At 33.9% G+C, this 72,089-nt stretch overlaps 3 protein-coding genes and 1 non-coding gene across 5 annotated transcripts; 3 read left to right on the top strand and 1 right to left on the bottom strand.

The window, feature by feature from the left end:
* Positions 1 to 24,598: 24,598 nt before the first annotated feature.
* Positions 24,599 to 35,405, top strand: LOC141687165 (aspartate--tRNA ligase, chloroplastic/mitochondrial-like). The gene is made up of 15 exons (XM_074492348.1): positions 24,599 to 25,057; positions 25,932 to 26,075; positions 26,655 to 26,767; positions 27,515 to 27,626; positions 27,733 to 27,804; positions 29,620 to 29,711; positions 29,998 to 30,118; positions 31,441 to 31,563; positions 32,334 to 32,529; positions 32,632 to 32,819; positions 32,945 to 33,016; positions 33,542 to 33,640; positions 33,757 to 33,837; positions 34,493 to 34,550; positions 34,996 to 35,405. The coding sequence occupies exons 1-15, from the start codon at positions 24,710 to 24,712 to the stop codon at positions 35,160 to 35,162; spliced, it is 1,986 nt and encodes a 661-aa protein (XP_074348449.1). The 5' UTR covers positions 24,599 to 24,709; the 3' UTR covers positions 35,163 to 35,405.
* Positions 35,406 to 36,448: 1,043 nt separating this feature from the next.
* LOC141682640 (uncharacterized) lies at positions 36,449 to 40,547 on the top strand. Its single transcript, XM_074487346.1, has 3 exons — positions 36,449 to 36,748; positions 37,636 to 40,136; positions 40,242 to 40,547. The coding sequence occupies exons 1-3, from the start codon at positions 36,586 to 36,588 to the stop codon at positions 40,314 to 40,316; spliced, it is 2,739 nt and encodes a 912-aa protein (XP_074343447.1). The 5' UTR covers positions 36,449 to 36,585; the 3' UTR covers positions 40,317 to 40,547.
* A 903-nt stretch (positions 40,548 to 41,450) lies between these two features.
* TRNAV-AAC (transfer RNA valine (anticodon AAC)) lies at positions 41,451 to 41,524 on the bottom strand. Its single transcript has one exon. It is a non-coding gene; the product is annotated as a tRNA-Val (tRNA).
* Positions 41,525 to 43,134: 1,610 nt separating this feature from the next.
* LOC141682788 (pentatricopeptide repeat-containing protein At4g20770-like) lies at positions 43,135 to 49,041 on the top strand. 2 transcript variants are annotated; one of them, XM_074487485.1, is made up of 4 exons: positions 43,135 to 45,859; positions 45,960 to 46,142; positions 46,251 to 46,352; positions 48,224 to 49,041. In XM_074487485.1, the coding sequence occupies exon 1, from the start codon at positions 43,358 to 43,360 to the stop codon at positions 45,722 to 45,724; it is 2,367 nt and encodes a 788-aa protein (XP_074343586.1). In that variant the 5' UTR covers positions 43,135 to 43,357; the 3' UTR covers positions 45,725 to 45,859; positions 45,960 to 46,142; positions 46,251 to 46,352; positions 48,224 to 49,041. The 2 variants fall into 2 exon arrangements, with proteins under 2 accessions (XP_074343586.1, XP_074343585.1); XM_074487484.1 differs by having other exon boundaries at positions 46,251 to 46,385.
* The last annotated feature ends 23,048 nt before the right edge of the window (positions 49,042 to 72,089 follow it).

Here is a 72,089-nt window from a genome sequence, read left to right as displayed (position 1 = left end):
GTGCAGAGACATCTTGTCAAGGCCAAATATTGTGTTGGTGAGGAGAATGAAATGGGACCAAATGAAATAACACATTACAATGCATTATGATATCATATAAACAGATACACCAAATATAAATTGTGAATGAAAAAATATACCTGCTTTGGTTGACCGTTAAACAAATAGATGTGACAATAACATGACCATTTCCATTTGAAACAATTGCTTCCATTTCTTGGAAAATTGAAGAGACAACAAGTTAAACAAGTGTTAGTACCTTATCAATTTAATTAACCATTTAAACAAAAAAATGTGGCATACCAGAAATAGCATGTGCCTTCTCATTACTCTTGGGATGACGTAGAGTGCAACCTTCTCGATGATATTAAAGATGTGGTCAAGACACGTTGGCCTGTTAGGATTACATGCAATATTCACACGCTGTATGGGAGTCAAATGTGTGTAGAGATCTTTCAGATCCTGCAATTTATTTTAAAGTGAGCAAAGTTGACAGAGACATGTATGTTTAAACAAAGTGATCATCTGAAGTTGGGCAATAAAAAATTCTTAGTTATATATTATGAGCAGCACAGTTCTTGACAGCAATTCACAAATTATCACTCAAGAGTTAAACTTAAATCACATCGATGAACTCAAATGCAACAAGCGCAATAACTTATAAGTGTTTTAGTAATAGAACAAATGCAGATTTCAGAACTGGTGTTTCTACCACAGGCTAGTTATATGAAAAAATTAACATATGTACAAGCAATTGACAAACCATTGCAATTTATTTCGATATATCCCAGGAAAAAATGAGCTTTTTGCTTTTTACTGCAGTTTGGATAGCGAAATCTCAATAAATTGGTTTATGCGTTACACATCAATTCAAGATAAGAATTATAGCTATTATTTTGACTGCTACAAGTGCACAACATAACCATAAATGAGCAAACATGATTCATGTGGAACAATGAACTGAAAAAAAATGATAAATATGATACCACATATTTGTACTTACGATACAACATATAAGATCTCTTCCCAACTTAATATTTACTTCAGCAATATCATAAATATGTATAAAGGGTGTTTAATTATAGATTAATAATACCTGCTGATACTTGTTTTCTAGAGAGATAATTTGATATCTGTTTCAAATACTTGGCCCCAAAAGCATCACAAGCTTCTTTGGCACAAAAATCCCCCAAAACAACACAATGATTTAACAAACAGATCTGAAACCCAAAATTCAAAAAAGTGAAAACACCAAAAATCATGAAACCTAACTGAATTCAGGCAATCGGGATCCTTCACATCGGAAATGGAAGCACAGACAGTGGACGATTCTGAAAATTCCATTTCGTATGTGTAAATTGGTCATTCGGAGTGTAATTAATGTTTGAAATAGAGGTGGATTGAGAGGCAGAGAGAGGGAGAGAGAGAGAGAGAGAGATTTAGATTTGGGTATTTGGGTGTTTTATGTTTACAGAGAAGGAGGTTAAAGGGGGCATGTGAATTTTGCAAAAAGAGGGGGGAAGGGGAAGCTAGTAATGAAAATAAAAGCAGGGGGAAACGAAAACTTAAAGAGGGAAACCAAATATAAAGAGAAAATTGAATAAAAAATCTTAAATACTTGTAAAATTTTTACAAATAGATTTAGAAATTCATTCATATAAAATAATATAAAATAAATTTAATTTTTTTTTTATATTTTTAATATGACAAAAACTAATATATTTTTATATTTGTACGATTGTACTTGTAAACTAATCGTGAATGAATATCATGTTTGCGGTTATACTTTTAACAGTTTTATAATTTTTTTTATAATTTTTTCATATGACTAAAATCTATATACTTTAACATCCGTACGGTTCGATCGTCTAGAAAATAATTTTAAAAAATAATTTTGTTATTCGGGAAAGAATCTCATTGAGGGTAATAATAATTTTACCGAAATTTTCTTATAAAGTCATGCAAGATAAGTTTAATTTATTTATAATTTTTTCATATGACTAATATATATATACTTTAACATCCGTATGGTTGGATCGTTTAAAAAATCATTTCAAAACTTATATTTTAGAAAATCATTCTTCCAAATTTCAAAAGTAATGACGGGATCTACGTACGTATATGATTACGACACAACATATTATAACAAAAACATATAAGTTATTTATTTCGTATAACCTTAGTGACATTTAAACATGTGTTTTATAATGTGAGTTTTTACATGCCAATCACTTTTCTTGTAGAACATTTTGATAGCGTACGGTATCGATTCAAGTCTCATTCAAGTCTTTGGGATTTTCAAGAAATTTAATGTCAATAGACAATGGTTTGAACGAAAAAGACTTGTTTATACAGGTTCTTACAATGGATTTTTGCCCAAACTGTTGTCTTATATTTTGTCAAAAACGTTAATGTCATGACACATTGGTTTCCTGAAAAAAGGCTTGTTTGTACACTTTTGTACAATGTTTTAATTTTAAAATGGCTGTCTTATATTTTAGAAAATCATTCTTCCAAATTTTAAACCCCTATATCGAATTAATTAAGAAAAAAATGAAATGTTCAAATGGATCGACATTAAATGGCTCGTTTCACTTTTCTTTACTCATACGGTGTCTCTATGTAATATTGTAAACTTAACAAGTCCCGAATCTTTCATTAGTATAGTTATCGACTATATTTCAAAAGTAATGACGGGATCTACGTACGTATATGATTACGATACAACATATTATAACGAAAAAATATAAGTTATTTATTTTGTATAACCTTAGTGATATTTAAACATGTATTTGATAATGTGAGTTTTTACATCCCAATCACTTCTCTTGTAGCACATTTTGAAAGCGTACGGTATCGATTCAAGTCCCATTCAAGTCTTTGGGATTGTCAAGAAATTTGATGTCAATAGACAATGGTTTGAACGAAAAAGACTTGTTTGTACAGGTTCTTACAATGGATTTTCGCCCAAACCGTTGTCTTATATTTTGTCAAAAAGGTTGATGTCATGACACAATGGTTTCCTAAAAAAGGCTTATTTGTACACTTTCGTACAATGGTTTAATTTTAAAACTGGTGTCTTATATTTTAGAAAATCATTCTTCCAAATTTTAAACCCCTATATCGAAATAAATTAAGAAAAAATGAAATATTCAAATGGATCGACATTAAATGACTCGCTTCACTTTTCTTTACTCATACGGTGTCTCTATGTAATATTGTAAACTTAACAAGTCCCGAATCATTCATATGTATAGTTATCGACTATATTTTGAAAGTAATGACGGGATCTATGTACCTATATAAATACGATACAATATATTATAACGAAAATATATAAGTTATTTATTTCGTATAACCTTAGTGATATTTAAACATGTGTTTGATAATGTGAGTTTTTACATGCCAATCACTTCTCTTGTAGCACATTTTGAAGGTGTACGGTATCGATTCAAGTCCCATTCAAGTCTTTGGGATTGTCAAGAAATTTGATGTCAATAGACAATGGTTTGAACGAAAAAGACTTGTTTGTACAGGTTCTTACAATGGATTTTCGCCCAAACCATTGTCTTATATTTTGTCGAAAAGGTTGATGTCATGACACAATGGTTTCCTAAAAAAGGCTTGTTTGTACACTTTCGTACAATGGTTTAATTTGAAAACTGTTGTCTTAAATTTTTGAAAATCATTCTTCCAAATTTTAAACCCCTATATCGAATTAAATTAAGAAAAACTGAAATATTCAACTGGATCGACATTAAATGGCTCGTTTCACTTTTCTTTACTCATATGGTGTCTTTATGTAATATTGTAAACTTAACAAGTCCCGAATCTTTCATATGTATAGTTATCGATTATATTTCGAAAGTAATGACGAGATCTACGTACGTATATGATTACAATACAACATATTTTAACGAAAAAATATAAGTTATTTATTTCATATAATCTTAGTGATATTTAAACATGTGTTTGATAATATGAGTTTTTACATGTCAATCACTTCTCTTGTAACATATTTTGAAAGCGTACGGTAACGATTCAAGTCTCATTCAAGTCTTTGGGATTGTCAAGAAATTTGATGTCAATAGACAATGGCTTTAACGAAAAAGACTTGTTTGTATAGGTTCTTACAAGGGATTTTCGCCCAACCCATTGTCTTATATTTTGTTAAAAAGGTTGATGTCATGACACAATGGTTTCTTAAAAAAACGCTTGTTTATACACTTTCGTACAATGGTTTAATTTTAAAACTATTGTCTTATATTTTAGAAAATCATTCTTCCAAAGCTAAATCACCTTCAAAAAAATTTGATTTTTTTTTTAAAATTCAGGCGGGAATCTAAATAAAATAGGGGGAAACAAAAATTTTAATTTTTTTTAAATCAACGGCTCAGAATAGTCTATGGATGTCGTGCAAAAAATTAAAATTTTCGTTTCCCCCTCTATTTTGTTAAAATTCCCGCCTGAATTTTTAAAAAAAAATTGAAATTTTTTTGAAGGTGATTTAGGTTTGGAAGAATGATTTTCTAAAATATAAGACAACAGTTTTAAAATTAAACCATTGTACGAAAGTGTACAAACAAGCCTCTTTTTAGAAAACCATTGTGTCATGACATCAACCTTTTTGACATAACATAAGACAACGGTTTGGGCGAAAATCCATTGTAAGAACCTGTACAAACAAGCCTTTTTCTTTAAAACCGTTGTCTATTGACATCAACTTTTTTGACAATCCCAAAGACTTGAATGGGACTTGAATTGTTACCGTACGCTTTCAAAATGTGCTACAAGAGAAGTGATTGGCATGTAAAAACTCACATTATCAAACACATGTTTAAATATCACTAAGGTTATACGAAATAAATAATTTATATTTTTTAGTTATAATATGTTGTATCGTAATCATATACGTACGTAGATCCCGTCATTACTTTCGAAATATAGTTTATAACTATACATATGAAAGATTCGGGACTTGTTAAGTTTACAATATTACATAGAGACACCGTATGAGTAAAGAAAAGTAAAACGAGCCATTTAATGTCGATCCAGTTGAATATTTCGTTTTTTATTAATTTAATTCGATATAGGGGTTTAAAATTTGGAAGAATGATTTTATAAAATATAAGACAACAGTTTTAAAATTAAACCATTGTACGAAAGTGTACAAACAAGCCTTTTTTAGGAAACCATTGTGTCATGACATCAACCTTTTTGATAATATATAAATAACGGTTAGGGCAAAAATCCATTGTAAGAACCTGTACAAACAAGTCTTTTTCATTCAAACCATTGTCTATTGACATCAAATTTCTTGACAATCCCAAAGACTTGAATGGGACTTGAATCGTTACCGTACGCTTTCAAAATGTGCTACAAGAGAAGTGATTGGCATGTAAAAACTCACATTATCAAACTAATGTTTAAATATCACTAAGGTTATACGAAATAAATAACTTATATTTTTTCTTTATAATATGTTGTATCGTAATCATATACGTACGTAGATCCCGTCATTACTTTCAAAATATAGTCGATAACTATACATATGAAAGATTCGGGACTTGTTAAGTTTACAATATTACATAGAGACACTGTATGAGTAAAGAAAAGTGAAACGAGCCATTTAATGTCGATCCAATTGAATATTTCATTTTTTCTTAATTTAATTCGATATAGGAGTTTAAATTTAGAAGAATGATTTTGTAAAATATAAGACAACAGTTTTAAAATTAAACCATTGTACGAAAGTGTACAAACTAGCCTTTTTTAAGAAACCATTGTGTCATGACATCAACCTTTTTGACAAAATATAAGACAACAGTTTGGGCGAAAATCCATTGTAAGAACCTGTACAAACAAGCCTTTTTCGTTCAAACCATTGTCTATTGACATCAAATTTCTTAACAATCCCAGAGACTTGAATGGGACTTGAATCGTTACCGTACGCTTTCAAAATGTGCTACAAGAGAAGTGATTGGCATGTAAAAACTCACATTATCAAACAAATGTTTAAATATCACTAAGGTTATACGAAATAAATAACTTATATTTTTTCGTTATAATATGTTGTATCGTAATCATATACGTACATAGATCCCGTCATTACTTTCGAAATATAGTCGATAACTATACATATGAAAGATTCAGGACTTGTTAAGTTTACAATATTACATAGAGACACTGTATGAGTAAAGAAAAGTGAAACGAGCCATTTAATGTCGATCCAGTTGAATATTTCATTTTTTCTTAATTTAATTCGATATAGGGGTTTAAAATTTAGAAGAATGATTTTCTAAAATATAAGACAACAGTTTTAAAATTAAACCATTGTACGAAAGTGTACAAATAAGCCTTTTTTAAGAAACCATTATGTCATGACATCAACCTTTTTGACAAAATATAAGACAACAGTTTGGGCAAAAATCCATTGTAAGAACCTGTACAAACAAGCCTTTTTCGTTCAAACCATTGTCTATTGACATCAAATTTCTTGACAATCCCAGAGACTTGAATGGGACTTAAATCGTTACCGTACGCTTTCAAAATGTGCTACAAGAGAAGTGATTGGCATGTAAAAACTCACATTATCAAACACATGTTTAAATATCACTAAGGTTATACGAAATAAATAACTTATATTTTTTCGTTATAATATGTTGTATCGTAATCATATACGTACGTAGATCCCGTCATCACTTTCGAAATATAGTCGATAACTATACATATTAATGATTCGAGACTTGTTAAGTTTACAATATTACATAGAGACACCGTATGAGTAAAGAAAAGTGAAACCAGCCATTTAATGTCGATCCAGTTGAATATTTCATTTTTTCTTAATTTAATTCGATATAGGGGTTTAAATTTTGGAAGAATGATTTTCTAAAATATAAGACAACAGTTTTAAAATTAGACCATTGTACAAAAGTGTACAAACAAGCCTTTTTTAGGAAACCATTGTGTCATGACATCAACTTTTTGGTAAAAGTACCACTCCCGACAACGAGACTCGTTCCCGATTTACAAGATTAATTTTTAAAATGATTTTTCCAACAATCGAACCATACGGATGTTAAGATAAATGTATTTTAACCATATGAAAAAATTATCAAAAAATTTCAAATTCATCTCGCATGTCAAGATTAGAAAAATCTAGTAAAAGCAAATAACAAGGAGATTTGTTCCCGATTTACAAGACTGATTTTTAAAATGATTTTTTCGAGGATCAAACTGTACGGATGTTAAGATATATCTAATTTAACCATAAGAAAAATTTATCAAAAAATTTCAAATTGATCTTGCATGTCAGGATTAGAAAAATCTAGTAAAAGTACCCTTTCTCCAACGAGACTCGTTCCCGATTTAAAAGATAAATTTTAAAAATGATTTTTCCGACGATCAAACCGTACGGATATTAAGATATCTGTATTTTAACCATATGAAAAAATTATCAAAAAAATTCAAATTCATCTTACATGTCAGGATTAGAAAAATCTAGTAAAAGTACTTTTTCTAAAATAAGACTCGTTCCCGATTTAAAAGATTAATTTTTAAACTGATTTTTCCGACGATCAAAACGTACGGATGTTAAGATATATCTATTTTAAACATATGAAATAATTATCAAAAAAATTCATGTATAATTTCTATTTTACACCTCCGGACAACGAGACTCGTTCCCGATTTACAAGATAATTGTATGGTATTAAAAAACATTCATGTATAAAATAATTGTTATTTTTAAAAAGAAAATTTTAATTAATTCTGTAGTACCAATATGTAATATAATAAATATAGTTATATTATAATATTTATAAATTAAAGAATTTATTACCCAATTTCATATTTTCAGCAAATATTTCCATTCCCTCTCGTGAAATTTTCGTTTCCCCCTTCTTCTAAATTTCAATTCCCCCCTTATCCCCCTGATTTTCCCCCCTTTCCCCCAATTTCACTTTCTTATCTTATCTCTTACCTCCTTCTTACACATTGTTTGTCTGCCGCTCTTCCATGTCTTCCTTCTTAAATCAATATTTCCTTGGAAAAATCATTTGTTCCCCCCTTTACAAAATTAGGTTTCCCCTTAACAAAATTGGGTTCCCCCTTACTTCCAAATCTAAGAATATATGGGATAACTTTCCATTCTCTTTGCCGTTTATTTCTATTGTATAGCTCTCTCTTCAATTAGAGTCCAATTGGAGTTGCAGGATGAAATCTAAGGGAGGCTGCTCTGGAAAATGATTTAGTAAATATATGGGTTCTAGTGACTCAATTGAAGAAAGAGGGAGTGGCTGTCAAACATGATGTGAGCAACTGAAGTCCAGATGTTGGCGAAATCATCAATCCAGTCTTTAAAGAGATACAAATATATGTATCAACCCAAGTACTGAATCAGATTCTGTAACCAAGGAAGAACCCCTTGTTACTAGATTGTAGGTAAATTTTTTGTTAGCAAATATATGTGCATTTGTTATTTTTGGATTAACTTATTTCGTCATTTCTATCTTTTTCTGAAAGCTTAAAAGATTAACGGTGTTAAACAGTTTAAGTTTCAACTAACCATTTCTTGTTCTTCTCGGAACTTCCCACTAAAGTTGAGTCACAAAGGCTGTCCACACCCCCTGCAGATGGAGGTATTCCAGGATATTAAGTTTTGTGGTTGATTACTCTAATGAGCTGTAAAGTGAATACTACTGGCCTATATTGACTCAGGTTCTGGAGATTCACTGGAGTTGGAATAATAATCAAACCCTCAAGGATGATGTGGAGATGTCACTCCTTGTTAGAGTTGTCCCAGTTTATAGCAACTTCATTCTAAGCTGCGTTTGTAATTTGGAGGTGGAGGTGACTGAGAAAGACGGAATTATTAGTCCAACCCTTTTTGCGGGTGATGTTGCTCTCTGTTCTGTTGTGTATCATCACCACGTGAGACAGAGTTAAGGTTGTTTAGGACAGGGTAAGGGTGTTTGATGCGTTTTAGTTTTATGATTCACAAGATCAATATTAATATCACTAGATTTGTAAATTTCGTAGAATATGTTGCCTTCTGTTTTGTTTCTATAACCTTTGTACTCTGTATGTTAGGAATAAGGCATGGGGAGTGAGGTAACTACACATGAAGATGTTTACAGCTTTGAAATTCTCTTAGAGTTGTTTATTGGCAGAAGGCCGACTGGTGAAATATTTAGAGATGGTGCAAATTTTACGATTTTGTCAAAATAGTGCTGGGAGATAAAATCATGCTGGTTGTGGACCAATCTGTCCGGTATAGAGAGGAAGATGTCACTACAGAAAAGAATGTTATCGGCAGTAAATGGACACATGAGCACACAAAGGAGGTAAACTCAATTTTTCGAACTGGGATTGCATGTTCGTAGAATTCCCCAACATTAAGAATGAGCATGAAAGAAGCTTTGATACTTCTGAAATCAATAAAAGAAGAGATTGTTAGTTCTCAGTCAATTGATCCATACATAAATTTATTGAGGAAGTGTTATAATAGGTGGAGGTGATAAGGTACAGTATGAAGGTATTCAAGGCAGGAGTTCATGTGAAATCATAGAAAAATGATTATGTTAATGGTATGCTTTTTATTAATTTACACAAAGCATAGTATTATTTTCCTTTGTCCGAAAATAGGGGAAAGGTGTAGTAAGATTCAAGATGGCTAATTTAAGTAGTGAAGTTTCGATGAAAGATTGTAAACTCTGTTCCATAATAAGTTGAGTTTTTAAAATACATTTCATGCTTTCTGTTGTTACAAGAAAAATCCCTTGGAATAGCAGCATATTTTTTACTTCAACTTATATATTTAAAAGTTTCAGGTTCATCTGCAACTGTCTATTGCCAGAAAGTATTCAGGTTACAGCAGTGCCAGTGAGACATCTACCTGATCATCCAGTATATTCTGGTTAGTTTTTCTCATTTTATATAATTTTGGTATTAAGGTTCATGATTAGCTCTACTATTAGAATATATGGTTTCCTTGTCATTGATTATTTTATTATTATTTCATCAATCATGGATCTTAAGAGCTCATATATGAAATAGGAAAATTAAGCCAACCGTAATATGAAATTGTTTTCAACAAAACTTGTGATAAAAGGGAACTTATCTAAAGAGGCTTCTTCATAAATAAGAACAAAAAATGGCTCATGTATGAAACACCGAATTTGTGCTTGATTTCTTAACCTATCAATATTAATTATCATTGCACTTTACTCATTTTATATTACATAATGCCAAGAAATAAACTCCTGTATATTTTTATCTTGCCAACTTAGCTTTAACATGGAGGTCGGCATATTTTTTATGAATACAAGTCTTCAGTATTGGTGATCCTGTCTCAACTCCACTCTTGTTAAGGAACACACCAGAATGACGACAAGATCATCCAGCAATTAGCAGGAGATTGTCCACTGTTGTTAAGGAACACACCAGAATGACGACAAGATCATCCAGCAATTAGCAGCCAGCAAGACAACAATATCATACAATTTCAGCAATTTCATTTCCAGCCCGTCGTGCACTCTTCAGTTAACAATTAACCTCTTGATAGTGCATTTTCTGAAATTTCTTTATGTCAAGTAAATTATTTTCCTTCTCGTTCAGTACATAATTATGTTTAAGAACTGATGTAGTAGATTCTTTTAAATTTTTTTCCTGACCATATAGATACATCTATGTCAAAATGCAGAGTTCATGTGGGGAGATAGTCCTTAAGAATCATACCAAGGTGGAGTCTTTTGCGGTGGTGAAGTTTGTAATCGATGGATTGGAATGTAATACTTGTATAGAATTTGAGTTGTTATAATCATTGAATAACTATTGTTTGACATTAAATTGATATATACATGAACCGTTGTATGTCTCTCAAAATTGTTTTTGCAAATAAACTGTTGTCTGTGACAATATGGGATAATTGATTTTGAATATAACTATTGTGGAATAATTATCTAGACAATACTTCAATAAACAAACCATTGTGTGAGGAGAATTGTAACAAAGGATTGAAAAAATAAAAAACTGTTGTTTGACAAGCCTGCTAGAAAACCATTGTGTATATCATACTAGAATAAAGGTTTTTATTATAAAATTGTTGTTGTTAAGTTTTCAGACAATGGTCATGTTAAGTCGGCCGTTGTCTCTTTTGTATTATAACATGTGTTATAAAACTGTTGTGAAGTCTTCTTCTAACAAGTGTTAAAAGAACCATTGTCTGATATTCTATCACACGAGTGTTGGATAGACAATGGAAAATATGCATGTCACACAACTGTGCAAAACTGTTGTATGATTCCTTATTTCTTGTAGTGACCATTACTAGATTAGCTTCTAACAATATCTTGGTCATTACAAAAGCTGTTGTGAGCATAGCTAAAACACAATACCCAAAAACAAAAAACCGTTGCCTAAAGTATCTCATACATTTATTTTCTTAATAAAAACCATTGTGTAACTAGATGAAATAAATACATAAACTGTTGTAGGAGTCAATTCACATAACACTATTTTTAACTATTGTGCCTCTAAATTGTTACAACGGCTAGAAAACTGTTGTTTGTAGAATATTAGAAAGGGTCATATGCGTTGTGTGAATAAAATGAGACAAAAGCTTTATATTCAGTTGTGTGATGTATTTGTTACAATGGTGCGTAACCATTGTATGAGTGCCAAACACACCGCCCCCGAATAGATAACGAAAAATTCATCTTTTAGACAACGATGTAAAACCATTGTCTGATTCAATATTTCTTGTAGTGAAAAGTGCATTCTTCCTTGTTGAATAAAACTTTAAAACCTTTGTCTGCAAATTGGCTAACACTGAGAAGATTCATCTGAAGACCAGCTATCAGTGCTACATCATCAATGACAACATTTTCAGAAATAATCTTGCCATATCCCATTGTGAATCCTTTGTTGTTGTCTCCAAAGGTCACCAATGGGCCAGCTTTCTCCTCAAACTGTGATAGAAGGGCTTTATCACCTGTCATATGCCTGGAACATCCACTGTCTATGATCCAGATGACTTTCTTCACTTTTCCCTTACACACAATGAGTTTTAAGTGTGTTTAGCAACCCACACAGTGTTGGGTACTTTCTTCTTGTTAACTGATTTAGCAGAAGTAGAATGAGTACTTTTAGATAAAATAGAGTTCATTGACTGTTGAGCATTTTCCCTTTTTGTTGTAGACCCAATTTTTGTTTCTTTGAGGTCTACTCTCAGTTTGTGACAGCTCTTTATCAATTTCAAGTTGCAAGGAATGCAGTCAAACTTGTCACAGAAGGAATAGAGATCATTTGCATTTACTTTATTATATTTTCAGGCTCCTTCAGTTGGATTGCTAACTATCTTTTTATAAAGGTGAGTTAGATGATTCACGTAGCCACATTTTTCACATTTCTTTCTTGGAGCATCTGCAACATAAACAAAATTGTTGCTTTTGTTTATCCCTATTTTCCCATTTCTATTTTTCTTTTTCTTTCTTGCATCTTCAGTTTTGGTTTCTTTAATAGGTGTCTTGGGACTTTATTTGTCCATGAGCTTCTTTTCAGTATTGAAAGACTGAGTTGATTCTGCAGTTTTCTTCTCTTTGTCTTCATCAGCAATTTCTTGCTTGATAATCAATTCTTCTTCACTGAAGTTGACTTCACATGCCTTGAACATAGGTGATACAACCTTTTTCAGCATATACTCATTACAAAATCTCAGGTGTTAAAGTGTGGATTTCATATATTTAAAAAAAGGTCGTGCTATATTCAAAACGAACAAAATATAATATATATCATAAAGGTAGATGTAGTAGGGGGTTACAAATTAGAAAACTTGGTTTTGTTGGATGTGGCACTAAAAGTTGTAGAAATAGTCATTTTTCAGATCGAGCCATTAAAGTAACAGGTTATAAACAATTCCATCGTGCTATGAGCGGATAATTTCGAAAAAATATTAAAATATGGATAAGAGTTCCCGCATATCTTTTTATTACCAGCAAAATGGGAAGTAGAAAAGGAAATCCTGCAAGTAGCATTGCCCGTATATCTACGTGATACATCCTATTTGAAATGTGTGGTGTGAGTTTGTCAAATGCAAAACAAGCCCCTGTTCGCTTCTACGATTTTGGTTCCTTCAGTCGAGTCGCAATGTGTGGTGTGAGTTTGTTAAATGCAAAACAAGCCCGTGTTCGCTTCTAAGATTTTGGTTCCTTCAGTCGAGTCGAGTCGCAAGCGAAAATCGTCAAAGTTTATCATTCAAATCTAATTTATAGATTAATCAATTTCTTCTTCTTTAATTTTTAATATATTTTCAAAAAATGGTTATTTTTTTTCAATATAATTTATTTTGTTAAGAGTACTTTTATCAATTGAGTTTAAGTCAATAAGTTATAACTGAGAAAGTGTTGTCAAATTTTTGAACTTAAAATTATTTTCTATTCTGTTTTGTAAAAATTATAAATACAATATACATTTATAATATGTATGTAAATAATTTTAAAATATTTATTTAAATATTTATTTATTGCAATGTATTTTAATTCATGACATGTGCCTAAGTTAAATTCAAAACCGACTCTAAATTTACATGTGTAATTACGTGTTTGTGTATGAAAAATATAAATACAAACACGAGAATTTTGTAACATTTTCGTGTCGTAAACAGATTCGTTGGTTCCAATTGTACCGATATATTTATTGCAATTTTTTTTTATCAAAACGAGACAATATCATTTCAACCAAACAACCCTCTAGATAGGGATGACAACGGGTTGCATCGGATCAGATTTCATAAGATCCAAATCCGATCCGTTATGTTTCGGTTTAGATCGGGTTTGGGTTCAGATATTAAAAATAAATATCCAAATCTGATCCATCGGACTTCGGGTTTAATTCGGATATTTTAAAATTCATAATTAAAAATAAAAGTTTATATTATTATACAAATATGTTTTTTAAATGTTAAGTATACAAAAATAGTACTTTATATATTGTAAATAAATGGTTGATATACGGGTCGAATTCTTAATTTCCTAAATATATGTTAAAAATTTGACTCACTCAGTGCGTTTATTTAACTAAAAAAATAGTACCTTACATATATAAATCATTCAATATTAGCGTCAAATATAATAAATTTAATTATCGACAATTATCCAATTTCCCGGTTATAAATACTAGATTTAAATATTTGATATATATTAATCATATATTATTGTTATAAAATTATGTAAGATAAAAATAAGCTATCAGATGTTTTTCAGGTTTCAGGTTCGAACCGGGTTTAGAACGGTTTTCAGGTTTCGGACCGGATATCGGTTCGATATACTTAAGATCCAAATTTAAATCTAAACTCTTCCTGATCTAAAAATAAGATCGAAATTCAAATCTAAATCCAAAAAATCGAATTCGGGTTAATGCAAACGGGAACAGGTCGGTAAAATTGGCACGAGACAAACCACAAAAGCCAATCCCAGTTTCAAAGCCCAAAACCCCTTTAGCATTACTTCACTACAGAACTCAGATAAGCTCCTCCATCTCCAAAACCCCTCTTCACATACACACCCACCCACCCATGTCTCTATACCTCAGAGCATTACCATCTTTATCACTAAAGCTCAGACCTTTTTACCTTAAACCCCCTCTCCCTCTATTTTATCTCAACAAATTCTTGAAACCCATCTCTGTAAAACCCTCAAGAAGCCTCTCAATTACTGCTTCTGCTTCTCCAGACACTTTAATCCCAGTTTCAAAAAAACCCATTGATGAAAGTCTTTTGTGGGTGAGTAGAAGTGGGCTTTGTGGTGATTTGTCTGAAAATGATGTTGGTAAAAGGGTTTGTCTTTGTGGGTGGGTTGCTCTTCATAGGATTCATGGTGGCCTTAGTTTTCTTAATCTTAGAGACCATTCTGGGATTATTCAGGTATACTTATCTCTGTGTGTGTGTGTGTGTGTAAGTGTTATTAAATTAGGAAGATTTTTGCAAGATTTTGTATGTATGTGCTGCAAGATGTTTTCTTTTATTGAGTTTGTCCTTGGGTAATGGCTATGTCGAATTGTTGTGTTCGATTTTATGATTTGGGAAAAAATAATATACTGTGATGGTTTTGCTGTTAATGTCGCATATGAAATTTATTTGCGAGATCAGAATGTGATTTTGTATTGGTGACCATTCTAGAATCATTGAGATATACTGTGTATGTGTGTGTAAGTGTAATTTACTAAGGAAGAAATTTGCAAGATTCGTGTGTATGTATTGCAAGATGTTATTTTTATTGAGTTTCTTGTTCAAGTAATAGCTAAGTTGAATAATAGTGTTTGATTTTATCATTCTGAGTTTATTCAGGTATATGTATGTGTGTATGTAGAGTTTTTAAAAAGGAAAGATTTTTGCAAGATTTGTATGTATATGTTGCAAGATGTTATTTTTAGTGAGTTTGACTTCTTCTTAATCTCAGAGATCATTCTCGAATTATTCAAGGTATATTATGTGTGCGTGTGTGTGTATAAGTATCATTAGCTAAGGAAGATTTTTGCAAGATTTGTATGAATGTGATCATTAGCTAAGGACTTAATAGCTAAGAAGTTGAATTACTGTGTTCGATTTCAAAATTTGTTTGGTGGTGGAATAAATTATTTGGGAGTATACTGGCCTGGACCGGAAAAGTGATTGCGGAAGTTTGCTGTCAATGTTTTATTGGAAGTTTATATGAATGAGATTAGAATTTGGTTTTGTATCGGAGAGTAAAGAAAAGTGAAACGAGCCATTTAATGTCGATCCAGTTGAATATTTCGTTTTTTATTAATTTAATTCGATATAGGGGTTTAAAATTTGGAAGAATGATTTTATAAAATATAAGACAACAGTTTTAAAATTAAACCATTGTACGAAAGTGTACAAACAAGCCTTTTTTAGGAAACCATTGTGTCATGACATCAACCTTTTTGATAATATATAAATAACGGTTAGGGCAAAAATCCATTGTAAGAACCTGTACAAACAAGTCTTTTTCATTCAAACCATTGTCTATTGACATCAAATTTCTTGACAATCCCAAAGACTTGAATGGGACTTGAATCGTTACCGTACGCTTTCAAAATGTGCTACAAGAGAAGTGATTGGCATGTAAAAACTCACATTATCAAACTAATGTTTAAATATCACTAAGGTTATACGAAATAAATAACTTATATTTTTTCTTTATAATATGTTGTATCGTAATCATATACGTACGTAGATCCCGTCATTACTTTCAAAATATAGTCGATAACTATACATATGAAAGATTCAGGACTTGTTAAGTTTACAATATTACATAGAGACACTGTATGAGTAAAGAAAAGTGAAACGAGCCATTTAATGTCGATCCAGTTGAATATTTCATTTTTTCTTAATTTAATTCGATATAGGGGTTTAAAATTTAGAAGAATGATTTTCTAAAATATAAGACAACAGTTTTAAAATTAAACCATTGTACGAAAGTGTACAAATAAGCCTTTTTTAAGAAACCATTATGTCATGACATCAACCTTTTTGACAAAATATAAGACAACAGTTTGGGCAAAAATCCATTGTAAGAACCTGTACAAACAAGCCTTTTTCGTTCAAACCATTGTCTATTGACATCAAATTTCTTGACAATCCCAGAGACTTGAATGGGACTTAAATCGTTACCGTACGCTTTCAAAATGTGCTACAAGAGAAGTGATTGGCATGTAAATACTCACATTATCAAACACATGTTTAAATATCACTAAGGTTATACGAAATAAATAACTTATATTTTTTCGTTATAATATGTTGTATCGTAATCATATACGTACGTAGATCCCGTCATCACTTTCGAAATATAGTCGATAACTATACATATTAATGATTCGAGACTTGTTAAGTTTACAATATTACATAGAGACACCGTATGAGTAAAGAAAAGTGAAACCAGCCATTTAATGTCGATCCAGTTGAATATTTCATTTTTTCTTAATTTAATTCGATATAGGGGTTTAAAATTTGGAAGAATGATTTTCTAAAATATAAGACAACAGTTTTAAAATTAGACCATTGTACAAAAGTGTACAAACAAGCCTTTTTTAGGAAACCATTGTGTCATGACATCAACTTTTTGGTAAAAGTACCACTCCCGACAACGAGACTCGTTCCCGATTTACAAGATTAATTTTTAAAATGATTTTTCCAACAATCGAACCATACGGATGTTAAGATAAATGTATTTTAACCATATGAAAAAATTATCAAAAAATTTCAAATTCATCTCGCATGTCAAGATTAGAAAAATCTAGTAAAAGCAAATAACAAGGAGATTTGTTCCCGATTTACAAGACTGATTTTTAAAATGATTTTTTCGAGGATCAAACCGTACGGATGTTAAGATATATCTAATTTAACCATAAGAAAAATTTATCAAAAAATTTCAAATTGATCTTGCATGTCAGGATTAGAAAAATCTAGTAAAAGTACCCTTTCTCCAACGAGACTCGTTCCCGATTTAAAAGATAAATTTTAAAAATGATTTTTCCGACGATCAAACCGTACGGATATTAAGATATCTGTATTTTAACCATATGAAAAAATTATCAAAAAAATTCAAATTCATCTTACATGTCAGGATTAGAAAAATCTAGTAAAAGTACTTTTTCTAAAATAAGACTCGTTCCCGATTTAAAAGATTAATTTTTAAACTGATTTTTCCGACGATCAAAACGTACGGATGTTAAGATATATCTATTTTAAACATATGAAATAATTATCAAAAAAATTCATGTATAATTTCTATTTTACACCTCCGGACAACGAGACTCGTTCCCGATTTATAAGATAATTGTATGGTATTAAAAAACATTCATGTATAAAATAATTGTTATTTTTAAAAAGAAAATTTTAATTAATTCTGTAGTACCAATATGTAATATAATAAATATAGTTATATTATAATATTTATAAATTAAAGAATTTATTACCCAATTTCATATTTTCAGCAAATATTTCCATTCCCTCTCGTGAAATTTTCGTTTCCCCCCTTCTTCTAAATTTCAATTCCCCCCTTATCCCCCTGATTTTCCCCCCTTTCCCCCAATTTCACTTTCTTATCTTATCTCTTACCTCCTTCTTACACATTGTTTGTCTGCCGCTCTTCCATGTCTTCCTTCTTAAATCAATATTTCCTTGGAAAAATCATTTGTTCCCCCCTTTACAAAATTAGGTTTCCCCTTAACAAAATTGGGTTCCCCCTTACTTCCAAATCTAAGAATATATGGGATAACTTTCCATTCTCTTTGCCGTTTATTTCTATTGTATAGCTCTCTCTTCAATTAGAGTCCAATTGGAGTTGCAGGATGAAATCTAAGGGAGGCTGCTCTGGAAAATGATTTAGTAAATATATGGGTTCTAGTGACTCAATTGAAGAAAGAGGGAGTGGCTGTCAAACATGATGTGAGCAACTGAAGTCCAGATGTTGGCGAAATCATCAATCCAGTCTTTAAAGAGATACAAATATATGTATCAACCCAAGTACTGAATCAGATTCTGTAACCAAGGAAGAACCCCTTGTTACTAGATTGTAGGTAAATTTTTTGTTAGCAAATATATGTGCATTTGTTATTTTTGGATTAACTTATTTCGTCATTTCTATCTTTTTCTGAAAGCTTAAAAGATTAACGGTGTTAAACAGTTTAAGTTTCAACTAACCATTTCTTGTTCTTCTCGGAACTTCCCACTAAAGTTGAGTCACAAAGGCTGTCCACACCCCCTGCAGATGGAGGTATTCCAGGATATTAAGTTTTGTGGTTGATTACTCTAATGAGCTGTAAAGTGAATACTACTGGCCTATATTGACTCAGGTTCTGGAGATTCACTGGAGTTGGAATAATAATCAAACCCTCAAGGATGATGTGGAGATGTCACTCCTTGTTAGAGTTGTCCCAGTTTATAGCAACTTCATTCTAAGCTGCGTTTGTAATTTGGAGGTGGAGGTGACTGAGAAAGACGGAATTATTAGTCCAACCCTTTTTGCGGGTGATGTTGCTCTCTGTTCTGTTGTGTATCATCACCACGTGAGACAGAGTTAAGGTTGTTTAGGACAGGGTAAGGGTGTTTGATGCGTTTTAGTTTTATGATTCACAAGATCAATATTAATATCACTAGATTTGTAAATTTCGTAGAATATGTTGCCTTCTGTTTTGTTTCTATAACCTTTGTACTCTGTATGTTAGGAATAAGGCATGGGGAGTGAGGTAACTACACATGAAGATGTTTACAGCTTTGAAATTCTCTTAGAGTTGTTTATTGGCAGAAGGCCGACTGGTGAAATATTTAGAGATGGTGCAAATTTTACGATTTTGTCAAAATAGTGCTGGGAGATAAAATCATGCTGGTTGTGGACCAATCTGTCCGGTATAGAGAGGAAGATGTCACTACAGAAAAGAATGTTATCGGCAGTAAATGGACACATGAGCACACAAAGGAGGTAAACTCAATTTTTCGAACTGGGATTGCATGTTCGTAGAATTCCCCAACATTAAGAATGAGCATGAAAGAAGCTTTGATACTTCTGAAATCAATAAAAGAAGAGATTGTTAGTTCTCAGTCAATTGATCCATACATAAATTTATTGAGGAAGTGTTATAATAGGTGGAGGTGATAAGGTACAGTATGAAGGTATTCAAGGCAGGAGTTCATGTGAAATCATAGAAAAATGATTATGTTAATGGTATGCTTTTTATTAATTTACACAAAGCATAGTATTATTTTCCTTTGTCCGAAAATAGGGGAAAGGTGTAGTAAGATTCAAGATGGCTAATTTAAGTAGTGAAGTTTCGATGAAAGATTGTAAACTCTGTTCCATAATAAGTTGAGTTTTTAAAATACATTTCATGCTTTCTGTTGTTACAAGAAAAATCCCTTGGAATAGCAGCATATTTTTTACTTCAACTTATATATTTAAAAGTTTCAGGTTCATCTGCAACTGTCTATTGCCAGAAAGTATTCAGGTTACAGCAGTGCCAGTGAGACATCTACCTGATCATCCAGTATATTCTGGTTAGTTTTTCTCATTTTATATAATTTTGGTATTAAGGTTCATGATTAGCTCTACTATTAGAATATATGGTTTCCTTGTCATTGATTATTTTATTATTATTTCATCAATCATGGATCTTAAGAGCTCATATATGAAATAGGAAAATTAAGCCAACCGTAATATGAAATTGTTTTCAACAAAACTTGTGATAAAAGGGAACTTATCTAAAGAGGCTTCTTCATAAATAAGAACAAAAAATGGCTCATGTATGAAACACCGAATTTGTGCTTGATTTCTTAACCTATCAATATTAATTATCATTGCACTTTACTCATTTTATATTACATAATGCCAAGAAATAAACTCCTGTATATTTTTATCTTGCCAACTTAGCTTTAACATGGAGGTCGGCATATTTTTTATGAATACAAGTCTTCAGTATTGGTGATCCTGTCTCAACTCCACTCTTGTTAAGGAACACACCAGAATGACGACAAGATCATCCAGCAATTAGCAGGAGATTGTCCACTGTTGTTAAGGAACACACCAGAATGACGACAAGATCATCCAGCAATTAGCAGCCAGCAAGACAACAATATCATACAATTTCAGCAATTTCATTTCCAGCCCGTCGTGCACTCTTCAGTTAACAATTAACCTCTTGATAGTGCATTTTCTGAAATTTCTTTATGTCAAGTAAATTATTTTCCTTCTCGTTCAGTACATAATTATGTTTAAGAACTGATGTAGTAGATTCTTTTAAATTTTTTTCCTGACCATATAGATACATCTATGTCAAAATACAGAGTTCATGTGGGGAGATAGTCCTTAAGAATCATACCAAGGTGGAGTCTTTTGCGGTGGTGAAGTTTGTAATCGATGGATTGGAATGTAATACTTGTATAGAATTTGAGTTGTTATAATCATTGAATAACTGTTGTTTGACATTAAATTGATATATACATGAACCGTTGTATGTCTCTCAAAATTGTTTTTGCAAATAAACTGTTGTCTGTGACAATATGGGATAATTGATTTTGAATATAACTATTGTGGAATAATTATCTAGACAATACTTCAATAAACAAACCATTGTGTGAGGAGAATTGTAACAAAGGATTGAAAAAATAAAAAACTGTTGTTTGACAAGCCTGCTAGAAAACCATTGTGTATATCATACTAGAATAAAGGTTTTTATTATAAAATTGTTGTTGTTAAGTTTTCAGACAATGGTCATGTTAAGTCGGCCGTTGTCTCTTTTGTATTATAACATGTGTTATAAAACTGTTGTGAAGTCTTCTTCTAACAAGTGTTAAAAGAACCATTGTCTGATATTCTATCACACGAGTGTTGGATAGACAATGGAAAATATGCATGTCACACAACTGTGCAAAACTGTTGTATGATTCCTTATTTCTTGTAGTGACCATTACTAGATTAGCTTCTAACAATATCTTGGTCATTACAAAAGCTGTTGTGAGCATAGCTAAAACACAATACCCAAAAACAAAAAACCGTTGCCTAAAGTATCTCATACATTTATTTTCTTAATAAAAACCATTGTGTAACTAGATGAAATAAATACATAAACTGTTGTAGGAGTCAATTCACATAACACTATTTTTAACTATTGTGCCTCTAAATTGTTACAACGGCTAGAAAACTGTTGTTTGTAGAATATTAGAAAGGGTCATATGCGTTGTGTGAATAAAATGAGACAAAAGCTTTATATTCAGTTGTGTGATGTATTTGTTACAATGGTGCGTAACCATTGTATGAGTGCCAAACACACCGCCCCCGAATAGATAACGAAAAATTCATCTTTTAGACAACGATGTAAAACCATTGTCTGATTCAATATTTCTTGTAGTGAAAAGTGCATTCTTCCTTGTTGAATAAAACTTTAAAACCTTTGTCTGCAAATTGGCTAACACTGAGAAGATTCATCTGAAGACCAGCTATCAGTGCTACATCATCAATGACAACATTTTCAGAAATAATCTTGCCATATCCCATTGTGAATCCTTTGTTGTTGTCTCCAAAGGTCACCAATGGGCCAGCTTTCTCCTCAAACTGTGATAGAAGGGCTTTATCACCTGTCATATGCCTGGAACATCCACTGTCTATGATCCAGATGACTTTCTTCACTTTTCCCTTACACACAATGAGTTTTAAGTGTGTTTAGCAACCCACACAGTGTTGGGTACTTTCTTCTTGTTAACTGATTTAGCAGAAGTAGAATGAGTACTTTTAGATAAAATAGAGTTCATTGACTGTTGAGCATTTTCCCTTTTTGTTGTAGACCCAATTTTTGTTTCTTTGAGGTCTACTCTCAGTTTGTGACAGCTCTTTATCAATTTCAAGTTGCAAGGAATGCAGTCAAACTTGTCACAGAAGGAATAGAGATCATTTGCATTTACTTTATTATATTTTCAGGCTCCTTCAGTTGGATTGCTAACTATCTTTTTATAAAGGTGAGTTAGATGATTCACGTAGCCACATTTTTCACATTTCTTTCTTGGAGCATCTGCAACATAAACAAAATTGTTGCTTTTGTTTATCCCTATTTTCCCATTTCTATTTTTCTTTTTCTTTCTTGCATCTTCAGTTTTGGTTTCTTTAATAGGTGTCTTGGGACTTTATTTGTCCATGAGCTTCTTTTCAGTATTGAAAGACTGAGTTGATTCTGCAGTTTTCTTCTCTTTGTCTTCATCAGCAATTTCTTGCTTGATAATCAATTCTTCTTCACTGAAGTTGACTTCACATGCCTTGAACATAGGTGATACAACCTTTTTCAGCATATACTCATTACAAAATCTCAGGTGTTAAAGTGTGGATTTCATATATTTAAAAAAAGGTCGTGCTATATTCAAAATGAACAAAATATAATATATATCATAAAGGTAGATGTAGTAGGGGGTTACAAATTAGAAAACTTGGTTTTGTTGGATGTGGCACTAAAAGTTGTAGAAATAGTCATTTTTCAGATCGAGCCATTAAAGTAACAGGTTATAAACAATTCCATCGTGCTATGAGCGGATAATTTCGAAAAAATATTAAAATATGGATAAGAGTTCCCGCATATCTTTTTATTACCAGCAAAATGGGAAGTAGAAAAGGAAATCCTGCAAGTAGCATTGCCCGTATATCTACGTGATACATCCTATTTGAAATGTGTGGTGTGAGTTTGTCAAATGCAAAACAAGCCCCTGTTCGCTTCTACGATTTTGGTTCCTTCAGTCGAGTCGCAATGTGTGGTGTGAGTTTGTTAAATGCAAAACAAGCCCGTGTTCGCTTCTAAGATTTTGGTTCCTTCAGTCGAGTCGAGTCGCAAGCGAAAATCGTCAAAGTTTATCATTCAAATCTAATTTATAGATTAATCAATTTCTTCTTCTTTAATTTTTAATATATTTTCAAAAAATGGTTATTTTTTTTCAATATAATTTATTTTGTTAAGAGTACTTTTATCAATTGAGTTTAAGTCAATAAGTTATAACTGAGAAAGTGTTGTCAAATTTTTGAACTTAAAATTATTTTCTATTCTGTTTTGTAAAAATTATAAATACAATATACATTTATAATATGTATGTAAATAATTTTAAAATATTTATTTAAATATTTATTTATTGCAATGTATTTTAATTCATGACATGTGCCTAAGTTAAATTCAAAACCGACTCTAAATTTACATGTGTAATTACGTGTTTGTGTATGAAAAATATAAATACAAACACGAGAATTTTGTAACATTTTCGTGTCGTAAACAGATTCGTTGGTTCCAATTGTACCGATATATTTATTGCAATTTTTTTTTATCAAAACGAGACAATATCATTTCAACCAAACAACCCTCTAGATAGGGATGACAACGGGTTGCATCGGATCAGATTTCATAAGATCCAAATCCGATCCGTTATGTTTCGGTTTAGATCGGGTTTGGGTTCAGATATTAAAAATAAATATCCAAATCTGATCCATCGGACTTCGGGTTTAATTCGGATATTTTAAAATTCATAATTAAAAATAAAAGTTTATATTATTATACAAATATGTTTTTTAAATGTTAAGTATACAAAAATAGTACTTTATATATTGTAAATAAATGGTTGATATACGGGTCGAATTCTTAATTTCCTAAATATATGTTAAAAATTTGACTCACTCAGTGCGTTTATTTAACTAAAAAAATAGTACCTTACATATATAAATCATTCAATATTAGCGTCAAATATAATAAATTTAATTATCGACAATTATCCAATTTCCCGGTTATAAATACTAGATTTAAATATTTGATATATATTAATCATATATTATTGTTATAAAATTATGTAAGATAAAAATAAGCTATCAGATGTTTTTCAGGTTTCAGGTTCGAACCGGGTTTAGAACGGTTTTCAGGTTTCGGACCGGATATCGGTTCGATATACTTAAGATCCAAATTTAAATCTAAACTCTTCCTGATCTAAAAATAAGATCGAAATTCAAATCTAAATCCAAAAAATCGAATTCGGGTTAATGCAAATGGAAACAGGTCGGTAAAATTGGCACGAGACAAACCACAAAAGCCAATCCCAGTTTCAAAGCCCAAAACCCCTTTAGCATTACTTCACTACAGAACTCAGATAAGCTCCTCCATCTCCAAAACCCCTCTTCACATACACACCCACCCACCCATGTCTCTATACCTCAGAGCATTACCATCTTTATCACTAAAGCTCAGACCTTTTTACCTTAAACCCCCTCTCCCTCTATTTTATCTCAACAAATTCTTGAAACCCATCTCTGTAAAACCCTCAAGAAGCCTCTCAATTACTGCTTCTGCTTCTCCAGACACTTTAATCCCAGTTTCAAAAAAACCCATTGATGAAAGTCTTTTGTGGGTGAGTAGAAGTGGGCTTTGTGGTGATTTGTCTGAAAATGATGTTGGTAAAAGGGTTTGTCTTTGTGGGTGGGTTGCTCTTCATAGGATTCATGGTGGCCTTAGTTTTCTTAATCTTAGAGACCATTCTGGGATTATTCAGGTATACTTATCTCTGTGTGTGTGTGTGTGTGTAAGTGTTATTAAATTAGGAAGATTTTTGCAAGATTTTGTATGTATGTGCTGCAAGATGTTTTCTTTTATTGAGTTTGTCCTTGGGTAATGGCTATGTCGAATTGTTGTGTTCGATTTTATGATTTGGGAAAAAATAATATACTGTGATGGTTTTGCTGTTAATGTCGCATATGAAATTTATTTGCGAGATCAGAATGTGATTTTGTATTGGTGACCATTCTAGAATCATTGAGATATACTGTGTATGTGTGTGTAAGTGTAATTTACTAAGGAAGAAATTTGCAAGATTCGTGTGTATGTATTGCAAGATGTTATTTTTATTGAGTTTCTTGTTCAAGTAATAGCTAAGTTGAATAATAGTGTTTGATTTTATCATTCTGAGTTTATTCAGGTATATGTATGTGTGTATGTAGAGTTTTTAAAAAGGAAAGATTTTTGCAAGATTTGTATGTATATGTTGCAAGATGTTATTTTTAGTGAGTTTGACTTCTTCTTAATCTCAGAGATCATTCTCGAATTATTCAAGGTATATTATGTGTGCGTGTGTGTGTGTGTATAAGTATCATTAGCTAAGGAAGATTTTTGCAAGATTTGTATGAATGTGATCATTAGCTAAGGACTTAATAGCTAAGAAGTTGAATTACTGTGTTCGATTTCAAAATTTGTTTGGTGGTGGAATAAATTATTTGGGAGTATACTGGCCTGGACCGGAAAAGTGATTGCGGAAGTTTGCTGTCAATGTTTTATTGGAAGTTTATATGAATGAGATTGGAATTTGGTTTTGTATCGGAGAGTAATCTGGTTTGGTCTTGAGGAAATGATAGTGTGTATTTTATATTCAGGTTACAACACTCCCAGACGAGTTTCCTGAAGCACATTCAGTAATTAATGACTCGAGGCTCGAGTATGTTATCAGTGTGGAAGGAGTTGTTCGAAAGCGGCCCGCTGAGTCAGTAAACAAGAAAATGAAGACCGGCATGATTGAGGTGGGTTGACTTTTCCATTCCTTCTTGTTGATCTAAATCTACGTGTTAGTTGTTAATAGGATAACTCAGGCTGAGTACTTGTATTTTTTCGTTGACATTATCATTTTTACCAATTCTTTTTAGTTTTAGACTGGATTATAACATGCCAAATAATTGGACAGACATTGACATAATATTTAGGGAATTCGATTTCGGTAATTGCATAAAAGAGGAAACATGGAGTTCTATTAAAACCTAAAGTTGCAATTTACTTGGTCTGGTGTCTAATATATTAACATGTGAAAACTTGGACAAGGCAAGGTAGATAATACCTTGTGGTAATCATTTAGTAATATGTTATATGCGTATTATATATTAGTTACCATATTTTGGATGCGAAGATGAATATGTAGCCATATAAGGTAATATTTTTATAGTAATTGGAAATGAAGATGCTAGAAAGAAGTTTAAGTTACCATTTCGTCCTCATAAAAGTTCGGTATCATGTAGTACATGTCTGTTAGGCTGTCTGATAGTATAAAAAAGTATATAAATTTTGATTCTTTAATAACATTGCTGGTGGTGGTGTTTACGTTTCAGATTGCTGCAGAGAATGTTCAAATCTTGAATGCTGTAAAATGTAAGTTGCCATTTTTGGTTACTACGTCTGATGATGCAAAAAACGATCCGTTCAAAGAGGAAATTGGCTTGAGGTAACTTGTTTGAAGTAATCTTGTTTATTATTTTAGTTGTGTACTTGTGTTCAATAATTTAGTTTAGCTTATATATGTTTTGTATAATCCTAAATCCAAGTCAAGTTGTCATTGAAGTTCCCATGCGTGCTTAGTATGTATACCTTTGATTTTAATCTAGTCATTTTGTATCACTGGTTTTCACATGATATGCAATTTAATTTATGTTGGCAGGTTATATAGTTATATAGTCCTGAAAGCCTTTATTGCTCAGTAAGTATCAGGGAGGGTCTACCTTTTTACCTTCTGAACCTAAACACCCGATTTTGGCGTGTCGAAAGAATGAGGCTCCATTAGTTACTTATTGTTATTGAACTAGTTGTGTACGTATTTGCAAGCTAGTAGCTACCTTGAATTTTATGTGTTTTTTAGTAAAACAGACAGAAGCTTCTAGTATATATAATCATCTAGTCTATTTATGACGGCACTTATTGCGGGGCATGATTTTAGATATCTTATGGAATTGAGTATTTAAGAGTGAGGAGGGAAGGGAGGCTCCTAACATTTGATGATGACCTAGGAGTGTATCTTGGATTAACTTCTTATTAGTGATTCAAATTTTAATATAAAAGTCTAAATGGGGAGCCTCTTGGAATTGCTCTAAGAGGTTAACTCGATAAACCATACTTTCACCTAGGTCTTTGGTTTCGTTTGGTGCGCACCTCTGCCATGTTCTATTGATAAAAAGGTCTCAGGACCATGTTGCAGGTACCGATGCCTTGCTTTGCGTCGACCACAAATGAATTCCAATATAATGTTGCGACATCGGGTGGTTAAATTTATCCGTAGGTACCTGGAGGATTTACATGGTTTTGTGGAGGTATTAAATGTTAAATCTTGTTTAACATATTTTGGTCCGTTCTTGAATACAGAATGTATCTGTGTCATTCCCTTTCTAATTCTTATGTTTTAATGTTACAAGGTAGATTGAGACTCCAATACTGTCTAGATCTACTCCAGAGGGTGCACGGGACTATCTGGTGCCTTCAAGAGTTCAGGTACTAGACAAGTTCCATAGATCTACTTTTTAAGTTCCCCATTCTTAACCATGGTTACTAATGTCATTACGGGCTACTTTTTAAGTTAGACCATCTTGCGAGCCATTAGCCATATGTTTAATGTAGCTATGTCAGACTGTGTTTTATATTGATTTTTGTAAGCTTTAAGCTCTGTTAGTTTCAATTGTTATAGTGGTAGTCATAAGCTTTTTTTATGATGAGGGTTGTAACAGATAAAGCAATTGGTCTTTAAGCTCCACCCACCAGTATAGTTCCCAAAGACATATGTATTTACAAAGAATAAGGGATTCGAAATAATCTAGAAAGCAAACCTCCTTCACCTGGTTTACATACTGTTTATGATTATTATATAAAAAATGAATTCATAGATAAATTAGGGTGATTCAACCGCGGGAGAAGGGCGGATGCTGGATTCTGTCTCGAGGGGGGGGGGCGTTTTTAAAATTATATGTATGAAATTACCAAGATATTTATTTTTATTCATTATGTATCAAAATACCAATGTTAATAATTAACTTAAACAATTCAAGAAGGCAGTATTACAGTGACTGAAGAGTAAGAAATTCATGTCTCTGCCTGAAGAGACTACTTTGCAAAGAAGATATTTTTGAAATATTTACTTGATATTTATTGGGGGTTAAATATTAAGCTGACCACTATATAATTAGCAAAGTTTCAAATTTATCACCAACAAATTCGGGGTCTCAGATTGGCCACTTTCAAGTAAGTCTCAAGTCGGCCACTTTTCAAGTCGGTCATACGCTAACGACATCTCAAATTTATCACCGTAAATTAACAATTACAGTATTTGTGAAAAATGGCCAGTGTGAGACCTCGAATTAATCGGTGGTAAATTTGATATTTCGCTAGTTATATAGTGGTAAATTTGATACTTAACCCTATTTATTGGGCCCCTAAAATTAACTTAAGTCAGTAATATAAATTTTGGCCGATTATATTTGTGGATCCCAACTAATACAACAGAGAAGACGAACATTAGTAATTAACAGACTATATGATAATATACAAATGAGGTTGAGAAAATCTTTGGGGGGGGGGCAAGGGCCACTGTAGGGCTATACATTAGGTAATCAGTACCCTCAGGGTTTCCCAACTGTAGAAGGGAGAAATTAAGATGGATCACAATCCATGATCAAAGAGACCCAACAGTATATATGATAATATCTAAATAATCAGGTCTTATTAATATGTGGGGAATCTGGGGATTACATTACTTATTCCCAACGCTAGTAATATAACCTAATAGACTAAGGCCCATAAACAATTGAGCTTATGGTAAATAATATACTTGTTTAATAATCTAATAGCTCCACATATGAAGTACATAGATAAATACACCTTTATCTCTACAATAAATATATTTATATTAATCGATGTATACATTTATAATTATTCTTCAATTCCTTCCCCATCAGTGTACTCAGTGGTGCGGAGGTGCATACCTATCATATCTGGAGGGGGTGTTGGAGTGGTTCAAATTTTGAAAAAACATTAATAGTTTCTACTCCGTATCTCAATACTATTGTCATCTCCGATCATCGAATATATTTCAAGTATTATGGATGTTGAAGCAATGTCTTTGACTATGTGGTTCAATTTGAACATACTCTATGTTCTAGTAACAAATTTTGTCACATAAACACCTTATAAATATGTACAATTTTGTATGTATGTGCTGTATCCCCCTGAACCCAAAACACCATATTTCCATAATTGTCGAATCCATCTCATAATTAATTGCAACCGTTCTAATACTGCATCGTTATTATGAAGCCAGGAACTTTCTATGCTTTGCCCCAAAGTCCACAGCTCTTTAAGCAAATGCTGATGGTTTCTGGTTTTGATAAGTACTATCAGATAGCAAGGTAATTTTTCAGCAAGGTCTGTTCTTTTTGGTGTTATTTCTTCCTGTTCTTGTTCCTTTAGACTTCTACTGGATTTTCCACCTTGCTTTTGAAAGGCAGTTTTATTGTGAACGAATTTCATTTCAGTATTTACTAAGAAGAAATGACAAAGTCAAGTGTCCAGCATTATTAGAAATCTTAGATGTCAATAAGAGATGATCAATAGAGTAGTATAGATATATTGCCATTTCTATTAAAGTTGAGGGAGAGAAATAAACTCTTAGATTTATTTGTGTTCTGTTGCCAGATGTTTCAGGGATGAGGATCTACGGGCTGATAGGCAACCTGAGTTCACACAACTTGACATGGAATTAGCTTTCACTCCTTTGGAGGACATGTTACAGCTGAATGAGGATATGATTAGACAGGTTGGTGCTTCTGTTTTTAATTATTCAAAGTTAGCCTAAGCGAGAGAGATGAGCTTTCAACAATATTTGTATAGTCTTTAAATATAAGGTGTTAAGGTGTTAGTGTAAGGTGTTAGTGGAACTCTATTTTTGTTTTAGTTAATTGGCGACTATTAAGACTCCTCTTGTTTCTTGGAAAATGTTTTCCTGGAAATTATTTTCCGGATTTGCTGGAGTTTGTTTGGGCTCGGGAAAACATTTTCCAAGATTTTTTATTTCCTGTGTTTGCTTGAGATTCTGGAATCAGAAGAAAAAAAAGAATGACTAACAGGTAGTAGGTTAAAATTGAGATTATTGTCATTATGATCATCATGCGGCATGAGCATTGGTCCTGAGCTGTGTTTTGAATCATATGGGTATTGTTTTGCTCATAGTAGACGTAGCTTTAGATTTTACCCCAGGACTAGGATCGGTTTGATATGGTTACCCTTAGGTTTCGTTTGTTTCATGGAAAATATATTCAAGGTAAATGTTTTTCTATTTTTCTAGCGTGTGTATAATTTTAGGAAAATATTTTTCAGAAATTAAACGAACACAGGAAAAACAGAAATTTCGGAAAATATTCTCATGCGTTTCTTGGCCTGAGAAAATATAGAGGAATATTAAAAAATGGCTTCTTCTTTTAAAGAGAGGAATGTTTTCCAAATTGAACACCTCATAATTTTTTTCATGATAGGCAAATGCCAGAACCGGAAAATTATTTCTACAAATGTTTTCCGGGCAATTAATTTTGTTGCCTAAAATCAAGTTATTTTCTGGCAAGCAAAGGAAGGCTTAAATATGGTGGTTCATGTAAACTCTGGAGAAGATTTTTTTTTAAGCTGGATTCGGCATCAATTATAGTTGAAATATACATTACCAATCTGCTGGTTGCCTGCAAGTAGCCTTTTTAAAGCTTGTTTATGCTATTTGTTTTTTAATGTCCATGCTCGTTGGCATTTAGAAGATCTGTACGGAATTAAAGTCAATCTGAATCTCCTATAACAAGCTAGAGCTTAATATATTAAATGGGTTTGTCACCTTATTCAACCCAAAAATATTCTTGTAATATAAGATGAGGAATAGCTGTCTGTCCGTGTAGTTGCAGTGCATTACAGCACATGTGGCGGAATAGCGCAGTGGGCCTAGGACCCGTGGGGCAAGTTGTTGGAAGCTCAATCTGGTTACCTCTTGTTTTCTACTTGTGTCTTTTGCGTAAATCTATTTGCAGAATTGATCTAATAGGTCTAGATACTTGCCAAGTTAGCTGTACATGTAAAGCGTAACTGGACACATTTTTGCAGGTTTTTCTAGAGATCAAAGGTGTTCAGCTACCAAATCCTTTCCTGAGGCTTACATATGATGAAGCAATGAGTCGATATGGTTCTGACAGGCCAGATATTCGTTTTGATCTTGAACTAAAGGATGTAATGCCCTCTCACCCCCCTCCCTCCCTCCCTCCTTCCTTCCCTCTCCCCCCCCTCCCCCCCTCCCTCCCTCCCTCCCTCCCTCCCTCCTTCCCTCTCTCTCGCTCTCTCTCCCCTCCCTCCCTCCCTCCCTCCTTCCTTCCCTCTCTCTCTCTCTCTCTCCCCTCCCTCCCTCCCTCCCTCGCTCCCTCTCTCTCCCCTCCCTCCCTCCCTCTCTCTCCCTCTCTCTCTCTGAGTTAGCAATAACTACAATATGCATTATTATTGACTACATATATGTTCAACCACTTTAATAAAGAAATGATTTCTTCTATAAAGTTATGTGCAATTGTTTTCATTAATGCCTAGAAGTAAGAGGATTAAGTTGGTAGAATTTGTTTTTGCCCTTTTCATGTTGTGCAAGTAATTTGCTTCACTAATGTTCTTTATCAACTATACATAAGCCAAGCTGAACCAATATAAACACATACCCGGTGTGTTTCACAAGTCGAGTCTAGGGAGGGTTAGATACTCAGATGTAGTGTCTATTTATTTTACTATATAAACAACTTATTTTAAGGTAAGCCAAATGAGCCGGTACACAAACTACTCCTAGGAATATAGAGGCTCTTCTTTAAAAGAGTACGGAAGTGCTGTGTGTTCTGTGAAACACATATGTTGATCACCTGATGTGTTGTTCTAAATCAATAGTCAGTTTTAAACGCTTTCCTAAAACTCTAAGATTCTTGCGGGTTTTACTTTGTTATTCATCTTGTTTGTTTGAAATGCAGGTCTCCGATTTGTTTATAGAATCCCCTTTTAAAGTATTCGCAGATGCCGTGGCAAGTGGGGGTGTTATCAAAGCACTGTGTGTACCTTCGGGCGGGAAAACTTATTCAAACACGGCTCTTAAGAAAGGTGATTTATACAGTGAAGCAGTCAAATCTGGGGCGAAAGGGTTACCATACCTGAAAGTCGTGAGTGATGGTAAGTACTTGTTTCCAATAATTTAATATATATATATATATATATATTATGTGTATTAAATTTTTCAAGCAATGTTTATTGTCGGACCCTTGTCAAAAATAGGGGATGTTGAAGGGATTGCTGCCCTTGTATCAAATATGGACCAAAGTAGAAAACAGCAGCTACTAGAACGATGTGCTGCGGAATCGGGTGATCTTATCTTGTTTGCGGTTGGCAGCCATTCGTCAGTTAATAAAACCCTTGACCGCCTGAGGATATTTTTAGCCCATCAGCTGGGTTTGGTTGACAATGTATGTTTGTGATTGGAATATATATTACATCTGCATCTCTCTTCTCCCTCCCCCTCTCTCCACCTCCCCCTCTCCCTACACACACATAATGTTACTCAAATCCTTTTGTTTTGTATGATATTTAGACCAGGCATTCCATCCTGTGGGTCACTGACTTTCCAATGTTTGAGTGGAACAGTTTAGAAGAGAGGTTTGAGGTTCGTACGCCATATATATACTTAATAAGTCATTGTTAACTTTTTGGAAGTTGCGAGAGTCATTATATCTATTCAATTTAGAGTAGATATTCATGCTATATCTTTCACATTTTGTATTTATGAGATGATCATATACTCGAACTGTATGCAATAAATAACTTGGAACTGTCATAAGGTTTTTCCATGCTTGGTTCTTACTACAAGTGGGACTATTTTGGTCATGATTTATGTTTTCTTTAAAATGTTAAGTCCTTGTTGAACCTATTTCATATGAGTAAAATTATCCTGAAGTCTACTTCAAATGAGTAGGATTATGAAGGCCACTAAAGTCTTTTTTTGGTTGGCTACCTCATATGGCAACAGATTTGGTTTTACTGGTTACATTGTTTAATAATGAATTTAATATCAATATAAATTAGGATGAAGATTTAACTTGCCAGGGTTGTTCATTTGATACTGTAGGTATTTTGGTCTATATCTTAAATTAGTAGTAGTGTTGACTTGAAAATTTTGATATTTTGCAAGGCTTTGCATCATCCTTTTACTGCCCCACACCCTGAAGACATGAAGGATCTTTCCTCTGCTCGTGCCTTAGCCTATGACATGGTCTACAATGGAGTTGAGGTATATGTGTACATACATGGATTTTCCTGCAGCTATTGAATTGTAATCTTGTGTCACAATACTAGCATTGGAGAATGATGCAATACCTTCAACTGTGTCTTTGGGTTATATCATAGATTGGTGGAGGAAGTTTGAGAATTTATAAGCGTGAAGTTCAAGAGAAGGTCTTAAAAATTATTGGCATTTCGCGTGAACAGGTAAGCAATTAATTAGTTTAATTTGGTAATGTTTAACTGCTCAAAGTTACAGTGGCTACTTTCTAGGTTAATTCACCGCATCTTGCTTAATCCACTGTTTTCTTGAATTATACTCCCTCCGTCCCAATTTATCTGTCTTGTTTGACTTTTGATGGTCAAATTGACTCAACTTTGACCGTAAATAAAAACTCATTCTTTCATTATTTTGAAAAATTAAAATATACATATAAAAGTAGATTAAACATACTTTCTAATGATAGAAATTTTATAAGTATTTTCGATATTATACTATATGAAATTTTCGGTCAAAGTTGGGTCAATTTGACGGTAAAAAATCAAACAAGACAGATAAATTGGGACGGAGGGAGTATTAATCTTCTTCCTTTTGACTTGAGAATTTAGTTTTCTTCCATCCGTTCAATTTATAGCAGTGAATTTTGCATACTAGGTCATAAACTAGAGAGTTTATATAGTTATCATGCCATTTCTTTCGGCTGTTATTAAGTGTACAGTCTGCTTTGATAGTTGTGCATCCTGTCATTGCAAATTGCATCGGCGCTTCTATACTAGAGCACTAAAATGCATTTTGTACAAAATAACATTTGCTGCCGGTTGAGCAAATAACAATATAGATGCTGTTTCTTTATATCTACAGGCTGAAGCAAAGTTTGGCTATCTTTTAGAGGCATTGGACATGGGTGCTCCTCCACATGGTTAGGATAAATCTTTAAACTCTGCAAATATTAATGCATATATCCTTGCAGTCCTTGTCATATGTTTTATCACATCTTTATCTGGTGAAAATGTCATTTGAGTCCCAGGAAGTCTTGTTTTTCCATTTAACTCGTAAAAATAGCATGTGGGTTTTGTAAGTGAAATAATATGTATTATTTTTTTTGCTAATTAAGTGAAATATTATTAAATCTATACATTAGTTAGTTTTTTGCAACCCGGTTATTGATTGATTTATATATTTTATATTTTTTGGTTCCAAAAACATACAAAAAGGTTTTTTTTTGAGGTTGATATGGATCTTTCTATTCAGTGAGGAAATAAATGAAAACCATATATTACGTTCTCAAATTGTGATCCTTCTTAGGCTTCCTTGCAACTTTTTCAACAATGTGTTTCTAAACAATCTAGCTCTTACTGGTGCAGGGGGTATTGCTTTCGGATTAGATAGATTAGTGATGCTATTAGCTGGCGCAAATTCGATCCGCGACGTCATAGCTTTCCCAAAGACGATGACTGCTCAGTGTGCCCTCACTTGTGCCCCTTCTGAGGTTGATCCTCAGCAGCTGAAGGATCTTTCATATCGGAACTAGCATTTTTAAATACTGATTTTTTTATAAAATAATTGGTATACCTGATTATGCATTGTAGGAAATTTGGTTTACACAGTTAGCTTCACATATTGTGATAAAACAAAAAAATCGAATGAGAGAATAACACAGGTTTGTTAGTCGCCGTAAATTGTATTGTGAAACATTGCAATTTTTTTAACCTCGGCATAATTGGTGAAATTACCAGTTAGAATTGAAATCAGTTAGTCCTACTGCATAGCAAGCTGACAAGTTTTACTTGATTGTCAGTTTTTCTATTGTTTCAACATGAATGTCCTATTAATATTCGTATTCTAGAAGGTGATCCTGATTTTGTTCCAACTGCAATAAGCAAATACCTGGAGCTACAAATTTCTTTACAGATCGTTTAAGGTTTACACATTGTTTGGTTAATAATTTCACAATTTATCCAATATCTCATGAATTATTAGTGTAGTATTTTGCACAAGTTTATAAAATAAAGAAGAAATCTATCAAAATAAATATGGATCTTAATTTAAGGAAGAGATATAGTTTTTATTGAATATTACATGATATTCTTACAAAATCCAAATTTTTATGCTATATATTTTTTTTTAAAAAACTCCCTTGTTATTTTATTTTAAACTTTCTCACCCGTTACCTAAACCAGTGTACCTAATTTCTTTAGTATAGTCACCTCTGCATTTTTTTTATATTTTTTATTCTCTGTCTTCTTCTCCGTGTCTTTTAACAAAAAATACTGTATTTGATAATAAATTAAATGAATAGAATCGTACCCGAATCGTAAGTTATTATTAATGCAAAATTATCAAATACACAATATTTACTTTTACTTAAAGTTACAACATTATTATTATAAGTAAACAACTATAATATCATCTTCACTCGAAAATAAATAAATAAATTCACCTTTTTAGGATTCGCAAGCAATTCAATGGTAAATATAATAACAACTTTAAGTACCTTTGAAATACCCAAATTTTAAATATGTTTTTAGTAAAATCAAAAATTATATATTGTAATTATAAAAACGTTGTTCTACTTTTTATTTTTTAACACTAAAAAGAACCAAACATAAGTAAAGTTAAAATGAAATGATTTTGAAGTTAAGATGTATGAGTACTTTAGCATTTTTCTTCCGAACTTAAGAATTATGAAGTGCAGTAAACTTTTAAAAAGCCAAATTTTAAAAAGCTCTTAAGAAGAGAGTTAAACAATACTTTAGTTCAACGGTCATATACTTGTTTTGACTATATAAAAACAACCCAAGTAGCCGTTACACTATCTTCAACATTAAGTGCCCTATACTTTCCAATTTGATTTCAAGAATCTCAAATTTATTAACTTTACAACTCTCAAGATTTATTTCTATTCATAAAATCTCTCCACACCTTCAAAAATTGATCAAAAAATTTGATTAAAAATGGCATCAAACAGATCACCATCTCCACTACAATCAAGACCATCAACAAACCCAAATTTAAGAGCTTCTGAGACTAATTCTTCAATCAGAAGGAGCTTTACAGGCAACCCTTTTGGTAGACCTAGAAGCTTTGTTCCCAACACGCCTGCTAATAGTCCTGCAGGTAATCTATACATACATTTTTTTTGTGTTTATATGTGTGTGTATTTGTGATTCTTGATTTTTGGGTGGTTTTGGATCTTGTTGATTTGGGTTGTTTTTTTTCAAGATTTTGTTGATGGGTTTTGATTTTTGAGCAAAATGCATGATTGTGATTCTTGTTATAGATGTAGTATAGTTTTATATGTGTGTATTGATGTGGGGTTTCTTTGAGCTGGAAAAAGATTTGATTTTTCGATAATTTGGTGATATGATTAGGGTTTTCGTATTGGGGTTTTATGAATCTTGAAGAAAGGAGGTGTTTTTGTTTCAAGATTTTGAGAATGGGTTTTGATTTGTGAAGAAATTGTATGGTTACTGTTGATTCTTGTTTAAGATGTAGAGTTTTGTAGGTATAATTTAGGGGATGGTATAACATGGAATTTCTTGAAAATTTTCTGGGGTGTTTTTTTGGGATTCGATCTGAGAAAAAGCTTGTTCTTCGAGATTTTTAGGGGTTCTTTTAAATTTGAATTAGGAGTTTCTTACAAAGGTTTCAATGATGATGATCCATGATTTTTTTATGGAAATATTGTAAATAGTGAATACTTATGAGTAGTGACTTGTAATTTGAATCTGTAGTTTTGTTATTATGTATGTACAAATTTGGGGGTTATTTTTGGATTCTGAACTGAAAATTTGCCAGCTTGTTAATTTATGAAGAGAAGAAGGTTGTGTATAGGTTTTACGGACAGCTTGCGTCCCTGTCTCTGGATTGATGTTGTTCTCCCTCTTTTATGTTAAAGTTCTGGTCAGAATCCAACATCAATCCAGAGACAGGGACGCAAGCTGTCCGTAAAACCTATACACAACCTTGTTTCAACTTGTTCTTAATGTTTTTCTGTATTTCAGAATTTGGACGAAGGCTTTCAGCTGGTAAAGAAGGTTTTTTGAGGAGTTATGAAGAAAAAGAGAATGATAAAGTGCACAATTTGAAAGCCACAAAATGCAAATCGCCATTAAAAGCTAGCAAGAACTTTATGTCCCCAACAATATCCGCAGCTTCAAAGTTCACTCCATCACCAAGAAAGAAGATATTAGGGGAGAGGAATGAATCAATTCGAACATCAATCTCATTCTCTGATGGTCAAGAGTCTTCAGTTTCTGACTTTGATTCAAAGTCAGAATCAGGCTTCAACCAGAACATTATTGAAGGTTCAAGTGATTTAGCTGGTTTCCACAGGAAAGAGGTGTTGAAGGCGTCGAAAAGAGTTACCTTTTCTGAAGAAGTGCTCCCAATTCCCCACCTTGAGTCAAGTCCCTACAACAGTTTATATGATTCTGAAACACCCAATAAGGCCGAAAAACAATCAGATTATGATTGTGTCAATCTTGATTCCAGTTTGGATCTCGGACCTTTCTCTTCTCCTGCTATAGCACCTCTCGATGCTGACCCATCATTTCCGCCATATGATCCTAAGACCAACTACCTCTCCCCAAGGCCTCAATTTCTTCGCTATAGACCCCGCCAGATGGAAATTTATCAAAGCAAAGAAGGTCTCAACTTTGAAGATAATAAGGAGTTTGAAGACAATGACGTCACTGAAGAAACCGATTCTGGAGATTCGAAGGAGGGGTCTACAACAGAGACATTACCATCTGAAGAAGAAGAAGCCCTTCTGCTTTCTGAACCAACGCCTGTTGGTACTCCTATAAGCGACCAGATGCTTACACATATTTTTGAAGCTAAACCAGATTCCTTTACGATATCTAAGTCAGAAGAAGAGGAGCTCCTGGTTTCCGAATCAATCCTCACTGAAGAAGAAGAAGCACTCCTCTGTTCTGAACCAACCCCGTCTAGTACTCCTCCCATAAGCACCGAAATGCTTAAACAATTATGTGAAGATCAGAAAGCACCTAAACCAGGTTTCTTTACAAGAACAAAGTTCATTTCTCTGATTTTAATGCTCTTAATTGCTTGTGCATCTGTTTCTTTCAAGGATGTTTCCATTACTAGTCCACCTGCTATTAAGGATTCAAGCTTTTATAAGCTTTACGAATCATCTGAAATTGCTTCTGTAGCAAGAAAGGAGATTGATAGGTTGGCTGGTGATTTCCAAAACTGGTATGAAACATCTGAAATTGCTGTATTTGCAAGAGAAAAGCTTGACGGGTTACTTAAAGATTTACAGCAGTGCTATGATTCATCTGATCTTGCTATAAATGCAAACAAATATTTGCATAGCTTTGCTCGAGAGCTTAAGCAGTATTCATCCCAAGCCATCCTTTACTTTTCCAAGCTAATTCCTCATCTTGGTAAAGAAGATAGTTCCATTTCGGTGCAATTCTGCAATATCACTGAATTGCAGGAACATGCTTCTAAAGTTGAATACTTTGAGGCCAACCGCCAGAAGAAGGTAGCTGAAATCCATGATGAATACGAGTTTGAGCCTATGGTGAAGGAAGAAGCCAGGGATGATCTGGAAGAAATGGCTCATTTAAGAAGCGTTTTCAGTGAGCAAGATGAGGAGGAATCAGAAGTACAAAGGATGATTCCAGAGGAAATTAACGATTCTGATACTGCAGAAGAGAGTGAAGATCAATCAGTTATTGACTCACCGGCTCCTAAAGCTAAACCAGAAGTAGATGCTCCTAAAGTGATCATTGCCACGGAGTTTGTTCGTGAAACCGAATTCATCTTCACAGATAGAGATTCCGAGAGCAAGTCAGAAATGGTCTTAGAAGTTGTGGAGAACAAACCTTTTAAAGATCAATCAGTTATTGATTCACCGGCTTCTATAGCTAAATCAGAAACTCCTACAGAGGTTGTTTTTGAAAACAAATTCAGCGCCACAGATAGAGATTCCGAGAGCAAGTCAGAAGTGGTCTCAGAAATTGTGGAAAACAAACCTTTTGAAGATCAATCCGTCATTGATTCACTGGCTTCTGAAGCTAAATCAGAAGTAAAAGCTCCTGAAGCGATTACTCCTACGGAGTTTGTTCGTGGAACTGAATTCAGCGTCACAGATAGAGATTCCGCGAGCAATTCAGAAGTGGTCTCAGAAGTTGTGGAAAACAAACCATTTGTCCATGCAATGTTGGGGATTTCCTTCCTTGTTCTTGCTGTAATGGCAGCTTCAGCTTTGACATTTCTTAAGAAAGGAAAAAACACCACTGCTGCAGTGAATGTGGTAAAAAATCCTGAAATGTCTGGGGAGTCATGTCCATCTGCAATGAGCACCTTTCAGAATAGCAAGGGCTCATCAAAGAAAATAAACAAAGCACAGAGCCAGGAAAGGAAGTCGACAGTGAACAACAAACGAGAGTCCTTGGCATCCTCATCAGAGTTCTCGACAGGTTCCCCTTCTTACGGAAGCTTCACAACTTACGAGAGGGTTCCTATAAAGCATCATGTAAGTACACAACTCAGCCATTTCAGTTTTGGTCTTATTCATTCATTCTAGTAATCAGCATTTATGTATCCGTAAACTGATAAAATTCTTGTTTCGTTCTTTTAGGCCTACGGAGAGGAAGAAATAGTGACTCCAGTGAGGCGTTCGAGCAGGATCAGGAGCCAAATTACTTCTCCATGACAGACGAAGGTGGACGAAACATTAACATTAACGCACATCTCTTATGTGGTTTGAAACTTCCTTAGTTAGATTGGTTAAATGTAGCATTAGTGATTTAGAGTTTGGTTGTTATTACAGTACTCCACTTCCTAATTGTTTGGTCCACATCTCTAATGCGGTCTGAACTGACTTCCCTGGGATTGATTGAATGACTTTGTAGTGATTTCGAGTTTTCTTGTTGAAATATTTTAATTCTTCTTTAGTTACTATTTGTTTTAGCATTCAGAATCTCTATCTTCACTCAGACACTGCTGTCTCTCTCTGTTTTGCAAAAATAATGTTAATATAAATGAGCATTTGTACTTGCAATACACATAAAAAAGATTGTCAAGACATCTAACTAGTTGAGCTAGGCTCATTGAAACTGTGATATGGGCCCCCAGGCCTCAGATGACACAAAGACAATGGATCACCTTTTAGAAACTTGCAATACACATTTAAAAATTTGTAATGTAATATTTTTAAACAGTTATTTCCGTAAGGGTTTACATTGTACATGAATTGTATTAAGATAAGATACAGTAACCGCAACAAGGAATGTTTCACTAGAATTGTTTATTTTCAAACCGAAGATCATGCAAAGATGTCCCAAAAAAATTAAAAAACAAGACTTTATGATAGAGAAAATAAATCCCTAGGAAGAAGCAGCCTCTCATTGAATGGTAGCATTATGAAACAACGAAAAAATCAAATAAATTGTGAATATAATATATATTATGTTATATCAATTAACTTTAACGAATTAGGTACACTATTTTCTATCTATATAAAGAATTTAGCTGAAACTAAAATTAATAATATAAAATTAGGAAAAAATAAAGCGACGGAAAAAACGAAATCTAACCAAAAGTGTAGTTCCTTTGGCTAGATACGTGGCTAAATATTTGTACGAAACTTTTTTTTATACCCGTAACTTTTAAAATTACCAACTTGGTAAACACATTAATATTGGTATTTATCAAACACATATTTAAACATTTTTAGTAGAGCAAAACACATATTTAAACATTTTTAGTAGAGCAAAATATAAGAAATTGCAATTATAGTATTTAAGAAATTATATATCGCTGCCGAAAATAAAAAATGGGAAATTTGTGGCTTCGCCCGGGCTCGAACCGGGGACCGTCTGTGTGTTAGACAGACGTGATAACCAACTACACCACGAAACCAAGTTGTCAAAGCTCACAAATTCAGATATAAATATGCATATATTGGTGCAGAGAGATTGATATGAATGATAAACAATTTTAGAATGTTTCAATTACTATTTGCCACCAGCAGAATATAGAGTTTGCAAATTATTGAACTTGTTTTTTCATCCAGAAAAAAAAAATGATAGAAGCTCAACTCTTTGAGTCAGCACACTCGGTCAGAACAGAGGAGTACTAGTTACGGGATTCGGAACCAAAGAAGCAAGTTTTTTTTAATATTGTTAGAATCCTAATATAAGATACTGAAAATGGCCTTCCTCGGGTAGTAGAGGAAGACCCTGATATTAGTGAATCTAAAATGTTATGAAATTACTACCTAAGAACTATGGGATAAAGTGAATCATACTCCGACTCAGGATCAAGTAGAAAGTGATCTGAAAATTATTGCTGGAGTACAAAAAGTGCTGTTCTTAAGCACGAAGCTGAGAGGAAACAATGATAGATAGTTAAATGAAAATCAGGTGATGAATGTGAGATAGACCATGGATAATGTCTTCAAAGACTATAGTCTTTAATCCGCGTGAATGCACTAATACCATATCAACAAAAAAGTTGCTGCTATTACTATTAGTACTATCATTTTGATCCATACAATCTCTTTAACCCAGAGAAAAGAGAGATCAAAGAGAATGATCAGGATTCTCGATGACTAAGCCACTAAGGGAAAATGAACTTCCCAAATTATGAAAACTGCGGGAAGCTTTTATCAGTGGTGGCTGTTAATCAACGTCGCTCAACGATATATAAAACAAAATAAGAACATTGATCTGACAAGCACACAGCAGTTGCCTTGTAACAACAGTTAACTGGTGACTTACCGTGAGGGGGACACGTGTTCAACCACTGCACCGACACTTTGTTGGTCACTACATATTTGAATGGTTTTTAAATTATATTTTTCTTATATTATGATTTTAAATCAATTTAATTATGTGCCCGTTTGAGAAATTTTAAAATAAGTAACTTATAATTTAAAATGAATATGTAACTTATAAGTAATAAGTAAATTAAAAATTATAAGTTATATAAGTGTTTGGATAACTTTACTTAAAATTCATAATTATTTTTACTTAAATGAACTCAAACAAATATTTTTTATATACAATTATCTTAATTTATGAGTTTTGTATTAATATAATATTTATAAATATATATTTTAAAATTAAAGTTAATAAAAAAATGAAAAATCAAAATAAGTTAAAAAAAAGTACGTCGTTGATAACATTCAACTTATCAGTTATAGGTTATAAATTCAACTTATAAATGACATGGACAAACATTTCTCAATAAACAGTTACGAACTTATAAGATTTTCTCAACAAACAGTTACGAACTTAATAAGTTATCACACAAACGGAACATTTCTTTTCAGTAAAGTATCCAAACAATTTAAACTTCCATCACTATTTCAAACTTTACAATCTAAGCGCTAACTCAAACTTTTCAAAAATTTGGTTAAATTAATAATATCTTTTTTTATTATATTTTTTTATTATAACAGAATCAATTATATGTCTGTTATCAATCTGAAAACTCTAAAAGCTCAAGTGGCAAGTAGAGGTGGTCAATAGTGCGGGCAGGCCCTCCGGGGCCGAATAATTACGGATTTCCGTACAAACCGGTCCAGAATGTGCGGTTCAAATCCGCACATTTGGCCACCTCTAGTGGGAAGTGACAAGATAAGTTAGTTTTGAAATTTGATTTTCGCTCGTCCAAAAATTTATGTAATACTATAAGAGACTGGTTCAAAGTTTTCGGACATTTTTCAAAAGTTACAACAGTGAATAAAAGATGAGCAAGACCCCAACTTATTTAGCGAATCTCTTACAGACATGCATTGACAAAAAATTACACATTTCAGGCAAGCTCATCCACGCCCACATTCTCCGTCATGGTCTCTTCGCCGACACGTTCCTCTCAAATCGTCTCATTGAGCTTTACAACAAATGTAATAAAATCAACACTGCACGCCACTTGTTTGATCAAATGCCGCTGAAGAATATTTACTCTTGTAATGCAATGTTAGGTGCTTATTGTAAGTCTAACAAATTGGAGGATGCACATGTGCTGTTTGATGAAATGCCTGAGAGAAATACGGTGTCGTGGAACACGTTGATTAGTGCGTTGGTTAAGAATGGGATGATGGGGGAAGCGTTGGGTGTTTATTGTAGGATGAAGTGGGAGGGATTTGTGCCTACGCATTTTACATTGGCGAGTGTGGTGAGTGCGTGTGGGATGGCGAGGGATGTGGAGGGTGGGAGAGGGGAGCATTGTGTTGCAATTAAGATTGGATTAGATGAGAATGTGTATGTGGGGAATGCGTTGTTGAGTATGTATGCGAAGTGTGGGTGTGTTGGGGATGCTGTTAAGGCTTTTGAGGATTTGGGGGAGCCGAATGAGGTGTCGTTTACGGCTATGATGGGGGTTTTAGCGGAGACGGATCAAGTTGAGGAGGCGCTTAAAATGTTTAGGTGGATGTTTAGGATTGGTATTAGTGTGGATTCTATTTCATTATCGTGTGTTTTAGGGGTTTTTTCGAGAAGCGGGATTGGTAATACGAAGGGATTGTTGGGTAATGCCCATGGACGACTTATACATGCGCTCATTATTAGACTTGGGTTTGAGAATGACCTTCACTTGGGTAACTCTTTACTTGATATGTATGCTAAGACACGGGATATGGAGAGTGCTGAAGCCGTTTTCACTTATTTGCCTGAAGTTAGTATTGTTTCATTGAATGTCATGATAGGCGGATATGGTCAGGATTATCAAATTGATAAGGCGTTAGAGTATATGCAAATGATGAAAAGATATGGCTTTGAAGCGGATGAAGTCACTCACGTCAATATGCTTGCAGCATGTATCAAGTCAGGGGATGTTGAAACTGCGCGTAAAATATTCAGTAACATGGCATGTCCAAGCTTAGCTTCATGGAATGCAATGCTCTCAGGGTATTTTCAAAATGAAAAATTTAAAGAGGCTATTAAGCTCTTTAGAGAAATGCAGTTTCGGAATGTCCAAGCTGATCGGACTACTTTGGCTATTATCCTTAATTCGTGTGCTGTGTTGGGGCTTTTCGAATGGGGGAAATCAGTTCATTGTACCTCCATCAAGGGTTTGAATCACACTGATATTTATGTTGGTAGTGGGCTTATTGGCCTCTATTCAAAATGCAATCAGGTAGATGTTGCAAAATCTATATTTGATAGGATTCAAGACAGGGATGTTGTCTGTTGGAATTCTATGATAGCTGGATTATCACTGAATTCGCTTGATAAGGAAGCATTCAATTTGTTTAAACAAATGATAGGAAAAGGGTTGTATCCTACTCAATTTTCTTACGCTACCATCTTGAGTAGTTGTGCGAAATCATCATCTGTTCCTCAGGGGAGACAAATTCATGCACAGATAGTGAAAGAGGGAGGTGTTAATGATGTATATGTTGGAAGTGCTCTGATTGACATGTACTCTAAATGTGGCGAAGTTCATGAAGCCAGGATTTTCTTTGATACAATGCCCTTTAGAAATACAATTACATGGAATGAAATGATACATGGATATGCACAGAATGGATGCGGCAACGAGGCTATTGATCTCTATGATGAAATGATTCAATCTGGTGAAAAATTAGACGGAATAACTTTTCTTGCTGTTTTAACTGCTTGCAGCCATTCAGGATTGGTTGATCATGGAGTTGCAGTATTCAACTCAATGCAGTCAGACCACGGAGAAGAGCCTCTTTCTGATCATTATACTTGTATGATAGATACTCTGGGTCGTGCTGGCCGGTTCCATGAAATTGAGGTACTAGTGGATAAGATGCCATGCAAAGATGATCCAATTGTATGGGAAGTTTTGCTTAGTTCTTGTAGGCTCCATGATAATGTGAGCTTGGCAAGAAGAGCAGCAGATGCACTTTTCTCTTTGGACCCAAAAAATTCTGCCCCCTATGTTCTTCTGGCCAATATGTATTCTTCATTAGGAAGATGGGATGAGGTGAAAGATGTGAGAGATATGATGAGTAAGAAGAGCATTGTAAAGAATCAAGGTTATAGCTGGCTTGAACAAAAGAGTGAGAAGCAACAGTGTATAGTCGATCACTACAGATATGTGGAAATGCATGACTTCGAAGCAGTCTGTAATACTTCCTTGTGTTAAACAGAGCATTCTATAGGTAATAGGTTATTGCATGTTGGTCCTCCAGTATATTGTATATTTCCTTCTAAGCATTGTCTTTCCTCGATCACTTAAGATTGAATAGTACTGATGGAGATACGTGAATTCCAACTGAAGGTATGTTACTTTATGGACACTTGTCAGTATAAATCAGGTATCTAAAAATTGTTTATACAACATCCTTAAAGTAACTAGTCATATTCTGTGTTTGTATCAGAGTCTGATGATTGTACCAAATTGTTGTCACATGCCAAACTTCTGTAATATAGTGAAGACTGAGTCTGAAAAAAGGAGCATTTGATCATCCTCGTCAGGTCAAATGATTGATGGCATTCTTGGCATTATCCAAGCTTTATTACTGATATTAGCAGAGGCCTTGAATATTGTGGGGGTCAAATCGGTAAGGAACTTTTGTAACAATGAAAATCTTGCATTCTTTCATTTGTTTGGTACACTAGAAAAGAGCATTTTGTGATTGCTGAAAGACTTCGTTTTTTTCATGTTATAGGATTCACCTATGCTAAACTCTGCACATCAGTACTTCAAATTGAGGTATCTTGGTGCTCCAGCTGTTCTTAAGTCACTGCTCTGCCAGCTGTCTTTTGAGGATGTAAGGACACACAGTTCCTTCCCTATGCCACTTGTAAGTACAGGACTAAATTGTGACGGGTACTATTATACCTCGAAAAAACTCATCCTGGAAAATGTGCAGAATTTGGAAACTGACAGGATTTTTTATTTATTTATAAGAATAAAGAAAGAGCTAAATATGCATAATATTACTTAATGGCCTAGTAATTAGTTAAGAAGGTTTAGTGCCAAATGCAAATAAGCTTAGTTGCTGCTTAAGCCAACTTTTGAAATAGAGTTTGTGTCCAATTGGATCTGAATCACATTCCTCGGATAATACAGGGGCAGGCGGCATAACAAATATGGTTTTTGGCCCAATATTTATTTTTGTCTTCTGTCTTGGTGTCGGTGGTGTAGCCACTGCCTATGTTTTATCTCAGTGACTCATATTAAATTGCTTTAAAGCATGATTTGTATGCTTGTGTTATGCATTAAAATCTCTCTGCATCTAAGAAGCAGGGACACTTGGGTCCCGGCCGAGTCCCCGTGTCGGATTTTCGGACACACGTATCCCCGTATCGGACACGCGGATTCTTCCGTGATACTAATATGAAATTTTATCTTTAGAAATTGTACTTAAAATCTATTTTAGCAAACTACATTTACAAAATTAAGTATCCATGTCAATTAGTTACTACAAAAGTATTGATTATCGTATGTTTTTTTTACATAAACTAAAAGATTTTACTTGTATTTTTGTGTTTCAGATTAATAAATAATGCATTTGATTCATTTTTCATGCAATTTTTGATTTTGTTAGTAAGTTTTATTATGTTTAACATGAAATATATATGAATATTTTGTTTATTTTTCCCGTGTCCCCCGCACCCGTATCCCCATATTTTTATATTTGTCGAATTGCGGTATCCCATCACTATGCACTAGTAGTCCCGCACCCGTGTCCGTGCTTCCTAGCTCTGCATCACGTTCTTTATGTAAATTGTATGACCTTACTTCTTAATCTAATATTACCTTTTTTTGTCCCTTGTTATTTTTTTTGTTGGTATGGCAGGTATCTAGCCTTAGTCATACTCTTTTGGAGTTGATGCAACAAGTGGTGTTGATACCCCCTTGTCGCAAACATCTGCAATTAGTATAAAACTATAAATAGTGTCCAGACCTCCGTGAATATGAATATCTTGAATATTTCAATAATGTTCAATCCAGCAAATGGGTAAGCTAGAAGTAAAGCATAGTGGCTATTTAAAATCAGTTGCATTCAACTGTCTATTTAAGACACTAGATGTAACACCCCAGTCCCACATCGAGGAGATTTGGGACTTCTGTTCAGTTTATAAGGCAAAATACTACTACTACTTGCACCAATAAATCATGATCTCGTGGGGCCTGTGGTGGGCTATTCGTTATCCAAGTTGGCTGCATTTGGGACAGTAGGCTTCGGCTTATTTCGGACTCGGAATTTGGACTTGACCCGATTTTCGAAAAAGGCTCGGGATTTGACCCGGGTTGTCATACTAGAATCCTTTTGTGTTCTTTTTTTGATTCATTCTTCTATGTGACAAGATACATGTATGTATATGTAAACATTGTTGGCAGTATATATAAGCTTTAAGTTAGTGTTTCCAACAAGTCCATTTTAATGAGTTGCTTTAGTAATGTATGATCCATGAAAATGCTGAAATGCACGTTCATTGGTTTCTTTTGTTGAAGTCAGCGATCTTAACAAGTCTTTTCAGAAAAGGTCTATCATACGATGTGTGGCAAAGATTCAATTCTTGATTTGTTTCAAGTTACTTTTTGATTTATTCCTCTCAGGTTTCAAGAAAGCGTTTCATCTGATCAATCATTTTTTTAGCTCAACTCTATTTATCTTCTGTCTTCGTTTTATAGGTTCTCTGCTTTTGATGAGAGTCATTGCAGTCACATTCTGTGTGATTCTGGCTACATATGTGGCTGCAAATTAGAGGCCGATACCAATGGCTTAATTTCAGGGCTGCTTGCAGGTCTGGTCTGTTTGGCACCGTCTATTCTGGCGAATGGATTGGCTGTTGCTGGGCAGTTAAAAGGAACTTGGAATTATTCAGGTTTTGGGTATGTCTATATCATCAAGAAGCAGGTAACAACATACATTAATGGAGAATACATCCAGTTATCAAGATAGATATTGCAAGTGGAAGTTGTGGTTAACAAACTTGGGTAGAAACGGTTGAAACAAATCGTTCATGGTAGCTTTGAAAGGTAGATGGTGCATTATAGACCAAATGGCATGACAAGAAACCCATAAAACTGTCTTGTGTGTGTAGAACTGTTTTATAAATATATTCAGAATGCACTTGATCTGAAAGTAGCCAGCCCTCAAGTCAATATTCCGGATAAGAAGTTTGTGTTGTGTTAACACTTCAATAGTAGGAATCGGAAATTAATCGTTGACAGTGATGGTGTGGAGAGCTCTATAATCATTAAATTGCCATACCAGCTTTCCTTTTTTCTTAACCAGGAGTGCAAAGGAAAATGGGCTAATACTCAGTTGAACAATCTTATCCGCCAACATGTCCTACCTGAGATTCAATTTTGATTCGGGTAATTTTCGATATCAGATTTTCTTTTTGTCGGGAGATTATTATCAGATTTGACTGTATTGAATAGATTTTAGTTCGGATCGGAATATTGAATTTGGTTAAATTTCGGGTGATCTAATTCAAATATAAAATTGAATCTCGTTTTTATGCTTTTCGGTTCGGTTCTTCATGTCTGGACCAACTTCGTCGGGTCTAGTTCCTTTTTTTTAAAGGGGGTCTATTTAAATGAGTTCTAATTTTTTTTTTCTTATGGTATGGTATATATGATTAGGTTCCAGGAGAACCTTCTTCACAAGGAAATCAGAGAACTGAATTATAGGTTTAAATTAATCGGAAATTAAGCAAATAAAATGATTAAATTATTATAGCACTTTTGTGATGGGATTGAACTTCTAAGGTCATTTGTAATATACGGTTTGTATACGTTCACATATGGCAACAATCTTTAACTTTAAAATTAAAATCTTTCATAAATAAATTGGGTTAAATATCAAGTAGGTCATTCACTGCGTTAAAATGTATTAAGTGGGTTACTGATTATAAAACTGATTCAAATGAGTCACTCATTTGAAAACTTGTATCAAAAATATCATTCTATCGTTAGTCGAAATTTTTAAAAATATTATATAATGAGTTTTGTACATTTTTTATGAATGATATTACATCTAAATGAAACATCGGAGTTCTAGTATTTTAAATAATATTTTTAAAATTTTAAAAATTTATCTACTATTTTTTTTAAATCAAATAAAACAATCAAAAAATTAAAAATAAATAGTTGATAAAATTTTAAAAATCTAACAATATTATCTAAAATAGTAGAACTTGGAACCTTTCATTTGGATATAATATCATTCATTAAAAATGTGCGAAACTCAATATATAATACTTTTGAGAATTTCGACTAACGATAAAGTAATATTTTTTAGACAAATTTGTAATCAGTAACCCACTTGATACATTTGGATGCAGTAAGTGACCTACTTGATATTTAACTCTAAATAAATTACATGCATACATGTTAATAAAATAAAATTCTCTGAGACTCCTGAAACAAAAGAATCACACTCTGATTGCTATATTCATGAATCAAATCAAACATATTCGGTATCCCGTTTAGAGCAGAATTTGAGAAAGATAAAATATACATAAACTATCGTCTATTTCGATAAAAAGGGAGGCTGTTTCCATTAAGAAAAGGAGGTTGTGCCCTAATAATTTAAAAAATATTTCAATCAAAAATAAATAAAAAATATATAAAAATATTTGCAATAATAAAAAATCAAATGAAAATTGTAAAAACAATACTATTGCATTAAAAAAATTCAACTAAGAGGAGATGATAAACAAATGATGTGTGTTTATATTAGTTAATAGAAAGTCAGTTGTACAAATTCAAAATGTTAAGAATGTAAAGAGTCTAGAATTTAATACATACGTTAAGTTTATTTTAAAAAAATAAATTTTACATGTCAATTTTAATTTATATGTATATTTGTATAAATTTATGTAACCTATTATTCAATTCATTTTATATTTAAATTGATTTTTTAATATATATATATATATATATATACGTATGTATATATGTATATGTATATTTATATAAACTCATTATTCAATTCATTTTGGATTTAGACTAATAGTTAAAAGCTAGGAGTTTACATGTGAATCATAACAATTTTCATTGCAAGTATTTATTAATTCTATTAAGATGATTTTGATACAAGTGTTTCTAGAATCTATTGTCTTATCGATAATAACTAAAAAGGAAAAATGAATATTTTTGTCACTCAACTTCTATTATTCATATTATTACAATATTATTATTTTTTTGTATTTATATATATAGAATTGTAAAAATTAAACGTTAAGTTGGGTGACAAAAAAATCCATTTTCCCTAACTAAAAATTATTTAAGTGTAAAACATTTTTCAATTTTTTTTCATTTCCAAATTTTTAACCTTAAAATAAAAATTAAATTTGTGTCCGCTATATTTTTTTTCATTTTAACCGTACATAACGTATATGTATACACCGACATAAATAAAATATGTCGTAATATATTTGAGAAACGTGTTCTGTCTAACACCTCACACACCCTACCCCATGCTTAATAGAAGACAAGATACATGTGTATATTTGCAATACCTGAACTCATGATATTCTTCACATGGGACTTGTCCATGAACGATCATTGAATATTTTTCTCGCAGAAGTGAACCGATTGAGTAGAAGAATATTGATGTATTTAAATCATAACCAAATATAACCAAATACATAAATTCAATAACTAGGAAGATCATCGATGATTGTCGACGCAAATCCAATAAAAATGTTAAACTATGAAAACCAATTTTTCACATAAGTCTGATCCTTGAATTTGGAGAAATGATCTGATTTCTTAACAATAATGATGAACTACAATACCGATTTATTTCTCCGCCCGAAATATAAGAACCACCATTATCTACTGGTTGTTGTAAAAACATCCAATTTCGAAGTCACGTTGATGACAGTCCATATCCACCCACTATTCCTACAATATTTTTGAGAATCGGCACCTTCTATATTGATGTTGTTAATAGGAAAACTTTCATATTTTTTGAACGAGCGTTTTTCAAAATTGAAGTGGGCAACATTCATGAGTAGAACACAACCCACTTAATATAATCACCATCTTCCATCATTTCCATGGTGGTTACTCCAACAAAGAGTAACTTGATTTTTAAAATATATACTTTTCTTAAATTCTCGGTTTCCTCTTGATATTATCGACGAGGCTATGGTTTCCTCTTACATAACATTACTCTATAATGTGTATTATTAATTATCTCATTATTTTTTCTTTCACGTGTTTGTTTTTCGTGCCGAGCAGTAACCAATTAAAGATTTCAGCAACAAAAGATCTCTTATTTTACTCATAGATAATTTTATCAAAATTTTCAAGCACATGACATGTCTATTTCATCATAATAAGCCTACTCAAGTGACAATGTCACTTTACATAACCAAGTGAATTTTATCATTTGGATTAGTGATAGGTTTCAAGGTATTTGTCTTGTTTACTTTTTCAGATAGCTCAAATGTTATAAGAGTTTATAAATTTTTATGCAACAATCTTGAAAATTTTAGTCGAATAATAAATCGATTTGGTAGAAGCTCAATGAAGATCGTTTAGCAGCAACTTCAAGAAAAAAGACTTTTGAAGATAATAAGTTGTAGAAATTTCTCTAAGTCAAATATCGTGAAATCCAGAAAAACTATGTTGTGAAGTCCATCAGAGCTATATAGTAAAGTTCAGTTCAAATCCATTTAGTAAAGTCCAATTTTATACTAGATCGTGAAGTCTAATTCTGCAATGTACCGTGAAGTCCATAAGTGGTCTATATCGTGAAGTCCATAATTATGCCATATAGTGAAGTACAAAATTGTGCTAGACTGTGAAGTCTTAAATGAACTATATCGTGAAGTAAAGGGAAATTAGAGTTCACGATATCTTCAATTAGCCATTTCAAAACAAGACAAATTAAGGTACAATTTTCAGAAATGAAGAAATAAATCATTTCACCATATTGTACATAGAGATGGTGTTAGAAAATGAAAAGTTTGAGGCATGTTTTAAAACATGTTCTTGAAACTTTCATGTTTGGATCTAAATCATTTTCTTAGTGTAATCCATATAGAAATTGAGGTGAAGTTAGTAGTTTTAAATGGGTTTGTGGTTTTGTCCCATATTGATTAAGTAAAGAGGAGTGTAGTGCTTTATAAAGTACCAATTGCAAGAGTAGTATACCAACTACAAAGGCATGTGGGTGTGCATGGTGTTATTGTGTGCCTCGCAAACACGCGCGCGCCGCCGCCGCCTCACCATGCCACGCCATGACACGATAGGAGAGGACATTTATTTTAATTAATTTAATACATTCAATTACGTTATGTGTTATATTATATACTGAACAAAATGTTTGGAATAAATATACGTCAATTACTTATGTATGAAACCCTAACTGCTATCTCTCTCTTTTTCTCTCCTCCACAACATACAGATCATAGCATAGATTTTCTGGACGAACTGAGGTATGGGTCGCTGTTGAGTGCTACGTATCTGTGGACGAAGTACTGTGTGTTGTTGTATCCTGAAAGTGATATTGGTGCAACCCAACACAGCGTAAGTGGGGCAATAATCTCTTCAAGAACAATCTAGACTTCTCGAAGGTTAGACGCCTCGGCTGTTATTGCCTCTTTCAGATTTATTAAAGCTTCTGTTAGAGATAAGTGTTCTTATTTATCTTTGTCAATTCAGTTATTAATTAATCTTTTTATTTGCCTTCGTGTTTTATTTCATTATTTGGTTTATTGCATGTTCTTGTTAATTGTGATATATAACTGTCTCATTGTTGCGCGTAGTGTTAGTTTATTACCCAACAATCTTGAAGAGATTATTTAATATATTGTGTAATTAGCAAGATGGTTAACGAAACTGCTGATGTTCCTAAAACTGTTGAGATTGGTTCTGGTTCTGGTAGTACTGCTACCATTGATTGGACCACGTATCGTTTCCCCAGCCTATTGATTTATCGGTATGCCTGATAAATTCAGTGGTGGAGCTTCTTTTTTTTGTTGGAAGAAAAAGATGAAGCTCTGATTAACGGTTAAAGGTCTATGGCCAGTGGTACAGTATGATCCTCATGTGTTGAATCAAGAGAAAGCTGAATCTGTTAAGGCTAATGCTTTATGGGCTGAGAAGGATGGGGTGGCTAGGGCAGCCATTTTGGCATCCTTGGCGAACACCTTGTTCGATGTTTATTCATCATATGCCTGTACTGCTAAGTTCTTATGGGATAAGCTAGACCAAACCTGTATCAGCCCGCGCACATCCGGACCATTAAATCTAAACCAAAACTAAAAGCAAATACAATTTCTTGATTAAAAAGTCTATTACAGAGGTGTCTATTACAAAGGCGCAGCTAACGGAAGCGGTCCAAAAGTCAATCTACTCCAATACTAAGATCCTCGAACTCCAATGCTATCCAACTCGAACTCTTAGGCGAAACCTGAAATTGTAAGAATGAGCTATACAGCCCAGCAAGAGACCAATCGATCCAACTAGTAGGCCAAGTAACACACACACATATAACAAAATACGATAATCTATACGATACGATATACGAAACAAACACTTTCCATACACTTTCTTATTCTTATTCTTATTCGATACACACAATACACATGGCACATAGACAACAATAATTCCAAAATCAATAACTCATGCCAAGACCACTACAACCCGGTGATAACGGTCCTAAATTTTCTGAAAACTGTCACTACAATCCGGTGACTGCGGTCCTAAGTTCTTATTCGATATTTTCACAAACCATGGCACAAATCAAAGATCTCAAATTATCGTCTAGACATCACATATATACATCGATACATATTCTATATCACATAATAATATCAAATATATGATCACTTAGCCCAAGTTTTGATAATCAAATATAAACGCACAACACACAATTTTAAAAACACTAGCAAGATCGATCGAAAACTTACTTCAAAACCTGACCAGATCTGAATATAGCCTTTTTGACCCATTAAACGATGTTATATTGGAAAATACGAAACACGAAAGTTGAAGATAACGAAAAGACCTCTCCGAAAAGTCCAGAATCACTGAATTCCGACTCACGATGAATTTACTACGAATTTTACAAGATTGCTGATTTATGTGAATAAAACCCTACGAATTTTATTAATTAAAACGAGGAGGACGAATATGATGTATTTATAACGATACAAAATCCTGTATCTTAACCTACAAGTTATCCATATTAGAATTGGATCCAAATTATAGGCTCATTAGTCTAATTCAATTTTAAATCCTAGTCCTTGTCTAATTTTAATCCTTTTTATTCTATTATTCTTTTATTAATCGAATTCTAAAAATTACGGGATATTACATACTACCCTCCTTAAAAAGAATTTGGTCCCCAAATTCACAACAATCCTAAAGTTCGAGACACATCTACCCCCTGATCTACCAAAGGTCAAACTATGGTCCACAAGATCGAATCCTAGGGAATGTACTAGTCCCATACCTAATACACTCCGAAAGACAGCCTGCTCTTGATACCAACTGTATCAGCCCGCGCACATCCGGACCATTAAATCTAAACCAAAACTAAAAGCAAATACAATTTCTTGATTAAAAAGTCTATTACAGAGGTGTCTATTACAAAGGCGCAGCTAACGGAAGCGGTCCAAAAGTCAATCTACTCCAATACTAAGATCCTCGAACTCCAATGCTATCCAACTCGAACTCTTAGGCGAAACCTGAAATTGTAAGAATGAGCTATACAGCCCAGCAAGAGACCAATCGATCCAACTAGTAGGCCAAGTAACACACACACATATAACAAAATACGATAATCTATACGATACGATATACGAAACAAACACTTTCCATACACTTTCTTATTCTTATTCTTATTCGATACACACAATACACATGGCACATAGACAACAATAATTCCAAAATCAATAACTCATGCCAAGACCACTACAACCCGGTGATAACGGTCCTAAATTTTCTGAAAACTGTCACTACAATCCGGTGACTGCGGTCCTAAGTTCTTATTCGATATTTTCACAAACCATGGCACAAATCAAAGATCTCAAATTATCGTCTAGACATCACATATATACATCGATACATATTCTATATCACATAATAATATCAAATATATGATCACTTAGCCCAAGTTTTGATAATCAAATATAAACGCACAACACACAATTTTAAAAACACTAGCAAGATCGATCGAAAACTTACTTCAAAACCTGACCAGATCTGAATATAGCCTTTTTGACCCATTAAACGATGTTATATTGGAAAACACGAAACACGAAAGTTGAAGATAACGAAAAGACCTCTCCGAAAAGTCCAGAATCACTGAATTCCGACTCACGATGAATTTACTACGAATTTTACAAGATTGCTGATTTATGTGAATAAAACCCTACGAATTTTATTAATTAAAACGAGGAGGACGAATATGATGTATTTATAACGATACAAAATCCTGTATCTTAACCTACAAGTTATCCATATTAGAATTGGATCCAAATTATAGGCTCATTAGTCTAATTCAATTTTAAATCCTAGTCCTTGTCTAATTTTAATCCTTTTTATTCTATTATTCTTTTATTAATCGAATTCTAAAAATTACGGGATATTACATAACGACCCGCACTTCCGGACCATTAACTCTAAAATCGAAACTAAAAGCAAATACAATTTCTTGATTAAAAAGTCTATTACAGAGGTCACTATTACAAAAGCGCAGCTAAAAGCGGAAGTCCAAAAATTCAAACAACTCCAATTCTAAGTCCTCTAACTTCAATGCTATCCAACTCGAACTCTTAGGCGAAACCTGAAATTGTAAGAATGAGCTATACAGCCCAGCAAGAGACCAATCGATCCAACTAGTAGGCCAAGTAACACACACACATATAACAAAATACACCGATAATCTATACGATACGATATACGAAACACACACTTTCGATACACATTCTTATTCTTATTCGATACACATAGCACATAAACAACAATAATTCAAAACCCATAATTCATGCCACGACCACTACAACCCGGTGATAACGGTCCTAAATTTTCAGAAAACTGTCACTATAATCCGGTGACTGCGGTCCTAAGTTCTTATTCGATATTTTCACAAACCATGGCACAAATCAAAGATCTCAAATTATCGTCTAGACATCACATATATACATCGATACATATTCTATATCACATAATAATATCAAATATATGATCACTTAGCCCAAGTTTTGATAATCAAATATAAACGCACAACACACAATTTTAAAAACACTAGCAAGATCGATTGAAAACTTACCTCAAAATCTGACCAGATCTGAATTTAGCCTTTTTTGACCCTCTAAACGACGTTATCTTGAAAAACACAAAACACAAAAGTTGTGGAGAACGAAAAGATCTCTCCGAAAAGTCTAGAATCACTGAATTCTGACTTACGATGAATTTTCTACGAATTTTGCAAAACTGCTGAATTTTATGAATAAAGGCCTACGAATTTTAATGATTAAAACGAGGAGGACGAATATGATGTATTTATAACGATACAAAATCCTGTATCTTAACCTACAAGTTATCCATATTAGAATTGGATCCAAATTATAGGCTCATTAGTCTAATTCAATTTTAAATCCTAGTCCTTGTCTAATTTTAATCCTTTTTATTCTATTATTCAATTAATAATCTAATTCTAAAAATTACAGGATATTACATACTACCCTCCTTAAAAAGAATTTGGTCCCTAAATTCACAACAATGCTAAAGTTCGAGACACATCTACCCCATCTACCCCCTGATCTACCAAAGGTCAAACTATGGTCCACAAGATCGAATCCTAGGAAATGTACTAGTCACATACCTAATACACTCCGAAAGACAGCCTGCTCTGGATACCAACTGTAACAACCCGCACTTCCGGACTATTAAATTCTAAATCGAAAACTAAAAATAAAATATATTATTACTCGATAATTCTAATAGATCACGAAATTCAAAGCAGCGGTCAAACTCAATAATCAAAATCATAAAAATAGAGACGCAGCTCCACAAATCCGATAATAATTGTCTAACAGATAATTAAATTTATTCTCTAAAAACAAAATCTTTATTCTAATTCAAATAGCACAAAACGAAGCAGCACAGATCTCCACATAGTTCTCATTCCTTAATCTTAATATGCTCCAAATTCCGAACCTGAAATGTTAAAAGGGGTGAGCTACACAGCTCAGCAAGTACAAATTGACTAACTTTTAAACAGAAAAACAATGGGTGTTTTGATAAAACGATTTTTCTTAAAACAATAATAATTTTGTAAAACATTTTCTAAAATAAATCCAACCCAAAGTTTTATATTTTAAAATTCAGAATTTAAAACAGAACAGAGCAGAATTTATAACAGTACAGATTTTATAACATATCTGAGCAGAATAAAACAGAACGAAAACTTACTTCAAAACCTGACCAGATCTGAATATAGCCTTTTTGACCCATTAAACGATGTTATATTGGAAAACACGAAACACGAAAGTTGAAGATAACGAAAAGACCTCTCCGAAAAGTCCAGAATCACTGAATTCCGACTCACGATGAATTTACTACGAATTTTACAAGATTGCTGATTTATGTGAATAAAACCCTACGAATTTTATTAATTAAAACGAGGAGGACGAATATGATGTATTTATAACGATACAAAATCCTGTATCTTAACCTACAAGTTATCCATATTAGAATTGGATCCAAATTATAGGCTCATTAGTCTAATTCAATTTTAAATCCTAGTCCTTGTCTAATTTTAATCCTTTTTATTCTATTATTCTTTTATTAATCGAATTCTAAAAATTACGGGATATTACATACTACCCTCCTTAAAAAGAATTTGGTCCCCAAATTCACAACAATCCTAAAGTTCGAGACACATCTACCCCCTGATCTACCAAAGGTCAAACTATGGTCCACAAGATCGAATCCTAGGGAATGTACTAGTCCCATACCTAATACACTCCGAAAGACAGCCTGCTCTGATACCAACTGTATCAGCCCGCGCACATCCGGACCATTAAATCTAAACCAAAACTAAAAGCAAATACAATTTCTTGATTAAAAAGTCTATTACAGAGGTGTCTATTACAAAGGCGCAGCTAACGGAAGCGGTCCAAAAGTCAATCTACTCCAATACTAAGATCCTCGAACTCCAATGCTATCCAACTCGAACTCTTAGGCGAAACCTGAAATTGTAAGAATGAGCTATACAGCCCAGCAAGAGACCAATCGATCCAACTAGTAGGCCAAGTAACACACACACATATAACAAAATACGATAATCTATACGATACGATATACGAAACAAACACTTTCCATACACTTTCTTATTCTTATTCTTATTCGATACACACAATACACATGGCACATAGACAACAATAATTCCAAAATCAATAACTCATGCCAAGACCACTACAACTCGGTGATAACGGTCCTAAATTTTCTGAAAACTGTCACTACAATCCGGTGACTGCGGTCCTAAGTTCTTATTCGATATTTTCACAAACCATGGCACAAATCAAAGATCTCAAATTATCGTCTAGACATCACATATATACATCGATACATATTCTATATCACATAATAATATCAAATATATGATCACTTAGCCCAAGTTTTGATAATCAAATATAAACGCACAACACACAATTTTAAAAACACTAGCAAGATCGATCGAAAACTTACTTCAAAACCTGACCAGATCTGAATATAGCCTTTTTGACCCATTAAACGATGTTATATTGGAAAACACGAAACACGAAAGTTGAAGATAACGAAAAGACCTCTCCGAAAAGTCCAGAATCACTGAATTCCGACTCACGATGAATTTACTACGAATTTTACAAGATTGCTGATTTATGTGAATAAAACCCTACGAATTTTATTAATTAAAACGAGGAGGACGAATATGATGTATTTATAACGATACAAAATCCTGTATCTTAACCTACAAGTTATCCATATTAGAATTGGATCCAAATTATAGGCTCATTAGTCTAATTCAATTTTAAATCCTAGTCCTTGTCTAATTTTAATCCTTTTTATTCTATTATTCTTTTATTAATCGAATTCTAAAAATTACGGGATATTACAAAACCCATAATACTGATTCTCAAGGACTTGAGAAGTATTCTGTGGCTAGATTCCTTGATTTTAAACTGGTGGATGGCAAATCCATGACTGAAAAGGGTCATGAGTCTGAGATGTTGGTTCATGCTTTGGGTGAGTCCGGTATGGTCTTGCCTGAGAAGTTTCGAGTTATGTTTGTGATTAAAAAGCTCCTTAAGTCTTGGGAAGAGTTTGCACTCTCCCTGAAAAGACAAAAATGAGAGATCACTTGGACTAACTCGATGTTGGACATATCTGTGCATGAGAAGCACAAGTCCAAACAAGTACATGTGATGCATGCTGAACATGGGAGCTCGAAGGTGAATGTAGTAATTTTAGGACAGAAAAGAAAAGTAGTCACTAAGAAGGCTAACACTAAACCTGACAAGAACAAGGCTAAGAAACCAAAGGTAAATAAACCATGTTGGTCTTTTGGACAGGTTGGTCATTGGAGCAAGGAGTGTCCTAATAAGAAAGCTAAGAAAGCTGAAGTGATAGCTCAAGAAAATACTGTGCTTGGACTTGGAACCACGAGTGGGCATGTGGTTAACATGGTCGTTGGTGAGGTTGTTGCCTTTGGAACTGATGACAGGTATGTTACTTACAACCCGGTACTACTTTCCACTTATCTGTCACATGAGTGGTTGATTTGATACTGGAGCTAATGTGCATATTTGTGCTGATATTAGTTTGTTTGTATCTTATCAACAAAGTCATGGATTGACAGTGATAATGGGGAATGCTAGTGTTGCACAAGTGCTTGGAATAGGAAACGTGGACCTGAAGTTTGCTTCTGGGTGGATTCTATCTCTCACTAGAGTGCATCATGTTCCCTCCATTCGTTGAAATATAATAAGTGGAAGTTGTTTAGTTAAGAATGGCTTTGAAATTTCTTTGAAGTGTAATAAAGTAGTTATTACTCATACTGGTACATTTTTTGGCAAGGGTTACTTGTCTGATGGTTTGTTTTTAATAAATGTTGAACCCGTTTTGGGTGATTTTGTTAATGATAGTGTTGCACCTTCTGTTAATTTTGTTGAATCATCTGATTTGTGGCACTTACGACTTGGTCATTTAAATTTTGGTGCTCTAAAGAATATGATGAATTTAGAGTTGATTCCAAAACATGCCATTGATAAGAAATCTAAGTGTCAAGTGTGTGTAACTGCTAAATATACAAGGAAATCTTTTCATAATGTTGTTGGGGATTCAGACTTGTTAGCTTTAGTACACTCAGACATATGTGAATTTGGTGGTGTGTTGACTAAGGATCACTGTAGATATTTCATTACTTTTATATATGATTGTAGTAGATATTGTTATGTTTATTTGCTTAAACATAAGGATGAAGCACTAGATAAATTCATTATATATAAAAATGAAGCTGAAACACAAACTGGCAAAATACTTAAACGTTGGAGGTCTGATAGAGGTGGTGAGTATATGAGTACCTTGTTTAATAAATTTTGCGCAAGCAATTGTATAGTTCATAAGGTTACTCCACCATACACACCTGAGTCGAATGGGGTGGCAAAGTGAAAGAACATAACTCTTAAAGACAAAATTAACAGTATGCTGATTAATTCTGGGTTGCCTAAGTACATGTGGGGAGAAGCTCTGAATACGGATTGCCATATTCTGAATAAAGTCCCTCTGAAACATATGGACAAGACACCTTATGAATTATGGAGAAAGTGTAAGACAAGTTTGAGTTATCTTCGTGTGGGGGGTGTCGTGCTAAGGTGCTTGTCCCTGAATACTAGAGAAAGAAACTAGGTCCGAAAACTGTTGATTGTATCTTTCTGGGCTATCTTGAAACCACAACTACTGTGAGATTTTTAGTTTTATAATCTGACATAAATGGTATTGTGGCGAATACGATAGTTGAGTTTCGTGATGCAACTTTCTTTGAGGAACTATTCCCTATGAATACTGGTATACCTTAGGGTAATTCTGCAAATGATCCCACTCACACAGAGAGTTTAATCCCTGATCATGTGGAAAAGATGACAAATATGGGGGCGGATTCTGGTAGTAGCTCTAGTCCTAATAAAGTAGAGGAACCTAGAAGAAGTAAGCGTGCAAAGGAAGTCAAGGACTTTGGAAGTGATTTTATCACTTATAATGTCGAGGATGAGTCTTTAACTTTCTGTCAAGCCATGGATTCTTTGGAGTCAAGGCATTGGAAAGGCACTGTGAATAGTGAAATTGACTCTATTATTTCTAACGGAACCTGGGAGTTAGTTGATCTCCCTCATGGGTGTTCTACTATTGGATGTAAATGGATCTTCAAGAGGAAGCTAAACCCTGATGGCTCGATATATAAGTACAAGGATAGGCTAGTTGCTAAGGACATTAGGCAAAGGGAAGGGATTGACTATTTTGATACATATTCTCCTGTTGCCCGAATGACAACAATCAGAATGCTTATTATATTGGCTTCCGTACATGGTCTTATCACCCATCAAATGGATGTAAAGACAGCTTTTCTTCATGGTGACCTTGAAGAAGAGATTTATATGGATCAGCCGGAGGGTTTTGTTGCTTCTGGTAATGAGAAGAAAGTATGTAGACTAGTCAAGTCCATCTATGTTTAAGACCATGTACGGAAGCCAATATACTTTTTATACCAGTGTTCTACTATTAGTTAATGAAAGTGATAAGTGTGTCTACTATTAGGTTAGAGGTAATGATTGTGTGATTGTGTGTTTGTATGTAGATGATATTCTGTTGTTTGGAACCAATATTGAGATTATTAACGAGACAACGAGTTTCTTGAAGAGGCACTTTAAAATGAAGGATATGGGTGAGGCTAGTGTGATTCTTGGGATCAAGTTGACTCAGCCTACTGATGGAATAACATTGTCACAGTCTCATTATATAGAGAAATCTATACTTAAGAAGTACAGTTCTTCAAATTGTAGAATCGCTAGTACACCATATGATTCAAAAGTTTCCATAGTCAGGAATAGTTCAGGAGTTCCTGTGTCTCAGTTAAGGTTCAGGAGTTCCTGTGTCTCAGTTAAGGTATTCTCAGATTATTGGGAGTTTGCAATATCTTTCTAATGTGACTAGGATAGATATTTCTTATTATGTGTCTAAGTTAGCTAGATATACAAGTTGTCCAAACAAGACTCATTGAGAGGCTCTGGATAGAGTTTTTAGATATCTCAGGAGAACTATTTCCATTGGCTCGCATTACCATAGATTTTCCGGGGTAGTCCAGGGGTACAGTGATGCAAGTTGGATAGCTAAGAAATTATGTTCCAATGAAGTGACTGGATATGTATTTACCCTTGCGGGTGTAGCAGTGTCTTGGAAGTCTTCTAAACAGACTTTGATTACTCGGTCTATTTTTGAGGTTGAGTTGTGTGCACTTGATGCCATGGGGATGGAGGTTGAATGGCTACATGGGCTTATGTCTATGTTACCTTTAGTAAGCAAGCCACTTCCTTCCATTTATGTTCATTGTGATAGCCGTACAACTATCGACAAGATCAGAAGTGTGAAGTATAATGCTAAGAGAGACACATCCAAGTTAGACTAAAGTCTATAAGGGGTCTTGTGTCTGAGAGGATTATTGCTATAGAGTTCATAAGAACTCAAGATAATATAGTTGATCCGCTGACTAAGGGGATTGAGCATGCTGTAGACATTAAGTCGAGGTTGGGGATGGGACCGGTAACCCATCATAATTCATCAACAACGGGAACCTAATACACCTGAGAGGAGATCCCTCGAAGTGTATTCAATATGGTAATAACAAGTTGTAAGGATGAATTAGTAGTAACTCTACCATATACATTTAGATACTTATGTATCTGAGTCTATCCCCTATAAACCTTAAGAGATACTTGAACTGCTAGTTAGCAAGAACATTAATAAACTCTGATGGAATGTTAGATATATTTGATAATGTCATGGCTAATATGTTTTATGTTTAGCTTTCAGATCTTACTAGAACAGGATAAATCAGTACTTAACTGTTGATCAGTACTTATACTGGAAGTCAGGACTTAAGGATATCAGTACGTATGTTATCTGGAGATAATCATCAGAAGATAGATATCAGAACTTAAGTGCTGAAGAACAATCAGATAAGGACAGTAGCTGATTAAAGGAAAGAAGATCAGGATAAATATAAGAAGAGATATGCATGAAGAAGGAATTCCGTAAAGAATGGAATACTTGGAAGAAAAGATATCTGATTGATATATTTTAGGAAGCAGAATTATATTCCATATCAATTAGCGATTATCTTGTAACTGTGTAGTATATAAACACAGACATAGGGTTTACACTATAAGTGTTATCATTATTAGAGAAGATTATTCATTGTAACCCTAGCAGCTCTCGTGATATTTGTTCATCACTGAGAGATAACAGTTCCATACTGTAACAGAGTTTATTGTTTCAATAAAGTTTGTTTTCTGTTACTTAAGTTCTTAAAGTTCGATTTGAGTGTACTATACACTGTATTCACCCCCTCTACAGTGTGTGTGTGACCTAACAATTGGTGAAAATGAAAATAGCATGGATCATGGGGGAGCATCCAGTTCTAGAGAAAACCTTCCATCTGCAAGGAAGTGGACAAAATCACATACACCTGATTTGATAATTGGAAATCCTGATGCAGGTGTTAGAACTAGAACAGGTACTTCAAATGAATGTCTTTACAATTCTTTTCTCTCTCAGACTGAGCCAAAGAAAGTGGAAGAAGCTCTTCAAGATGCTGATTGGGTGCAAGCAATGCAGGAAGAGTTGAATGAATTTAAAAGAAACAAAGTTTGGACCCTAGTGCCAAGACCAAAGAATATATCTGTTGTTGGTACAAAGTGGGTATTCAGAAACAAAACTGACAGTGATGGCATAATTACAAGGAATAAGGCAAGGCTGGTTGCAAAAGGATATTCTCAATAGGAGGGAATTGATTATGATGAAATATTTACACCAGTTGCTAGGTTAGAAGCCATAAGGATATTCTTGGCTTATGCTGCTCACAAAAAGTTTACTGTCTTTCAAATGGATGTGAAAAGTGCTTTTCTCAATGGAGAATTGAAGGAGGAGGTATATGTTGAACAACCTCCAGGTTTTGTAGATACCAAACATCCAGATTATGTCTACAGGCTTGATAAAGCACTTTATGGACTTAAGCAAGCTCCTAGAGCATGGTATGAGACTTTAGCTCAGTTTCTTCTGGAAAGTGGATTCAACAGAGGGACAATAGACAAAACACTGTTCTACCTCAACCATGGAAAGGACTTACTTCTGGTCCAGATTTATGTTGATGATATCATTTTTGGATCTACAAATGACAAACTTTGCAAAAAGTATGCCAAGCTAATGCAGTCAAGATATCAGATGAGTATGATGGGGGAACTTAGCTATTTTCTGGGCCTTCAAGTCAAGCAGAATGAGGAAGGCACTTTTATTTGTTAAACCAAGTACACCAGAAATTTGCTGAAGAAATTTGGAATGCAAGATTGTTCAATGCATCCACTCCAATGGCCACTGCGACAAAACTGGATAAGGATATCGGTAAATCAGTAGATATTACTGACTACAGAGATATGATTGGCTCTCTACTCTATCTAACTGCTAGTAGATCTGATATCATGTATGCTACCTGTCTTTATGCAAGATTTCAAGCAGATCCAAGAGAACCTCACTTAACAGCTGTAAAAAGAATCTTTAAGTATCTTAAAGGAACAGCTGCTCTGGGATTATGGTATCCTAGAGAATCAGATTTTAAACTAATAGGTTACTCAGATGCAGATTTTGCAGGTTGCAAAATTGACAGGAAAAGCACAAGTGGAAGCTGCCAATTTCTTGGAGGCAGATTGGTTTCTTGGTACAGCAAGAAACAAAAGTCAATTTCCACATCAACTGCAGAAGCAGAGTATATTGCTGCCGGAAGCTGTTATGCACAGATTCTTTGGATGAAGAATTAGTTACTGGATTATGGGTTAACATATTTCAAAATCCCTATTTACTGTGATAATCAAAGTGTTATTGCTATGACAGGTAATCCAGTTCAACACTCAATGACAAAGCACATCAGCATCAGGTACCACTTCATCAGGGAACATGTGGATGAAGGTACAGTGGAATTGCATTTTGTTCCCACAGATCAACAACTAGCAGATATCTTCACAAAACCACTGTGTGAAGCTACTTTTACAAGATTGGTAAATGAACTTGGAATAGTTTCAGGTTCTTTCTCTAAATCTGCTTAGTCTTGTTCTGTGTTATCAGACTTTATGCTCAGTATTTACAGAATTAATCTCATTGTGTATTCTGTGCTTAATTGATAAATGTCTTTAAGTACTGACTGTTGTCTGATATATGTTTCTAAACTCTGATAAGTGATATGTCTGTTCAAGTACCTATTCTATCTTATGAGGATAACTGTGCTAGATACTGACCTAGTAGTCTTTAATAAACAAATGATTCCATGTAAGAAGTAATTATTTCAGTGGAAACCCTATGACACTAGCAAATTCTGATAATTGAGCTTAGTTAAGTTTACTTTGTATATCTTATTACTAAGTCACAAATTAGAATAATGCTACTCATCTGTTAAGTTCTGATACTAGTAAAACTGCTGAATGTACTAAGTGCTGATAAACCTCACTTATCAAAAGAAAAAGCAAAAAGATCAAAGAATAAAATCAGGTACTCCGTTGAGATCTAGAGTAAAAATGTGGAAGGGACGACCCAAGTGCATTGCTGGTATTAAGTAGATATGCATTAGAAAAGCAAAATATTTTCTTGGTGACTTTTCACACTCTATGATTACAGGAGAAATACTCTGATAATAGCATAAATTCTGATAAACAGTCGTGACTCACTTACACTGAGAAGCCACTGTAAAATAGAATTTCAAAAGATGCATAAAATTAGCACAAAACAGTTGAGGTGGACTCAAGCATGATCTCATTCATCAGTAGGTTTCAGGATAATGACAGCTCTTTAGCAAAATTTTAGTTATGCCTTATTTCTAAGATGTACTGAAGTGAATAAGACTTTACTCTTTGTCTGTTATTTAGCTTAATGCACACACTAATCACTCCATCTGAATGATGAAAATTTCTGTGGTGGTCTATGTTATTTTAGATAAACAGTCATTATGTCATTTTTGCACAAATTCTGAGGACAAGTTCTAGTTACACGTTCTGATGATTAAGTTCTGAAGTCTATAACTCAGGACTTGTATGAGGATTTACTAAGATGGGCATTTCTTTTTCGAGTTAAGAAATTATGTTCTGATGACTGTTAAGTTCTGGTATAGGTCTAAGTTCTGATTTCTCAGTCTAATCCTTTACTTGGCTTATCTGTGAATAAAATTTGATAACAGTCTCAGTTCGAACTAGAATATGTTGAAGTGGAAGATTAATAGTCACTATGATTAGGATTAATGGTATTCGTACTTGAACAGTCCACTGTTTCTTGTTTCTTGTGCGTTTTAAACCATGATTCCTCTTTCCAATGAATGTTATTCTTTTTCAAAGTCTAGGGAGACGAGGTAGAATTAATTCTACCTGTCAGCGTTCAATTTCTTTGCGTCTCCTGGCATTCTCTTGCCTATATAAGCAACCACTTCACATCAGCCTTCCCATCACACTTTTATCACAAACTCACTCTCGTTTTTCATTTATCATCACAAATGGCTGAATTTGGCTGGTTCTACAATTATGGTGATGAGACTGTTCATGTCTTTTTGAATGAAATTCCAACTCCATACCCTATCACCAACATTACTCACAATCTCTGGATTCAATTTCCAGAGGTTATCAAACGTGATCTGGTGGCCGTTCGAAGAGAACTTCATCTTCATCGTCTCCGCCAGCAAGAGCGAATCATCCGACTCGCCATTCTGTTTGTCGAGAGTAGGACGAAGAAAATGACTTAATCTCGTCTTCTTCCTGTTTTTCTTCATCATCAGCTTTGTCAGGCTTCTTAGCTAGGACTAAGGCTGTTGATGTTAGGTTTAGAAGCTTAGGGAAAATCTTGTATAAGTATTGATGTAATTTCCATTTCATAAATGTATTGTCTTGATATATTAATGAAAGTTGTTTTTACTTCAAGATTTTGTCTCTGAGTTATTTTATCTTGTGTTGATAAATCCTGATTGATATTCTGATGACCATATAAATTTTGTTTTATATTAAGTTCTGATTCATTTTCAGCACTTACTTATCTAATTTATCTTGGTCATTTTCATGTGATGTATTTTCAGAATATTAATGATGCAGTGAAAAATAATTCAATCAGTGATAACGGTTTACATTTTGAATTAAAACTGTTTCTCTTGATAAATGGAATGGTTTTTCCTTGAAACTAGGTAAATAGGTAAGTAATGATTCCTGTTTTCTCGAGCCCAGTAACTGTCCGTTATTACTGCATGTCTGACAGGTGTCCAACGGTAACATTTTTTTTCAGAGTATAAGTACAACAGAGAGAAGATTTCTTTAATCTTTTATTTTCTTCATATTTTATCTCTCTCCTTACTTTTACTCTCTTTCTCTTTATTTCTCACGTTGTTTTTTTATACATACGTTATCTCAAACACCTAACAGGCATACTTGAATCTCATTTTTTTTCACATGGCACCAAAGGATTTAATCATTGATGGAGCTAAGTTTGTCCCCAACAACTATGCTGCAGTTCTTGATCACACTGAAGCTCCATCTGAATTGCACTTTGTGCAAGATCTTCTTGCACATAGTGAGGTTGGGTATGCATTAACACAGCCTGAATTCTTTTCAAGCCAACAAGTTCTGAGGTTTTGGAGGACTGGACTTTTTGATGATGGTGGTCAACGTGGAACTCCCAGTATTATCTTCCAAGTGGGTGATTCATCCTTTGTAGTCACTCCTGGTACAGTACACAGGGCTTTACATCTTCCAGAAGATTGTACTTTCTCAATTCCAGAGGACTCAGCCCTTCGGGAGTTAATGGCTGAATTGGGATATGAAAAGAGTCTGACGAAACTTTGACAGTTGAAACGGGCTAATATCAGAAGAGAATGGAGTTTCTTCTTTGATTACATCACCAAAGCTTTTGGGAACAAATGTTCAAATTTTGATGTTATCCCAATTCTGAGTCAGCACATAGGGTATGCTATTATTCATCAAACTCATTTTGATTTTGCAACTGGAATAATTGGTTTTATTGGGGATAGGATGACAGAGGATCGAGATGTTGTTTATTTTGCTAGATTCTGTCAACTTATTTACACTTACTGTACTGATGAACCTCATTTAGTCCGCACTCAAACCCCACCTTTTAAGGTTGCAAAACGATACTTTAATGACCTGGTAAATGCTGATACTAAGAAAAAAGTGGTTAGACCATTACAGATTCCTAAGTCTGTAAAACAGATCCTGGTAAATGCTGATCCTGATACTTATAGATCTGTTTACTCTGATGTCCAACCAACTCCAAACACCCAAAATCCATCAACCTCAGTACCTACCTCTCATTCTACTCAACCTACCCTCAGAACATATCTCAAATCCTATCTCTCAACTTCACAGACTGCCCGACCTTCATCTTCAGCACCTACTGTGAAATCTTCATCTTCCAAGCCAAAGAGGACAAAGAATGTTCCTCAAACATCTCAAAAGAGAAGGAGGATTGCATTGAGCGATGAATCTGATTCTGAGGAACCGGTTCCTGCTAGAGAACCTGTTGTATCTGAAGCTGAGAAAGAGATTTCTCAGAAGGATTCTGAAATTGGGGGTTCTAGGCTTTTTAAGAGGCTTAGACGAATGACAGTTCCTGAAACTCCCAAGGAATCCAAATCAACAAGGAAGTACAAGAAACAGAGGGCACAAAGGCCAATTTCAGATGATGAAGAGGAAGCAGCTAAGGAAGGGGATCAGGAATCTCTGATCTCACAAGACAAGGAATTTGCTCCAGTCACTTCTTCTCCATCAACTCCATCTCAGGAAGCTGTATCTGACAAGGCTAACTCACCATCTATGTCTCTTGTTGATCCAGGCACAAGTGCTGATATTGATGTTCAACACTTGGTTTTGTCTGAAGTATTTCTCTTAGAAGCTCCAACAGCAAATAATCCTTCCACAACACCTGTTACTGATGATGTTCAAACTCCAGAGTTATCAACAACACCTTCTCTGCATCAAGATGCTGATGATCAGACTTTAGGTGAGCATCAGGATATGGCTGTTGATCAGAACTTAGTATCAGATCAGCAATTAGAGGATGTTGAAGCCTCCATTACTACTCACACTGTTGTCTTATCAGAAGATACTGATTCTTTAAGTTCTGATGCTGCAAATGCTAGAGATACTGGTGATGCTGCTCCAACTATAGATGCTGATGAAGCAGGTCCTTCAGGACATACTCCTCAATAGACTCTTCCTAAGTCTGAACTGGTAAAGAAGTTTGTTACCGGGGCTGTACCAGTACCTTGGAGTGAAACTCCTGCAGGTCAGGAGTGGACTAAGGAATGGAACTCAGTTTCATGTGTTCCAACTGCAATACATCTTGCTGAGCACTTGACTAAAGCTGATGAAATGTTAAATTCTGATGATTTAAAAACCCAGCTTAGAGTCACTGCATTGAGTATTAAACATCTACAAGGTCTTCATTCAACTACTCATGCAGAGCTACACAAGATTCAGGAGAACTTTATCAAACAAGAACAAGTTTGGAAAATTGATAAGAAAAAGTTCTTTCAACCTACCATTGACAGGATTGCTTATATTGAGAAAACTCAAGAGAAACAACAAGCTCAGATTGATGACATTCTGATAAATCAAGCTTCTCAGCAATCGCAACTTACTGAAATCCAATCCTCAGTGGAATTACTTATCTCTCTTTTACTACCTGCTGATGCCAAAAAGGGGGAGAAGGTAATTAAGTCCAAATGCAACACTAACAAGCCACTGCAAGGAAAGGATGATGGAAATGATGATCAAGGATACTCTGGAATGGGTAGCGGTCATAGTCAAGGTAGAAGGTTTATATCAAGACAAGCTAGTCACAGGACAAGTTCTGATACTGGGAAAAGAATAAGTTCTGCTGCTGGTAAAAGGATAAGTTCTGATGAACTTCTAGATCTTGATGAGGAAATGTCAAGACAGTTATTTCTTCAAGAAAATCCAGGAATGGACTTGGAAAGTTTAAAGGAAGAAGAAGCTAGACTTAAATCAGAGAAAGTCACATCTAAATCTGAAGCTTCTGGTAAAAATTCACTTCCAAAACTCAAAGGCATTGTGATCAAAGAAAGGACACATACTGAAGCAACGTTGACTAGATCACAACCACAGATAGATCCAAGATCCAAGGGTAAAGAAAAGGTTGGTGAACCTATCAAGGTTTATGTATCTCCTGAGGAAGAAGAAATTACTGATGAAAAGGATGATCTTGCTCTGACTTCAAGAAAAGTTCTTAAAACAACCTCTGACATGGCTCAAGTTGTTCAGAGTCAAGAAATTATAAGTTCTGATATTCAGAAGAAGCAAGTAACCTCTGACAGAGCTCAAGTTAACTTGATATCATAAAATAGATCAAAGACACTCTTACCAGGATTCACTAAATCAAAACAGACTCAATCTTTGAAGACTACTACAAGTGGTTTTGAAGCAAGAGTAGTTACTGGAAAGGAAGCTAGAGATAAAACTGGATTGGGAAGTGCTGATGAAAGAAGAGTACACAATACTACCAATGATCCAACTTCCTTGAGTGAACCATGTATTGGAGCAACTCCTGAGAGATTGAATCAACTGGAATCTGTACAGATGGTTTACCATACCTACTTGAAAGAATACATCATGTTGTATTTCATGACAGATGGTAGGGTTTATCATATAAGACAAAATGCCATTCCATTGAAGCATTTTGAAGAATTGGAGCATGTACTTTTCTTACTTCAAGTGGATGACAGAATAACAGAGACTGCTGCAAACTACTTAAAAGAACAGATTCAGAGACAGAAAAGGCTTTATTCTGTTAAGTCTGACAGCATATATGTTCCAAAGTACAGAGATCACAATGGTGATATTGTTGATATGAAGCCTAATACTGCACAGATCAGAACATATCTTGGTATTAAGGGACTTGAATTCAATCTGGAGTCTGACAAAGCTTATGTCATAAGACTAGATCAGGAGTTGAGAAAAGCAAAGATCAATGATCTCAGAGCTGCAATCTTTCAAACTGGTGAAGATACTGCAGAGCTTAAAGATGTCAAAAGGAGAATGATTGATGAACTAAGATATGCTGAGAAATGTTTGTTGAAGAACTATCTCATAACAACTCCTGACATCAGAGAGATCAGAAAATGATGAAGCCAAGTCGAAGATCTACAACTGCTTAAATACTGATATTTATACAGACTGAAGTTATTATCAGAAGTTGAAATTGGTAAAAGCTTTAA

The sequence above is a fragment of the Apium graveolens genome, chromosome 9 (genome assembly GCF_009905375.1).
Source record: "Apium graveolens cultivar Ventura chromosome 9, ASM990537v1, whole genome shotgun sequence".
Lineage (NCBI taxonomy): Eukaryota > Viridiplantae > Streptophyta > Magnoliopsida > Apiales > Apiaceae > Apium > Apium graveolens.
The sequence above is the reverse complement of the archived record's forward strand: the minus strand, read 5'-3'. Positions and strand labels throughout refer to the sequence as shown.

Coding starts and splice junctions, on each gene's coding strand:
- LOC141687165 (XM_074492348.1), top strand. CDS start 24,710: ATGTCTCTATACCTCAGAGCATTACCATCTTTATCACTAAAGCTCAGA. Junction 27,627..27,732: donor ATTTACATGGTTTTGTGGAG/GTATTAAATGTT, acceptor GTTACAAGGTAG/ATTGAGACTCCAATACTGTC. Junction 32,530..32,631: donor CCTGAAAGTCGTGAGTGATG/GTAAGTACTTGT, acceptor TGTCAAAAATAG/GGGATGTTGAAGGGATTGCT.
- LOC141682640 (XM_074487346.1), top strand. CDS start 36,586: ATGGCATCAAACAGATCACCATCTCCACTACAATCAAGACCATCAACA. Junction 36,749..37,635: donor GCCTGCTAATAGTCCTGCAG/GTAATCTATACA, acceptor TCTGTATTTCAG/AATTTGGACGAAGGCTTTCA. Junction 40,137..40,241: donor GGGTTCCTATAAAGCATCAT/GTAAGTACACAA, acceptor TCGTTCTTTTAG/GCCTACGGAGAGGAAGAAAT.
- LOC141682788 (XM_074487485.1), top strand. CDS start 43,358: ATGAGCAAGACCCCAACTTATTTAGCGAATCTCTTACAGACATGCATT.